The sequence below is a fragment of the Carya illinoinensis genome, chromosome 1, assembly GCF_018687715.1.
Source record: "Carya illinoinensis cultivar Pawnee chromosome 1, C.illinoinensisPawnee_v1, whole genome shotgun sequence".
Taxonomy (NCBI): domain Eukaryota; kingdom Viridiplantae; phylum Streptophyta; class Magnoliopsida; order Fagales; family Juglandaceae; genus Carya; species Carya illinoinensis.
The window spans coordinates 17914997-17987085 of NC_056752.1; the positions used below are offsets into that span (position 1 = coordinate 17914997).

General features: G+C 37.0%; 3 protein-coding genes across 3 annotated transcripts in view; 1 reads left to right on the forward strand and 2 right to left on the reverse strand.

Moving 5' to 3' along the window:
- The first annotated feature begins 21108 nt into the window (after positions 1 to 21108).
- Positions 21109 to 21798, forward strand: LOC122315347. Its single transcript, XM_043131248.1, has one exon. The coding sequence runs from the start codon at positions 21109 to 21111 to the stop codon at positions 21796 to 21798; it is 690 nt and encodes a 229-aa protein (XP_042987182.1).
- A 15403-nt stretch (positions 21799 to 37201) lies between these two features.
- On the reverse strand, positions 37202 to 38209 carry LOC122315428. The gene has a single exon (XM_043131341.1). It carries the CDS (start codon positions 38207 to 38209, stop codon positions 37202 to 37204), a length of 1008 nt encoding a protein of 335 aa, XP_042987275.1.
- Positions 38210 to 70710: 32501 nt separating this feature from the next.
- LOC122315550 overlaps positions 70711 to 72089 on the reverse strand; it is a 2135-nt gene continuing 756 nt past the window's right edge. The window contains exons 1-4 of the mRNA XM_043131559.1: positions 71856 to 72089; positions 71636 to 71756; positions 71040 to 71284; positions 70711 to 70734 (exon numbers count right to left, since the gene is read on the reverse strand). The exon at positions 71856 to 72089 is cut by the window's right edge and continues 756 nt beyond it. Coding sequence (XP_042987493.1) covers positions 70711 to 70734; positions 71040 to 71284; positions 71636 to 71756; positions 71856 to 72089 — 624 coding nt within the window. The remainder of the gene's footprint in view (positions 70735 to 71039; positions 71285 to 71635; positions 71757 to 71855) is intronic.

The following is a 72089-nucleotide window of genomic DNA, read 5'->3' on the forward strand; positions in this document are numbered from 1 at the left end:
AGGTAATGACGAAGGTCATTGTAGAGATATTCCCAAATATGACTCATAGTTTATGCTTGTGGCACATCTTACAAAAATTTTCCAAACATTTGTCTCATGTGTATAACAAATTTCCAAAGTTTCAAAAAGGTTTTCACCACTATATCCATGAGAAAATTACAACTGATGAGTTTGAGCAAGAAATGAGTTCAATATTAGTGAAGTATGAGCTAGGAGATAATACCTGGCTACAAAATCTTTACACTTGATGGGATAAATGGGTTTCGGCTTACTTGCATTCAACATTCACTACAAGAAATTTAGCTTTTCCCCGTGAATTTTTTTTTCCAAGCTCTACATTTGTGGCAAATACTTAACTTATGACGCGAAAACTCTTTGTGGGAAACAGGTATTTGTGAAGGTAGAAACAAGAGAAATTAGTTTTCAACCTACTGCTTGATGAACACATTTCAGAAACGTCATATTATTTAAGAATGATGATATTTTCCTATTCTTCAATTTTATTCTTGGGTTATTTGATTTTGAAATTTCTTTCTCCTCCAATTATAAGACATGTAGCCTAAGAGATATAAGGTAGAACTCAAAACATAGGTTATGCAGGTTTCCTATTTTCCTAAAAAAAAAAAAAAATTATTTTCTTTTATTTGACAAAATTAGGCAGTTGTTTTGCTGCTGCATATGATTTGATGAATTTACTATATCTAACATGTGTTTTCGCTCCCATTCTTGAGATATCCCCAATAAAAATTGTATCATATTCATGATTTTATCCATATTCTCCTTGGACATTTGCTCATGAAGTAATTATTGGTCATAGATCTTTGTTTTTTATTATTTGCACTTCATGCTATGGCTGATATCTCTCTTTCCTGATTTTATTTAGGTTTTTGGTAATGAAAAAAAAAAAAAAAAGCTAGGGAAGTTCTAGTTAAAGCACTTGAGCATGCCTGATTGTCAAAACCAATTCTTGAGGTTTGTACTCTCAGTTTGTGAAAATATATGTTGGGGTTGGTACTTCCCATGTCAGAGCACTATACCAACAAGCAAAGGAAAATACATGTGTTGTTTCGGCTCTTTCTTTCACTATAATAAGACTTGTGAGTCATTTTCTTTGTAATAGGTCTGGTTATCCAACTGCACTAATAGTCGTATTGAAATTTTGAAGGTATTGGTTACCAACCTAGATGCATGGTTGGTGCAGAGCTCAACATAGTTGAGGTTGCTGCTATTAATATGATACGCGATGGGAGAACTGAGGTAAATAGTTCTGGAAATAGAAATCTGAAATAGTTCTTTTTTCACTTGAATGTTCTCGTTAGTGCCAAAGCACTAAACTCTTTATTGCTCTTGGGTTCTCATTAGGAGTTTTTCTTTAAAACATGTTAGCACAATTTTAGTTCCTTTTTTGAAATTTTTATTGGTGTCAATTTGAATCCCCAAGGTTTGTATATAATTTTTTAGCTTATATTAGACAATTTTTTATGATCATTTTTGGCTTAGCCTCACCTTTTTTTGCATTTACAATTTTTTTTATGGAACAATAATTCCATTTGCAACCTTTGCTAGAAATAGGCCATAGAGTAAGTCTATAGTTGACTAATATTATCACAAATACTGACTTATTAGCTCACTAGTAGTCTATAGGCCAATGTCTTTATGTTGTATGTAATGAACACATTTCAGAAACTTCAGATTATTTAAGAATGATGATATTTTACTATTCTTCCATTTTCTTCTAGAATTATTTGACTCTGAAATTTCTTTTTCCTCCAAGTTTATTGAACATCTGTGTATGAACATCTATTTATTTTTAAGTATATTTTTTCAAACCCACATGTCTGAACTTTTACAATTCAAACAACTAAGTATATTTCTTTGGTTATCTTTTCATGCTAGTGCCTTTGGAGTGCTCTTTTTTGTTTGCAAGTGAATCCAACAAGTCAAAAAAGTAAGATTGAGTCATATCTCAGGATGTTTGCACATTATTCCAATACTTTACACATTGCTCCTATTATTTTCTCTCAATTATTTTGGAATAAAAATTAGTGGAGTGGAGACAGGAAGATTTTCTTAAATCTAGCTCCTCTGATTTGTGTTTAATTATCGTGTCCATGTACCCAAGATGACTGTAGATTGAATTATGGCTCCAAGAGATTGAATTTTCTCTTACCTATCAATTTTTTTTTTCTCAATTTATTTGGGTTTTAATGGCATTTGGTGTGTTTTGGAAAGCAAACCTCAACCATTTTTATACGGGAGCATTTGTTGAATCATGTGTTGGGTGCAATGCCCCGTGGACTTGGTCGAGTGGAGTGGCTTCAAGCTTTGCTGCGTGCATTGGTTGCTTGAGTTTGTAAAGATTGACAAGGAATTCCAGAGTAGAGGCATGAACTCAAGTGTTATTTGAATAAAATATCTACATTTTTGTTGGATTGGATTACATGGGCAGCAAGCATGTTGATATGGCTTACAATACAAGATTTTAAATTATATTTATGGGAGTGTGAAGTGGAATGATGTGAATTAGTACTAAATATTGAAGTGATATGTTGGTTGGGATTATTGTTGGTGTGTATGAAGCTTGAAAAAACATTTGTAGATTGATATTAACAGCGGGATAGACTTTGTTGGAAGTGGTTTTATTGCATTTCATTGTTGTGTATTGAATTTTAATAGATGGTGATTTATTGCATTTCATGGTTGCATTGGTTTGTATATAATTTTTTAGTTTATATTAGACAATTATTTATGATTATTTTTGGCCCAGTTCCATCTGTTTTTGCTTTTACAATTTTTTTTTTCTGAATTCTTTTAGCATTTGCCGCGAAGACAACTCACGGCAAATACATTTTTTTTGCCAGTAGAAGTTTTTCCCCACAAATGTTGTAGTGGGTAATACTAATACTCACCAATACCTCTCATGGTAATTTCTCCTATTCCTAAATTACCAAAAATGGACGTGCTTTTGCGATGAGTTTCATCGGCTCTTGCCACGAGATGTCATGGGTAAACATATGTATTGCCCACGAATTAAACCTTTTGTGGGCTATAATACTTTTTGCTGCGAGCTTTACGCCACGAGCTTCCCACGGTAAGATTTTGTGGGAAAATGGTTTTTCCCACAAAAATTCTGCTTTTTGCCATGAATTTCCCATTTGGGAAAATGCCATATTTCTTGCATTTTGTGTTGGTATGTCAATGACTCAAAGGAGAGAAAGCATGAACAAGTTTTCAAGGATTATGTTCGTTCAAACACTATGGTTAGCAACTTTGTGCATCAATATGAGAAAGCTATAGATGCACGTTATTTTAAAGCGAAAGAGAAGAATGTGCAGACAAAATCTACTGAGGCGATTCTAACAACATGTCATAAAATTGAAGAGGAGCCGGCCATAGTTTAAACATGAAAGTCTTTCATGATCTTTCAAAACGAGCTTTTCAATAGTCAGTGGTACAAATCAACAAAATTTTTCAAAAATGGTGAAAGCAAGACATATGTTGTGTCACCTCATGGCAATGAAACACCACTTTATTATGTGACATTAGAGAGTGGTGAAGATATTCCAACATGTACATGCCATATGTTTGAGTTCATGAGATTTCTTTGTAGGCATATCCTTTGTATACTTTGCAAGAAATCGAAGTTAGATAGATTGTTACTGCAGTATTTTCTAGAAAGATGGACTATTAATGCTAAGAGTCAACCTATTCCTGACATTCCATGTAATGAAGGGAAAGTCCTACACAGTATGATCCTACTTTGAGAAAAAGCAGGTTGATGATACAATTTTATGATATTGCAGAACTTGGGTCGCAGTCATTAGAAAAACTCAACCATTTGTCTCTTGCATTAGAGAAGGTTCACAAAGAGTTGCTTTTGACGGAGGATCATGTAGATATTTAGGAAAAAAATTTCCCATGTAGAGGGGAGTCAACCAATGATTCTCATATGTTAAAAAGTCAAGTTGTGTCAAACTTTTCACAAACTATCCTAGATCCTCCACGAGTGCCAACAAAAGGATGACTAAAGACTTTGAGAGCAAAGAACCCAAAAGAAATGCAAGCAATAAAGAAAAGATATTGTAGCAATTGCAAGAATGAAGGACGTGCTAGGAACAACTGTCCAATAGTGAGGTAAAGTAGTATTTCTATAATTGTGGGAAAAAAATTTATGAGAAGAATTTATTATTTTTTGTGTTTTATGTAGGAATCTTGGGCCAACTTCTAACAATGTATCCTTGGGTTTGGATTCTTAGTCACAAATATAATTTTCTCTAGTATTTGTTATTTTTTTGGTCTTTTATTATGTTATGGAAAGTTATTTTAACCTCTCTTAATCGCAAAGTCAATTTAACCCATCTTTATTTTGTTGTGACAGGGAATTGCGCATAAGATTATGAGTTTTGAATGGATTGAAGAGTGTTTTGAAGAGTGAATGTTAACTGACTGTTTCTATTGTGACGCCCCCAAATCCCCATGCACGGACATGGGAAAATCGAGATGTACGGATGATGACATCAAGGGTCACCACCCTATCGACGTGTGCCAACTGTGTGTATAAGCAACGAATGTGCATGAGAAATACGCAGCGGATAGCAAAGTCAATAACTAAGTACTAGAATTTTTTCTTAGCTTAATACAAAGTTGTTCAAAACATACAAAATAAAATATTACAAAACATAAATATAGTTTTAAACCAAACAACAAAACTTCAACTTTAACTCAGAACTCCGGCGGAGCCGCATCCTCGGGCTCAGCCTCCTCCTCTTCTTCGAACCCTGTACCAAAATCTATAGAATCAAAAATGGTGTCGCAGGTAAGTAAAATCCAAACACCACTAGATAAAAACATATAAAATTTAAGCAATATGCATGAAAGGATGCCACATCTCAAAACCCATAAAATCATATTTTTCCACACATGCCAAAAATCCCATTTGACCCAAAAACATATCCTTTCCAAATATCACGCCAAAAGTCACATTTGGCCCATATCAAACTCAAACCATTAACCAATTAATCCGTATGCACCATGACCTCCCCTAGGGGTCATCTGCATACCCTGACTCCAGTGCCACACCGTAGGTAACGACCACACGTGTGATACCTAAATGAGCGATGCCCAGTTCCGTGCCCCGCGCGTTTGTAGCCAAGCATCCTCTATCCCTCGCCAGCGAAGGACCACGGAGTCGGTGCATAGAGCGATGCCCAGTTCTGCGCCCGGCGCGTTCGTAGCCAAGCATCCTCTAGCCCCAGCTCCCGTTGTCGCCCAGTGACAACTCAGGGGACGTCACTCAGTATATTAAGCTCCCGAGTGACTAGAGGAGCTGCACTGGGATAATAACCCATCATGGCTTTGGCTCGTGAGACACACGCTCCTAAAATCCATTTACGCCAATAAAACAGGATTTTCTCAATTTAATATAAAATGCATGTGTATGCAATATGTAACGCATGCCTCCTGACACAAATAACCAACCAATCACAAATCAACACATCAAGCAACTCCATCCTCAATCCATCCAACCCCTGAACTCCTCAGACTCAGTCCGGAATCAACCAACCAGTAGATAAATAAATATTGTAAGAGTCTAATACATTTAAATCTAAAAGTAGGGTTTGAAAAATACTTACAGCGCTATATGGTATTTTTAGAAAGCTTGCGGCGTTGCAAATGGCGGAGGAAAAGCAACGTAACAGTGAAATTTCACTGTGGCCATGGGTTGTAAAATACCCACTTTTGAATGGGGACAAACCAAAGCTCGGGATTGATAGGGAATGGTCTAAGGATGTTTATGAAGCTAAGGGAAGTGGAGTTTGGCCATGGGTGGCGGCAAAACAGAGGAGGAAGGCCAAAATATCCAAATCAGAAAGCTAGCTCGTGGGAGTTGCCCCGGTGACGGAATGAGGCCGGAAATGGGTGGGTTAGGACGGCAAGGAGTTGGTGATGAAGTGGTGAAGAGGTGGTGGCTGGAGGTGGAGCGACGGCGGCAGATCGGAGTAAAAACCGTGTGGCTTGATGGTGGTTTTCCGGCTAAACAGTGGCTCCGTTGGCAGTGGAAATTTTTGGGGTGGTTCACTGGAGGGAGGGGAAGAAATTGGTGGTGGTGGTGTGGCTCATGGCGGTACTAGGTGGCTGGACAGAACGGTGTGAGGGAGAGGAGAGAGTGTGTCGCGCGGAAGAGAGAACCGAGGAGGAGAGAAAAGAAAGAAAAAAAGAAAGAAAAATAAGAAAAAAGAGAAAGAAGAGAAAAAGAAAAGAGAAAAAAAAAAGAGAAAAAGAAAAGATGATGGAAAAGAAATGAGGCCCAGTCCTCACTCCGGAAACCAAAACAGATCCGCCGAACACGATTTCAAAAACCGTAAAACAACTAAATAAATAAAACACAACATCAAATAAATCAAAAAAATCAATTTAAAATGCAATAATTTAAAATAAATAAACCACTATATTAATTAAATTAAAAACAACTCTTCAGTGAAAATACACGTAAAAGCGGGTCATCACATCCTCCGCCCCTTAAAAACAAATTTCGTCCTCGAAATTTGCAAGATCAAACACCAAGATAACATCAAGCCATATAATATCACATAAACCACCTGTGACCAAGATTAAGAAACGTACCGTCATTACTCAAACAAGTATTGGTATTGCTCCCTCATATCCACTACTCGCTCCCAAGAGAAGTCTTGAGCTAACGGATCTCCCCATGCCACCGTAACCAAAGGTATCGTCTTGGACCTCAACTGTTGCTCCTTCCAATCCATGATCTGCGACAGAACAACCTCATAAGTAAGGTCCGGTTGCAACTGAATACTCTTTGGGTCGACGAAGTGTGGCTCTTGTTGTCAAAAGCTCTTCTTCAAGGACGATACGTGGAAGACATCATAAATATCCCCAAAATTTTCTAGCAAAGCAACTCTATAGGCGACGGACCCTACCTTCTCCAAAATCTGAAAAGGGCCGACATACCTTGGATCCAGTTTCCTCTTCTTACCAAAATGCTTAACTCCTCTCATGGGAGAGACTTTGAGATAAACCCAATCACCTTCTTCAAAAGATAACTCTCTCCTCCTGGTATCATCGCAGCTTTTTTGGCGACTCTAAGTTGCCGCCATTTTATCCCTGATGATCCGAACTTAGTTTTGCATCTCTTGAATTATTTCGGGTCCAATAATCTTACTCTCCCCGACTTCATCCCAACACAAGGGCGATCTGCATTTCCTCCCGTAAAGAGTTTCATAGGGAGCCATCTGAATGGTCGCATGGAAGCTATTATTATATGCAAACTCTATGAGCGGCAAATGGTTTTCTCAACTCCCTTGAAATTCCATGACACATGCTTGCAACATATCTTCAAGGGTCTGAATGGTGCGCTCTAATTGGCCGTCTGTTTGCGGGTGATATGCAGTACTGAACTTCAACTTAGTACCCAATGTTGCCTGCAAACTCTTCCAGAACTAAGTCGTGAACCTTGAGACTTGATCCGACACTATACTCTTCGGTATGCCGTGCCTCCGCATTATCTCTTTGATGTACAAGCGGGTCAACTTACCCAAGGAATCGGTGTTATTAACAGGCAAGAAATGAGCACTCTTCGTTAACCGGTCAACAATCACCCAAACAGAATTTTTCCCACTTGGCGTTCTCGGCAAGCCCACTACAAAATCCATCGCGATATCATCCCACTTCCACTCAGGAATAGGGAGGGGTTGGAGCGTACTAGCGGGTCTTTGATGCTCGGCCTTAACTTGACGGTATGTGTGGCATTTCTCAACATACAAAGCAATATCCCTCTTCATTCCATCTCACCAATAATTTTTCTTCAAGTCTCGATACATCTTCGTACTGCCGGGATGAAATGAATAAGGGGCCGCATGAGCTTCTGCCACGATCCGCTCTTTGAATTCTGAATCTTTGGGGACCATCCTACGATCTCGGAACCGAAGAATTCCATCTTTATCCAGGCTATAGTGCAACGGCCCTCGAGATTTTCTGATATCCAGCAGCTTCGGATCCTTCCTTTGAAGAGTCTTCAATTCTTCAAAATCAGTTACCCGAATATCAAGAACTGAAGATAAAATCTCTTCTTGCTGTGAACTTTCAATAAGGAGCCTTTTCATCCTACAAAGCAAAGAATCCAATTCTGACGGCTTAGCTTCATATTCCAAGTGCGATTTTCGGCTCAAGGCATCAGCAACTATATTTGCCTTCCCCGGATGATACTTGATCTCACACTGGTAGTCACTGATTAACTCCAACCATCGTCTCTGCCTCATGTTCATATTTTTCTAAGAAAACAAGTGCTTCAAGCTCTTGTGATCGGTGTATACTTCACAAGCTTCCCCATACAAAAAGTGTCGCCAGATCTTGAGAGCAAAAATAATCGCAGCCAATTCCAAATTGTGCGTCGGATAATTCTTCTCATGGTCCTTTAGCTGACGAGATGCATAAGCAACAACCTGTCCTTCCTTCATAAGGACACAACCCAATCCGAATTTAGATGCATCGCTGAAGACTACGAATGGCTTATGTGGCTCTGGGAGCGCTAACACTGGTGCTGTCGTCAACCTGTTCTTTAATTCTTAGAAGCTTCTCTCACACTTATCTGACCAAACAAATTCCGCATTCTTCCGAGTCAAAGCTATGAGAGGTCTGGATAGGTGAGCAAAACCCTCCACGAATCTTCGGTAATATCCGGCAAGTCCCAAGAAACTCCGGATCTCGCGCACTGTAGTCGAACGCTATCATGACAAAATGGCTTCCACCTTACTAGGATCAACAGCCACTCCGTATCGGGAAATCACATGCCCAAGAAATCTGACTTCCTCCAACCAGAATTCACACTTGCTGAGCTTGGCATATAACTGGTGTTCTCTCAATTTTCCAAGAACTAAACAAAGATGATACACATGCTCTTCAACATCTCGGGAATAAGTCAGAATATCATCAATGAATACTACCACAAAGGAATCCAGATAAGATTGAAATACTCGATTCATTAAATCCATGAAAGCAGCAGGGGCATTGGCTAATCCAAACGGCATCACGTTAAATTTATAATGCCCATATCTCGACCTGAACGCAGTTTTGGGCACATCCTTGTCTCTGATCCTCAATTGGTAGTATCCCGACCTCAAATCTATCTTCGAGAACACAGCTGCTCCTTGAAACTGATCAAACAAATCATCAATCCGAGGGAGAGGATATTTATTCTTGATGGTCACATTATTTAATTCCCAATAATCAATGCATATACGAAGGGTTCCATCTTTCTTTTTAACAAAAAGAATTGGCGCACCCCACGACGAAGTACTAGGCTGAATGAACCCTTTATCTACTAGCTCTTGCAACTGAGTCTTTAACTCTTTTAATTCAGCCGGTGCCATGCGGTAAGGAGCTTTATGTACAAGAGTTGCTCCAGGTTCCAAGTCTATAACAAACTCCATTTCTCGAACAGGAGGTAGCCCAGGCAAGTCATCCACAAACACATCGGGGAATTATTCCACAACTGGAATGTCTACCAAAGACTTCTTCTCAGACAGCGTAGATACCATCTGAACTAAGAAGGATTCCGCTCCCCATGCAATCTCTCTTCTTGCTTGAATTGTCGATATAATTACCGGTTTTTCTTTCAACTTACTTCCTGTAAATTCCAGACAGTCACCATTTGGAAGTTGAAAGCTAATTACCCAACTTTTGCAATTAATACTCACAGAATATCGGTATAGCCAATCCATCCCGAGAATGATATCAAAACCCAATAGCTTAAATACCACCAAATCAGCATCCAAGAACCTTCCATCAAAATTTAACGGGCATCCCAAAGCAACCTTGGAACACCACACCATTTCACCATTAGGTAGAGCCACTACCAATGACTTCGGCAAAGGTTCCGTGACCAAATTACACACCCGAGCAAAAGTGGAAGATACAAATGACTGTGAAGCACCTGAATCAAAAAAAGTGCAAGCATAAAACTCATATAAACAGACTCTCCCTGAACCAAATACATAAACCCATGAAATCCAAAAACACAAAGAAATCAAAGCTCACCAAAAATCGAATCCAACATAAAATTAAATTAAATCCATACCTGTAATTACTCCAGTATCATGGGTTGTTGGCGCCTCATCATCCACATCTCCGGGTGTGACAGCATAAACCCGGGCTTGAACTGCTTGTCTTGGATTTGTCCTCCACCGCGTCTACCTCCACGGCTTCCTTGAACTCTGACGGAGCACTCACGAGCAATATGTCCCACTTGGCCGCATCGGTAACACTGGGGTCCACCACTCAGCCGACACTCGCCCTCATGAGCTCTATTACAAACTCCACAAATTGGCACCCATCCTCCCATACGAACACCTGAAGACGCTTGCGGTCGAGTTCCAGTTCGTTGAATAAATTTCTGAGGCGAACCCAAACTACTTCCTTCACCATAAAAATTCCGCCTCTTATGTTCTGAAGGGGAGTCTATACTCAGATTATTCTCTCACTTTATAAGGGTGGCCACATCCACTAAGTCCTGAAAAGTGGATATCCGATGACTGACCACCATACGGCGTATATCAGGGCGTAGTCCCTCCTGGAAATGCTCAGCTCACATTTCCTTTGTGGCGATGAAATGGGGAGCAAATCGCCCAAGTTCTATAAATTTTTGGGTGTACTGTTCCACTGTCGTGCTCCCTTGGACCAAATTTGAGAACTCTCTTGCCTTTTACTTCCTTATAGAAGCGGGAAAGAAGAGATCATTAAACTCTTTCTTGAAGCGCTGCCAGGTCACAGCGGCGAAAGATCCCAATTCTGATTCCAGCATTACCCTCTTGGTATCCCACCAATCAGAAGCGGTGCCTTGCAACAAATAGCTAGCGTAGAGTACTTGTTGCGCCTCGGTGCAACCACACACTTTAAAAGTTCTTTCCAAGTCCTTGATCCACTTTCCAGCTTGAAGTGGATCCTCTTCTCCAGTGAGGTGTGGAGTCCTATGTGCCAGAAAGCGCTCATAGGTGCATCCGGCTTGCACCATGCTATTAGGCCCTCCTGGGTAAAGCCAAGGCCCTCCCTGATGTGGGCAAGGACCTCCTGGTTGTGGCCAAAGCCCTCCTTGTTGTGGACAAGGCCCTTCTTGTTGTAGCCAGGGACCCCCTTGTTGTGGCCAAGGTCCTCCTTGTTGTGGCCAGGGCCCTGTCTGCTGTGGCCTAAAATTCTGCTGCATAAACTTCGTCATCTGCCGTATCGCTTGGACTATGGAGTCATCTCTTGATGTATCGTCCCGTGGCTCCTGAGTAGATTTCCTTGGTCTCACCATTTTTCCTGCCACAACACAACCTTTGACCCCCTTTAAGAAAACAAATAAAACCAACATAAAACCAAAAACCAAAACCCACACCACATAGCAAGAAACAAAAGAAACCAGCATGCAATAACATAACTAAATAAATAAAAACAAGCAAACAAGTTCAAACAAAAAAACAAATAAAACAAATCAAATAGCAACTTTACTTAACATAATTTTTAAAACACAACTTTAAAAACATTCTGGTACAATCTACGGGACATGTGGTTTTACCCAGAGCCAAACCGCTCTGATACCACCTGTGACGCCCCTAAATCCCCACGCAAGGACACGGGAAAATCGAGACGTCCAGATGATGACATCACGGGTCACCACCCTATCGACGTGTGCCAACTGTGTGTATAAGCAACGAATGTGCACGAGAAATACGTAGCGGATAGAAAAGTCAATAACTAAGTACCAGAATTTTTTCTTAGCTTAATATAAAGATGTTCAAAACATACAAAAAAAAAATATTACAAAACACAAATATAGTTTTAAACCAAACAGGAAAACTTCAACTTTAACTCAGAACTCCGGCGGAGCCGCATCCTCGGGCTCAACCTCCTCCTCTTCCTCGAACCCTGCACCAAAATCTACGGAACCAAAAATGGAGCCGCAGGTAAGTAAAATCCAAACACCACTAGATAAAAATATATAAAACTCAAACAATATGCATGAAAGGATGCCACATCTAAAAACCCATAACATCATATTTTTCCACACACGCCAAAAATCCCATTTGGCCCAAAAACATATCCTTTCCAAATATCACGCCAAAAGTCACATTTGGCCCATATCAAACTCAAACCATTAACCAATTAATCCGTATGCACCATGACCTCCCTTAGGGGTCATCCGCACACCCTGGCTCCAGTGCCACACCGCAGGTAACGACCACACGTGTGACACCTAAACGAGCGATGCCCAGTGCCGCGCCCGGCGCGTTCGTAGCCAAGCATCCTCTAGCCCCAGCTCCCGTCGTTGCCCAGCGACAACTCAGGGGATGTCATTCAGTATATTACGCTCTCGAGTAACCAGAGGAGCTCCACCGGGATAATAACTCATCCCGGCTTGGGCTATGAGACACAGGCTCCCAAAATCTATTTACGCCAATAAAACGGGATTTTCTCAATTTAATATAAAATGCACATGTATGCAATATGTAATGCACGCCTCATGGCACAAATAACCAACCAATCACAAATCAACACATCAAGCAACTCCGTCATCAATCCATCCGACCCCTGAACTCCTCGGACTCAGTCCGGAATCAACCAACTAATAGATAAATAAATATTGTAAAAGCCTAATACATTTAAATCTAAAAGTAAGGTTTGAAAAATACTTACAGCGTTATATGATATTTTTAGAAAGCTCCCGGCATTGCAAACGGTGGAAGAAAAGCAACGTAACAGTGAAATTTCACTGTGGCCGTGGGTTGTAAAATACTCACTTTTGAACAGGGACAAACCAAAGCTCGGAATTGATAGAAAATGGTCTAAGGATGTTTATGAAGCTAAAAGAAGTGGAGTTTGGCCGTGGGTGGAGGTGAAAACGGCGGAGGAAGACCAAAATACTCAAATCAGAAAGCTAGCTCGTGGGAGCTGCTCCGATGATGGAATGAGGCCAGAAATGGGTGGGTTATGACGGCAAGGAGTCGGTGATGAAGTGGTGAAGAGGTGGTGGCCGGAGGTGGAGCAACGGCGGCAGATTAGAGCAAAAGCTGTGTGGCTTGATGTGGGGTGGTTCACCAGAGGGTGGGGAAGAAATTGGTGGTGGTGGTGTAGCTCATGGCGCCAGCGAGCGGCGGTACTTGGTGGCTGGATGGAACGGTGTGAGGGAGAGGAGAGAGAGTGTTACGCGGAAGAGAGAACTGGGGAGGAGAGAAAAAAAAAGAAAGAAAAAGAAGAAAAAAGAGAAAGAAGAAAAAAAGAAAAGAGAAAAAAAAAGTTGATGGAAAAGAAATGAGGTCCAGTCCTCTCTTCGGAAACCAAAACAGATCTGCCGAATACGATTTTAAAAACCGTAAAACACCTAAATAAATAAAACACAACATCAAATAAATAAAAAAAATCAATTTAAAACGCAATAATTTAAAATAAATAAACCACTATATTAATTAAATTAAAAACAACCCTTCAATGAAAATACACGTAAAAGCGGGTCATCATTATATTAATTAAATTAAAAACGACCCCTCAGTGAAAATACACATAAAAGTGGGTCATCACATATATAGTTTTGGATGGAATTCTGAATGTTAATGCAAGTTTATGTAATTATGAGTTTTTAATTTTATTTGTTGTGCAGTCTGTATTCACTACATGAAACCAACAACAGCCCAACCACATGTACAAGAAGTCTGTCCAAAAATTGTCCAAGAAGCTTGCTAGCACATGTCCAGCATTTCCTTTACATTCAACACATATTCAGTGCATTCAAAAGATCTCACAAATCCCAATTACATTCACCACATATTCAATATTTCACAAACATCTCACAAATCCCCATTACATTCAACTGACAAAAGTGTTTAAAAAATTACAACGGGTTACAAACATCTCCAAAGTAGCTTTGTCTTCCCCTCTCTTATATCATCCAAGACTAAGGGATCCCAAAAACTCTCTGTCAACAAACTCCAAAAACTCTCTGTCATCAAACTCCAAAAGTTGGCATGCATATATAGGTTAAACTAGAGCTATAGAACAATTTGGGCAGGTAGCTACCTTTATCATCAGGCTTGTTGAAGGATAGTTCTCCATCTGCACAAAAAATAGCTAACTAAATCAGTTTACTAAAAGACAGTTCAGTTCCATTTTTGATGTTTTTTCAAATAGGAAAAAACAGCTACCTTTATCTCCATTTTTGATGAGGCATCGTATACTGAAATGGTGCATGAGCATAAGAATTTTGATAATGATTATAAACAGTCAGTTAACATTTTTGATGAGGCATGGTATATATAATATTTCGATAATGATGCATGAGCATGCTCCAAAAAGCTAGCCCTTTTGATGAGGCATGTTATACTCAAATGATGATGAATGGGGCACCAAAAAGAAAAGGTTTAGCCAATTATGTAACTATCAGAGTGGCCGTGAGAGGGCCCAAAAGTGTTATGGGTTCAAAGTGAGATGTTCTTATGAGAAGTTTCATGCCCACAATCCACACATAAGAAAAAAATAAAAAAATATATATAAATTCACTACTAGTCACTTCCTTAACTACTAAGAAAAAAAATAATAAAAAAATGTTTGATAGGCATATTTTGGTAGTCATACTATCATTTTCCTTTTCGACCTATGTCATATTAGTCAGATTATTTTGAGTTGGGTCAAGTAGGGTTTCGGTTCGTGCCAAAAATTTGATGTTTTGTACACTCCTATTCTTAATTTTCGGTCAATGAAAAACAAATTTATCCCATTTTTCATAATTTTTTTAAATGGCACGGCAAGACCTTACAAAATTTAAGCAACTCACTTTTTCACAAAAACTTTTGAGAGCAACTTCAAATTTTAACAAAATACTGGGGAGGGTTAAGGGCTCGGTAACATTTTCAAAGGAAAAAAAAGAAGAAAAGAAAAAGGACACCGATTCTGAATGGATTCAAGATGTATGCATCAGGTCAACGCCACATGCAAACATACAACTACTGCATGCCATCCCGTTGATGCTATGAAACATATATATGTATAGCAATTTGGTGCAGGTAGAATAGCATCATATCCTATGAGAGTTTCAAGCACCATCCGAGGGAAGGATAGTTTCTATGTTAGAAAGCATCAGGATGTGAAAACTATCTGTTGCAATAGATACCATCATTCCTAGAATCTAGGAATGCCAATGTATTTCTTTGAAGTCTCTCTGACCCTGTTTAAAGTCAAAGTATTGTTGAGTTAACGCATTGAATCAATAGAGAAATTTCTAAATCCATCATCTCACTAAGAGGTAAGTTTGGATAAAAGAGGATCTAGATGGGTTACCTAATGAATAAACCGAAGCTGTGGAGGCCGTAGATCTTCAGGGGCATTTACTTGCTCTTTTGTTTTAGCTCTGAATTTTGCCTCCCTTTTGTCATCCTTTTCTAAGGAAAGGTCCCATATTCTATGCAATGAAGCCAAGAGATCAAAAATAAATAAATGAAACCCAAAAAAATTTAACTTAAGACTATGAACTTCTATGCAAAGAAGAATAATAAAACTACAACATATATATTTGGTTGACCACTTCTCAGTTTATGCGCCAATCCAATCTATCATGCATATTACTTACGTTGGCTAATTGTCTGATGATGAAACAGGCAAAGTAAAGGCTTCATGTGGACTCCACTCAATGGACGTGATAGGGTGTTTGTGGTATTCAAAATATGCCACTACAGGATCTCCTCCCTGCCCACATAAAAGTGATATTCAAAATGTGGTATTCAAAATGTTTATGAAATGAAATGAACTAATGAAATGAATGAAAAGCAAAGGATTGAAATGAATGAATGGAAGGAAAGAAAAGGAATGAATGCTTTAATGTATGAAATTATATAATAGTCATGATTGAATAAATAATGGTACCAATGGATTGGGCAGATTGCAATGCCGGGTCAGTGGTACTGGTAGTGCACCTAGTACTACCCGTTGGCTAAAGGGGATTCCCAACCTGTAGCAATGGGTGGAATCTGGGTCCAAAAGACTGCTAACCCCAACATAAGGTTATAATAGTGTGTACCGGCTAGAGGAAAAGTGATAAAAGTAACTAAACGTGTGAATGGTTTAGCTTCTTTATGAATGAATGTACCAGGTGTAGGAAATGTTTTAGCAAGAATGATAAGTTCCTTTTTATGGAAAAACCACACCTTGTAATGTTTACAAGGGAAATAAATTTTTTATGAAAAATATGTAGATGAATGTCAAATGCATGAATAAAAACATCTGTTAGTATATTTTTATAGTATGAAGTAATGCCTACTGAGTATTTGACTCTTTTTTTTTTTTTTTATAATGTATGCCCCCCTCCTAGGAACAAAATGAGGATGAAATGCCAGATCAGACATGGCCCAAAGGAAATGTGACAAAGGCCTAGGCATGTTTATGTAATGTAATAAAGAATATTTTTGTGAGACGGACTGTATAATTTAATTTAATGATTTATGTTGTAAAATCTCTTTCAATTTGTAAAGTAGGTTTTATTTTTGAACATGGAATCTTTTATATCCTTGGAAAGAAAGAAAAAAGTTTTAAAGATTCAATAATTCCCATCTTATTTTCTAAAATTATTTTCTAAAGTTTCACTACAAGGACTGGCGTTGCATTCGAAGAAAAATGGTTTATAAAGTACCGTGATAGTGAAGATGGTACCATGATCATAAGGGGTGGATTGCAATGCCAAAAAGCAAGATTGGCAATGCACATAATGATGCCTACTATCGAGGCTAGGTTCATATCCACTAGCTATGGAAGAACATGACCACAAGGATCACTAACCTAATACACATGACTTAATTGTATGTACTGACCATGAGGTTAAAAGAGGAAAGATTGTTCCAGCATAGAAGAGATTGATGTGACTGCACAACTAAATGGTATGATTGAGGCCTTGGGAAATCAAGGAGATGTATGCATACTGATTAATGTGATTGAATGTGATGAATGTGATTGTGAAAGTTCATGCATAGCTGAAAACCTATGTTTTTATACGCTTATTGTATGAAGTAGTTCTTATTGAGTATTCGACTTATTTTTGATTCAATGAATGACTATCCAAAGAACTGTCTAAACTGAGGTTTGAAGATGAGACTTGGCTTAGGGAGAAATGGCAAATGTTTCCATTTATGATTTTAATAGAATGAGATTTGAGAAATTTTTTAGTTAGAGCTTCCACAAACTCTCTTTTTGTTTTTCATAATATGCATTTTATCTCATGAAATACTTGATGCTTCAAAAAGAAGAAAATTCTTTTAAAGTTGAGTTCCATTCTATTCCCTCTATCATCTAAAATAACTTATTCTTAAACATAGGGCACACTCAATGACTTCTCTATTTTGCAATTTTATGTAAAATAACTAATAAAGGTAATGATATACTTACTACTCTTTCACGGCCACTATTTTATCACTTGTAGTATATTTAATTTTTTATCATTTTCTTTTAAGTATTTTTTTAACATCCTTAGCCATTAAGAAAAAATTTTAAAATTATATAATTTTAATGTTAGTTATTACTTGTTTAATCATTAAGTAAAAGAGACATGATTTATGCTTTGCATTGTTTTAATAAATTTGGAATGTTATAATTTTAGGGAGTTACAAAAAACTCTCCTCTTGGCCTCTGTGAAGAGCGCAAAGGTGGAGCTTGAGTCTCGGTTGGTGCGAAGGAGATTCTCATAGCTTGCATGCAGGCTGGAGAGTGGCGATGGAAGATTTGAAAGAGCAGTGGAAGAAACTGAGTCTGACGGAGGAGGAAACAGAGGCTATCGATTTGGATTCGGGACAATTGGTGAAGGCTCTCGAGGAAGGGGATCGAAGCTTAGTAGGGAAGCTGATTTCTAAAAGGAGAATCAGTAAGGTTGTAATCCAAGCTACGCTGCAGAAGATTTGGCATACGGAGGGATCCTTTGTGTTCCGTGAGATCGACTCCAACCTATTTGTCATCACATTCGAACATCAGAAGGATAAGGTAAGAGTGATGGAAGGTAAGCCGTGGTTATTTGATAATCATTTACTTGTGCTGAAATTGTTTGATGGATTTATACCGCCTCAATCAATGGAGTTTGGGTTTTAAGAATTGTGGATTCAGTCTTTCAATTTGCCACTGGCTTGTATGACGGCAGAGGTTGGGAATAGGATTGGTTCATCGATTGGTATGGTGAAAGAAGTCGTTGTAGGGGAAAACGGAATTAGTTGGGGAAAATATCTTAGAGTTAAAATTGAGATTGATTTAAAGAAGAAGGTGGCACGGGGAAGGATAGCAATGGTGATGGGAAATAAGATCTGGATTCCAATGAAATATGAGAAACTCCTGAAATTGTGTTTCAAGTGTGGTGTGATATGTCATGGGGTGGAAGGATGTAAGGGATGGATGGAGGGGTCAATGCGTGGAAAGGGAATGGGGATGCAATATGGCTCTTGGCCTAGGGCAACCTATAGTCCGAGACGCCATCTAAATGGTAGACAAGGGAGTAGTGGTGGGGGAAGTAGGTATGGGGATGAAGGGGAGGGTGAGATTGAAAATGACAGTGGTGAAGAAAAAATGAGGGATGGGAGGTTAGATTAGACGGCTGTAGGGGAAAGGGGGAGTCTGAGGGTGATGGAGAGGATGAGAATTGTGTATCTCAAGAGGTGAGAAAGGATGGGATGATGATTGGAGGGGGGGGGGGGGGGTGGGCTAATGGTGTGGAGTTGGATAAGGGGAAAATGGATAGGGTCGAGGTCTTAGTTAATGCTAAGAAGATGTTTGAGGGAAAGGTTGAGAGAAGGGAGGGGGAAGATACCAAGGTTAATGTTGAAAATTAGTGTGAGATAAGTGATCATGTGGAGAGTAACAGCTGTTTGAATGATGCTATGAGGGATGTGCTAGTGAGGGAGACAAGGGGTAGATGGAAGAGAAGGGCTAGAGGTGTAGAGGATCATGATGTTGTTAACCAAAAGAGTGCCTGCAAATGCTCATTTGGTGCTGTTTCAAACATAAAGGGGGATGATGGATTGTATAAGAATTGAAGAAAATCAGAGGAGGAGGAGGATGGGGCTGTTTTCTTAACAATGTCGGTGGCTGAGATTCAGCCCCGCCAATCACCATGAAAATCCTAAATTGGAACTGTCGGGGGCTTGGGAACCCCCGGACAGTTCAGGCTCTTCACCTTTTGGTGAAGAATAAGAGACCCGAGGTAGTGTTCCTAATGGAAACTAAACTTGTAGCCAAAAAATTTGAAGGAATTAAAAAAAGGATGGGTTGGGATGGCTGTTTTGTAGTAGAGTCAGTGGGATGTAAGGGTGGTTTGGCACTGTTATGGAGAAAGGAGGTGAGTCTTGAAATTCTAAATTTCTCACAGCACCATATTAGTGCTTATATTGATGGGGAGATCAAGTGGTTAATGACGGGGTTCTATGGCCATCCTGAGATGAGTAGGAGGAGGGAAACATGGAGCTTGATGTCATTGCTCAGACCCTCAGAGCATATGGCATGGTGTTTGATAGGTGCCTTCAATGAGGTGGTTTGTCAAGGGGAAAAGTGGGGAGGGAGGCCTCGGCCTGAAGGGCAGATGGATGATTTCAGACAAGCTCTGGAAGTAAATTCTGTTTTTGATCTTGGATGGAAGGGGTGTAGATTTACATGGAGCAATAGGCATGGAGATAATCCTTTTACCAAGGAAAGGCTTGATAGAGCTGTAGCTAATTGCAGATGGACAGATTTTTTTAGAAATCATGAGGTGGAGGTGTTAACAACTCCACAATCAGATCATAAAGCTCTTCTTTTGAGTATGGAAAAAGGGTGCACGGAAAGAAGGAGGGACAAAAGAATCTTTAGATTCAAAGCTAAATGGGCTATGGAGGAAGAGTGGGGAGAGATTATTAAAGGGGTGTGGTCAAGAAGGCTTGGTGGGCATGGTTGCTTAAGGGGTATCCAGAACAAATTGTATAATTGCAGGAGGGAGCTGGTGGTATGGAGCAGGCAAAAAGGGAAAAGTGAAGAGATCCTTATTAAGGAAAAAGCAGAAAGGCTGAAAGTGGAACAAGATAATAAAGGCCCTCATAATGTTGAGATGGTTAAAAGGTTGCAGAAAGAGTTGAGACTTCTTTTAGAGCAGGAAGATATGAAGTGGAAGCAAAGGGCGAAAAGGAATTGGTACCAGTGGGGGGATAAAAATACAAAATTCTTTCACTCTTGTGCTAGCCAAAGAAGAAAAAATTGGGTGAAGGGTATTTTGAATATGGATGGAAGAATGATGACTGAGCAGCAAGAAATTGAGCAGGTTTTTCAAAGCCATTTTCAGCAGCTATTTGAGTCATCGGGGCCAAATTTGGATGATATATATGAATGTTTGAGCAATGTGGTGCCAAGGGTTACAATTGACATGAATGAGGGGCTGGAAAAGGAGTTTACTAGAGGGGAAATTGAGGTAGCATTAAAACAAATGGCTCCTCTGAAGTCTCCTGGACCCGATGGGTATGGTGCTTGTTTCTTCCAAGCATATTGGCACATTGTGAGAGATGAAGTTAGTAAGGCTATACTGGATTTTTTGAACAGTAATGGTGGATTAAATGGCACCATTAACCATACGTATATAGCTCTTATTCCAAAAGTAAAAGACCCATTGAAAGCTAGTGAGTTTAGACACATTAGTCTTTGCAATGTGGTCTACAAGATGGCCTCAAAAGTGATGGCGAACAGGCTGAAGAAGTTGCTTCTAGTTCTGATTTCCAGCAACCAGAGTGCCTTCATTCCTGGGAGGCTTATAACAGATAATGTCATGATCGCTTATGAGGCTCTCTATATGATGAAGACAAGACAAAAAGGAAGGGTGGGGAGTATGGCGCTCAAATTGGATATGGCTAAAGCATACGATAGGATTGAATGGAAGTTTTGGAAGAAATGATGAGGAGATTGGGGTTTGGGGAGAGATGGATAGGGCTTAAGTGTTTGAATTCAGTTTCTTATTCAATCTTGTTGAATTGTCAGGCGGACAGAGTTTTTAAGCCAACTCATGGGATTAGACAAGGGGATCCTATCTCCCCTTATTTGTTCATTTTGTGTGCTGAAGGGCTTAGTTCCTTAATTAATATGGCTGAAAGGTCAAAGAGAATAAGGGGGGTAGCAGTGGCCAGAGGTGGAACAAGGGTCAGTCACCGGCTTTTTGTAGATGATTGTGTGATTTTTGGGAGAGCTCTTATGGCAGAATGGCAGAGGATTCATAGGCTGTTGGAGATGTACGGGAAGGCCTCAGGACAGATGCTCAATTTACAGAAATCCACTATCTTTTTCAGCTCAAATACACCTACTGCAGTGAGAAGACAAATTCAAAGGGAAGCAGGGGTCCCTGTGTGTGGGAATTATGAGAAATATCTAGGTCTACCTGCCATGATAGGTAGATCTAGGTATAACACTTTCAGGGAAGTAAAGGAAAGGGTATGTGCAAGGCTGAATAATTGGAAGAACCTGTTTCTATCGCAAGCAGGGAAAGAAATTTTGTTGAAAGCAGTTATCCAGGCTATTCCTACATACTCAATGAGTGTGTTCATGTTGCCTAGAAGAATTTGCAAAGAGATCTCTTCACTCATGGCCAGATTTTGGTGGGGGCATAAAGAAAAAGATAACAAGATTCAATGGAGAAGTTGGGACAAATTGGGGGACTCAAAAAGGGATGGGGGGTTAGGTTTTAGGGATCTTGAATGTTTCAATCAAGCAATGCTGGAGAATGCTCACCTCCCCTTCTTTGATGGTTGTCGAGATTATGAAGGAGAAATATTTTAGAGGGGTTGACTTGAATGATGCCAAGCTAGGAAATAATCCCTCATACATATGGAGGAGCTTGTGGTCTGCCATTGAGCTTGTCAAAGAGGGGACTTTATGGAGGGTTGGAAATGGAAGGAAAATTAGTATATGGCACCATAAATGGCTTCCATGCCCGAGTTCATACAAGGTACAATCTCCTCAAACTTCTTTACCACATGATGCTAAGGTGAGCTTGCTAATTGATGTTGAGAATGGATGTTGGAAGAGAGATTTAATTTCTGAATCTTTCAACAAGATGGATGCAGAACAGATTTGTAAGTTACCAATTAGTAGATTGGGTGTGGGAGATAAGATGGTGTGGGGGCCAGCAAAGAATGGCAGATTTTCTGTCAAATCTGCATATTTTCTCGGGAAGGAAAGAATTAGGAGGAAAAGGGGGGAAGGTTTAGGGAAAGATAAGGTGGAGGAGATGTGGAAGCAAATATGGAACTTAAATGTGCAAGGTGTTGTGAAGTTGTTTTTGTGGAGAGTGGGTCAAGAACTATTACCTACTAAGGAAAATCTGCTTCTAACATGTGTCCTATTTGTGAGAGGAGGGTGGAAACAGCTGTACACATGATATGGGGATGTTCTGCAGCTTCGGATGTATGGGCAATGGATGAAAGTCCTGTCAGGAAATGGTGCAATGCGAAATGGGGATTTGCAGAATTATGGGCCTCTATGTTTTAGAAATTAAGAATAGAGGATGTGGAACTAATGGCTTATACCGTGAGGAGGTTATGGTTGAGAAGGAATTTGTTGGTGTTTGAAAACAAGTTTGATGCTCCCGAAAATGTTCTCAAAGCTGCAAAACTGGCTATGTCAGAATTTAAGGAAGCAAACTTGATTAAGCAAAGATGCTTGGGTGCTAGAGCCGTGAGAAGAGGGGCTGTTAAATGGGTAAAGCCTGAGGTGGGAATGGTTAAGGTTAACTAGGACGCTGCAGTTGATGCCAAAAATGGAAGAGTTGGGTTGGGGGTTATTGTGAGGGATGATCAAGGGGAAATTCTTGCTTGTCTATGCTCGGGTGTTGAGAGTCAAGCGGGGGCCTGTGCTGCAGAAGCCATGGCAGCTAGAAGAGCTGCTCTGTTGAGTATAAAACTGGGGCTGAGCAAAGTGGGCTGAGCAAAGTAATTCTGGAGGGGGATTCACAGGTTGTCCTGAAGGATCTGAGCAGTGGGGAGGAGGTTCTAACAGACTATGGTGTGTTCATAGAAGATGCAAAGGAAATACTTAGAGGGAGGCCGGATTGGTCTACAAGATTTGTGTACAAAGATGCTAACAAAGTAGTACATATACTTGCAAAACTAGCTTTGTCTAGTATAGAAGAAAGAGTGTGGATAGAGGATGGTCCTAGGCAAATTACAAATACGGTGCTTAGTGAGAAATATTGTATTGATTGAACTTTGTTTCTAGTTTATTCAATAAAGATTCATTGTTATACTAAAAAAAAAAAATCATTAAGTAAAAGAAAATTTAAAAAAAAATAAAAAAAGTGGTAAAATAGTGGTAAAATAGTGGTAAAGCTATCATTATTTAACTAATAATATGTCAAAATAAGGCTTCCATTAAATTATATAAATCAATGTAAAATACATATGAGCAAAAGTGGTTCCGTACATTTAACACGAATTATTCATCTATGTTTCTTTTCTATTTTTTTTACGTTTCCTAATCTTTTTTTTTTTAATATTTCTCACGTTTACAGTTTTATTTATAAAAACACGTAAATGTCACAATATTATTAGAATATTTTATCATTATAAAAAGAAAAACACTTATATTAACAATTGTGCAAGACATGACAAAAGGATAAAAAGATAAAAAAAAAATAGATTGAACGAGGTTTTCGCTTTTATTTTCTTTTTAATTTTTTATTGAGCTATTGATATCATTTTGTCAATAGAGAGATAATTGAAAAGATTTGACAATATTATAATTTTATAAATCTAACGGTAGGTATACAAAATATTTGAAATGAATAAAAAAAAAATTAAGAATATTTAAATAATACATAAAAAGGGTAGAGAAACTGATATATATTGTAAAAGTCGTTATAAGCTAAAATTGAAAAGTTAGTTTTAATTAATTTTTTCTTACGAAAATTTAGATATTTAGCCATTGGGAATTTCAAAGGGGGATAGAGTGCTAGATGCCACGTGGCAGATATGTTCGTTAAGGGAGATCAACTGAAGTTGCAAGTTGAGTAACAGAGGTGGCAATTTGGAAACCGGCCGCGAAAACGTAAATTTACTAAATTTGCAATTAAACCCCATGTACATTGCTATTTATCTTAAAAAAAAAAAAAAACATCTCGTACTCATAATATTTTTATTGATTACATCGGAAACCTCCTTGCATAGCGGTTAAACAAATCTGCTAGAAGCTCTAAATCAAATCATGTTAGAGATAGCATAGTTCACTTGTAATTAACTACCAGTAGTAATACAACGTGTGTAAATAAACCTACTATATATATATATTCATTCGGTAGTCATATGCAATTGTACAGAAATCATGGAGAGGAATACACGAATCTTGAAGTCTTCTTAAAGTAGTTTCTGCTTTCCCTTTCTCTGTTTTACATGGTATCAGATTATTTCAACAATGGCGTCCTCTTCTTCTGCTCCATCCATTGTTAATCCAAATGATGATTCTTCTACACCGTATTTTCTTCATCATGGAAATAATCTTGGTCTTACACTTGGTACTCAAGTTCTCTCGAGTGACAATTATCACACATGAAGTCGATCTGTACGCGGGCCAAGAATAAACTTCCCTTTATCTATGGCTCTTTGGCGTTATCTGAAGATCCCTCTGGTGCTTTCCATGAAGCTTGGTTGCGTTGCAATGACTTGATCCTATCGTGGTTGCTGAATTCCGTATCCAAAGAAATCGATGCTGCTTGTATTTTCCTTGATATGGCCAAGGATCTGTGGAATGATCTCAAAGATTGATTTTCTCAGCGAAATGCCCCTTGCATTTTTTAATTGTAGAAAGTACTTGGTTCTTTGCAACAAGGTGGTCTTTCTGCGTCTTCTTTTTTTATTCAACTCAAAACCCTATGAGATGAATTGATGGTTTATCATCTTGTTCCTACTTGTGGCTGTGGTCCCAATTGTTGACGTGGGGCTGTTAAAGCCTTTACTGAGTGTCATCATGAATAATATATCATGCATTTCTTGATTGGACTCGATGATTCTTTCTCTACTGTTCGGGATCAGATCCTTCTCATGGATCCTTTACCTCTCACTACTCGTGTTTTTTTTTTTTTGCAAGCTGGAAGACAATGTGCTATCTTGCCTGCTCCTGTACCTAATCATGATGTTGTTGCCTTGGTAACGGCTCAAATAACAACCAATTCTAATGTTTAAGCATAGAAATTGGTTCAATCAAGACCCCGATTTACTAATAAAAAATTGAGGCTTCTCTGCAGTCATTGTGGTTGTAATGCCCATCATTATGGTGTGACTTTAGAAAATGATTTTTAGAAAGTTAGACGAGAATTACTAACCATTTTAAAACTTTTTCACTTTCCTTCCCAGTATATAAAAGAGTCTAAGGTTCTGCTTGGTAAGTGAGATGAAAATTTTGAGTTTAAGATAAAATATTAAAATATTATATTTTAATATTATTATTATTTTGAGATTTGAAAAAGTTAAGAAAAATTTAAATTATTTATTATATTTTGTATGGGGATTTGGGAAAGTTCTAATGATGAGATGAGAATTTTGAATTTGAGATAAAAATTTCTATCTACCAAACGGAACCTAAGTTTAAAATTAAAATATAATTTATAACATGAGAGAGAGTTTTGCATCAGGATCATTAATGTAAAAATAAAAGTCCTTTTACAAATAATAAACCTACTTAGGCTTATGTCGCTCTTCCTTTGGACCATGGCTGTCTTGACGTTTCATCCTCATTTTATCACTAGGAGGGTAAGGGAAATATATTGAGTAATCATACTTAATAAGCATTACTTCATACAATCAAAATATACTGACATAGATTTTCATTCATGCATTTGTACATACTTTACATAAAATATTCTATTGCGGCTAAACTTTGACTCAAATTAATGAACTAAAAATTTAGTGCAGTTTTACCTGCAAGTATATAGGGGTTGTAGTATCTTACAGGATCGAATCCACAGGGATTGACTCTTGTGATAAAGAAAATAAATTCAGACAATGAAACAAAATTACTAAAAGAAACATACAATCGAATATGTTGAACCCAAAGTTTCAAGATTTGTGTAATTATATATTTACACATGGATTTTGATGATAACAAATAAATTCAAAGAATAAAGAAGTTTCAAGCTCAAGTTGTCTACACAATGGAGTCAAGCACATCAAGGAAACAAGCATGAGCAAGAAGGAAACAAGTTCACATTAAAGTTATAGAGTAATGTTGTAAATCTCTTAAAAATTCGAAATTAGGATTAAAGCTCAAAATTAATATTTTATCATAAAGCATTAAAATACATTTTACACATGTGTATGAATTTTTTGAAAATTAAATTTGAAAATTTTGAAAGATGATTGATTGTCATCTTTCACATGTGCATACCTTGATTAAAGGGTTGAACTTTAAAAATATTAAAGATGATTGATTGTCATCTTTCACATGTGCATATTTTATTTAAATATTTTCAAAAGTGATTGATGCTTTTTTTGACTTATGCAAAAGGTAGATGATTTTATTTGAAATATTTGAAAAATAAAAGTGTGCTCCTTTTGTCATATGCAAAAAGCAAAATATTAGGTTTGAATTTTTTGAAAAGTAAAGTGTACTCCTTTTGTCATATGCCAAAAGTAAAAGATTAGGTTTGAAGTTTTTGAAAAATGAATGATGTTGTCTTTGACAATTGAAAAAGAAGAACATTTTATTTGAATTTTTTGAAAAAGTAAATGATGTTGTCTTTGACATGTGAATCTTTTTAAATTTGAATATGAGGTCTCATATGCCTATAAATAGATCATTTGAAAGTTTCACATTCACAACATCCAGAGCATACAACATTCATTCAAAGCTTTCATTCTCTCTTCTCTAAGCGTTGAGCCTTAATTCTTGTTCATTTTGAGAGATATAGTTTATGCTGTATTGTTCTTATTCCACTCATTGATGAGTGTTTTCTGATAACCTACCCACTATCAGCTCTTGTATCAGTAAAAGGGTGTGTATAGCCCTTGTGCGTGTAAAAAGTGTTCTACACAGGGAATAGTTAAATCACCACGTATAAGGTGATTGTAAGTGTAGAGGGTGTTCTATATGGATCCTTTGTAGCGGTGTTGTTCAAAGGTGTAATAGGTTTCTATCTCCACCTGAAGGAGGTTGAATAGTGAATTTGGAAATCCTCAAGAGGTAGCTTGAGGCGAGGACGTAGACAGTAGGGCCGAACCTCGTTATCATACTGAGTTTGCTTCTCTCTTACCCTTACTCTTTATATTTATTGTTATTTCGTATTTTGCTTATATTTTATATTGTATATTTGATTTACAATTGTTATTTTTTTTAATACAACTCAATTCACCCCCCTCTTGTGTTAGTCATATGGGCAACAATTGGTATCAGAGCTAAGAGCTCTATTATAAGATTAACTATATTTTGAGTTAAGATCTTATGGCTAACATTTTAGCTTCATTTGGTGAATGTCAATCTAGCAGTCGGCCTCCACTATTTTGTGGAGATAATTACGCATTCTGGAAAGTTAGAATGAGAATATTCCTTCAGGCTCAAGGTCGAGAAATCTGGAAATGCATTGTAAATGGACCTTATATTCCAACAAAAGTGGTTGATGGAGTAAAGGTCAAAAAGGAAGAACAAGAGTTTGATCGTGAAGACGATAGACTTTATACTTTGAATTTAACTGTTCTGAATTTATTATTTAATGCTCTAAATAGAAATAAGTTTAATAGAATAATGACTTGTGATACGGTAAAAGAAATTTAGGATAACTTGGAAGTTACTTATGAAGGAATTTCGCAAGTCAAGGAATCAAAAATTTATATTCTTACTCATGAATATGAAATCTTTAAGATGAATAATGATAAATCTATTTTTAATATAAACACTCGTTTTACTAACATCATAAACAGGTTGACAACTATTGGCAAAGTTTATTCCAAGGTGGAGATAGTAAGAAAAATTCTCAAATCTCTACCAAAACGCTGGGAATCAAAAGTGACAGCAATTCTTGAAGTTAGAGATCTTAAGAAGCTCGAAGTGAATGAACTCATCGGGTCACTTATTACCCATGAGTACACATTGAAAAGAGGAGAAGAAGAAGGAAAGCCAAAAAAGAGCTTGGCACATAAAGATGTTCCTCATGAAAGTGAAAATGATGAAGATGAGAAAAATGAAGACAAAGATGAAGAAGTTGCGATGATAACAAGAAGAATTCAGAGGTTCTTAAAGAAAAATAAAACTCCTCCGAGGAAATCCTTCAAAAAGTTTTCCAAGAAAGATTCAGGTAAAAATGACACTTTAATTTGTTATAAATGCAATAAGCCTGGTTATATCAAGCCAGATTGTCCTCTGCTAAAGAAAGATCGAAACAAGGGCAAGAAAGTAATGAAAGCTACATGGGATGATGATTCAAGTAGCTCAACTAGTAAAGCAAGTAATGGAGAATCAGCAAATTTTTGTCTTATGGCTAAAGATGACATTGAGGTAACAAATCTTGATAATATTGAAGATCCTTCATATAAAAAATTGTAAAATGTTTTACAAAAGGTATATGAGGAATTTGAAAAATTGGATATCAAGTATACTGTTTTGAAAAAGAAAAATTCTTTTTTAACAAACGAAATTGATATTTTAAGAAAAGAAAGTATCATTTTGAAAGATGAAAATCTTGAGTTGAATAAGAAGAAAACTGATTTAGAAAATATTACTGAAAACTTTACGAATGGAAAAAGAAATTTTGAAAAACTTCTTAGTAGTCAAAGATGTATTTTTGACAAGACAGGCTTGGGATATATGCCAAAACAAAAATACAAACTTTATAAAAATTTCTTTGATAATCCTTCTACATCAAAACCCAATATTCAAAATTCTTTTCATAAAAATAATTTTGTCAAAAAAAGATATTATTATAATCATTCAAGTTCTTCATATATGTCACATGCTATTTGCAATTTCTGTAATAGAAATGGTCATAATTATCATACTTGTCCTATTAGAAGAAATCATACAATGACTATTAGGGCCATATGAGTACCTAAAAATCTTGTTTCTTCTAATACTAATAAATAAAAGACCCAAAGAACTTGGGTACCAAGAAAAATCATTTTAATTGTTTTTATAGGTATGCATGAAGTCATCCACAAGCAAAAACAAATAGTTTTTAGATAGTGGATGTTCAAGACACATGACGGGAGACAAGACTAAGTTCTTTGATCTTAGATCTAAAGAAGAAGGACACATGACATTTGGAGACAACTCGAAATGGAAGATCGTGAGAATAGGTAAAATTGGTAATGAATCTTCTCTCATAATTGAAGATATTCTACTTGTTGAAGGTCTAAAACATAATCTTTTGAGTATAAGTCAATTATGTGATAAAGGATTTACAGTTACTTTCAAAATGGATAAATGCATTATTTTGAATGATCATAATTGTAATATTTGTTTTATTGCTTTTAGAAGCAACAATGTTTATACAATCGATTTTGAAGAAATTACCTCAAAAGATACAATTTGTTTTTCAGCTCAAAATGAAACCAATTGGTTATGGCATAGAATACTAGGTCATGCCAACATAGAACTTATTTCCAAACTTTCAAAAAATGATCTTGTGAGAGGTTTACCATAAACATATTTTCTTAAAGATAAAATTTGTGATGCATGTAAATTTTTTGATGACCAGCTTTTAGGTGTATTTTCACTGAAGTGTTGTTTTTAATTTAATTAATATATTGGTTTATTTATTTTAAATTATTTCGTTTTAAATTGGTTTTTATTTATTTGATGCGGTGTTTATTTTATTTAGTCGTTTTACAGTTTTTAATGTCGTTTTCAGCGGATCTGTTTTGGTTTCCGGAGTGAGGATTAGACCTCATTTCTTCCCTTCATCTTTTCTTTTCCATTTTTCCTTTTTCTCTTTTCTTTCTGTTTTCTTTTTTTCTTCTTTTTCTTTTTTTTCTTCCTTTTTCCCTCCCCTTCCGCGCGATCCCCCCCGGTCCGTCTCTCTCTCTCCTCTCCCTCACGCCGTTTCAGCCAACCTCCCAGAACCACCGCCGCCGGCCACAATGCGGCACACCACCCCCACCAAATCTTCCCCTCCCTCCGGTCAACCACCCCACAAAATTCCACCACCAACGGAGCCGTCGTTTACCCGGAAATCCACCTTCAATCCGAGCGGTTTTTGCTCTGATCTGCCGCCGTCGCTCCACCTTCGGCCACCACCTCTTCACCACTTCATCACCGACTCCTTGCCATCCTAACCCACCCATTTCCGGCCTCTAACAGTCACCGGAATAGCTCCCACGAGCTAGTTTCCGTTTTGGGCATTTCGGCCCTTCCTCCGCCATTTCCGCCGCCACCCACGGCCAAACTCCACTTCCACTAGCTTCATAAACATCCTTAGACCATTCTCTATCAATCCCGAGCCTTGGTTTGTCCCCGTTCAAAAGTGGGTATTTTACAACCCACGGTCGCAATGAAATTTCATTGTTACGTTGCTTTCCTTCCGCCGTTTGCAACGCCGCGAACTTTCTAAAAATACCATATAGCGCTGTAAGTATTTTCCAAATCCTACTTTTAGATTTAAATATATTTTGCTCATTGAATAATTATTTATTGTTGGTTGGCTGATTCCAGACTGAGTCCGAGAAGTTCGGGGGTCGGATGGATGGAGGACAGAGTTGCTTGTTTTATTGATTTATGGATGGTTGATTGTTTTGTGCATTGATATCGCATTTACATGGTGCATGCACGTGCATTTTAATTAAATTGAGAAAATCCTGTTTTATTGGCGTAAGTGGATTTTCGAGTGCGTGTGTATCACGACCCCAAGTCGGGATGGGGTATTATCCCGGTGGAGCTCCTCTGGTCACTCGGGAGCGTAATAAACTGAGTGACGTCCCCTGAGTTGTCGCTGGACGACGACGGGAGCGAGGGTTAGAGGATGCTTGGCTACGAACGCGCCGGGCGCAGAACCGGGCATCGCTCTATGCACCGGCTCCGTGGCCCTTCGCTGGCGAGGGCTCGAGGATGCTTGGCTACGAACGCACGGGGCGTGGAACTATGCATCGCTCGTTTAGGTGTCACATGCGTAGTCGTTACCTGCGGTGTGACACTGGAACCAGGGTGTGCGAATGACCCCTAGGGGAGGTCATGGTGCATACGGATTAATCGGTTAACGGATTGAGTTTGATATGGGCCAAATGTGACTTTTGGCATGATATTTGGAAAGGTTATGTTTTTGGGCCAAATGGGTTTTTTGGCGTGTGTAGAAAAATATGATTTTATGGGTTTTGTGCATTGGCATCCTTTCATGCATATTGTTTGAGTTTTATATGTTTTTATCTGGTGGTGTTTGGATTTTACTTACCTGCGACACCATTTTTGGTACCGTAGATTTTGGTGCAGAGTTCGAGGAAGAGGAGGAGGCCGAGCCCGAGGATGCGGTTCCGCCGGGGTGTTGAAGTTAAAGTTTAAGCTTTGTTGTTTGGTTTAAAAACAATATTTGTGTTTTGTAATATTTTATCATACATGTTTTGAACAGCTTTGTATTAAACAAAAAAAAATTCTGGTACTTAGTTATGACTTTCTTTATCCACTGCGTATTTTTTTTTGCACATTTGTCGCTTTTACACACACTTGACACTCGTCGATAGGGTGGTGACCCGTCTTGTCATCATCCGGACGTCTCGATTTTCCAGTGCCCGTGTGTGGGGATTTGGGGGCGTCACAAATTTGGTAAACAAGCAAAAACTTCTTTTAAAACCAAGAAACATATTTCCACTACTAGACAATTGTAACTGATACACATGGATCTTTTTGGACCAAATAGAGTTGCAAGTCTAGGAGGAAAATATTATGCATTTGTTATTATTGATGATTTCTCTAAATATGCTTGGGTCATCTTTCTTGCTCATAAAGATGAGGCACATAATGCTTTTACCAAGTTATGCAAGAGAATTCAAAATGAAAATGATTATATTATTTCAAGTATCCAAAATGATAGGGAAAAAGAGTTTGTTAATAAAAGTATTGAAACATTTTGTGATGAAAATGGTTTTGTGCATAATTTTTCTGCTCCTCAAACTCCTCAACAAAATGGGATAGTAGAGACGAAAAATAGATCTCTTCAAGAGATGGCAAGAACAATGCTCAATGAAAACAACTTGCCTAGTTATTTTTGGGCCGAAGCGGTAAGTACTGCATGTTATGTTATAAATAGAGTTATGCTAAGGTCTAAATTAGATAAAACCCCTTATGAGCTTTGGAATGAGAAAAAGCTCAACATTGGTTACTTTCATGTATTTAGATGCAAATGTTTTATTTTGAATGACAGGGATAATTTAGACAAGTTTGATGCAAAATCTGATGAAAGTATCTTTATCGGGTATTCTATGAATAGTAAAACTTATAGAGTATTCAATAAAAAGACTTTGACTGTACAAGAATCTATGCATGTAGTATTTGATGAATCTAATTCTCCACTCTCCAAGAAATCTATTGATGAAGAAACAGGAGGTATAAATAATACAGAAAATCTCAATCTCAACAAAGAGAACACAATAGAGGAAGTTCAACATGGAACTATCAGGAAAGATCATCAAAATTTAATACAAGATGCAACCAAACAGTGAAAATTTGTGAAAGATCATCCAGTGGAACAAATTTTGGGAGAACCTTCACGAAATGTAAGTACTCCATCATCTCTTAGAAATATTTGCAATCATATTGCTTTTCTATCTCAGATTGAACCCAAAAATGTTGATGTTACACTTCTTGATGAATCTTGGATTCTAGATATACAAGAAGAGTTGAATCAATTTGAAAGAAATGATGTTTAGACACTTGTTCTTAGACCAAAAAATCATACTATTATTGGAACAAAATAGGTTTTTAGAAACAAGAAAGATGAGTCCGGAGTCATTACTAGAAATAAGGCTCAACTTATAGTCCAAGGTTTTAATCAAGAAGAAAGAATCGATTATGATGAGACATATGCACCAGTCGCAAGATTAGAAGCTATTCGAATGCTACTTGCATATGCTTGTTATAAAGATTTCAAACTTTTTCAAATGGATGTTAAAAGTGTTTTCTTAAATGGTTTTATAAATGAAGAGGTATATGTTGAGCAACCTCCAGGTTTTGAAAATCATATTTCTCCAAATCATGTTTTCAAACTCACAAAAGCATTATATGGACTCAAACAAGCTCCTAAAGCTTGGTACGAGAGACTCAGTGGTTTCTTGATTGAAAAATATTTTTCAAGAGGAAAAATAGACACAACTCTTTTCATTAAATATGAAAATAATGATATTCTTTTGATTCAGATTTATGTTGATGATATAATATTCGGTGCTACTAATGAAAATATGTGTCAAGTTTTTGTTAAGACTATGCAGGAAGAATTTGAAATGAGCATGATGGGAGAACTTACATTCTTTCTCGGATTGCAAATTAAGCAAGTAAAAAGTGGGACATTTATGAATCAATCAAAATATATTAAGGAATTACTGAAAAAGTTTGGGATGGAAAGTGCTAAGGAAATTGGAACACCAATGAGCCCATCAACTAAACTTGATAAAGATGAATCCGGTAAGCCAGTTGACTCGAAAATATATCGAAATATGATTGGTAGCTTATTATATTTAACAGCCAGTAGACCAGATATTATGTTTAGTGTGTGCTTATGTGCACGCTTTCAATCATCTCCAAAAGAATCACATTTAATTACAGTTAAGCGCATTCTTAGATATCTTAGTGGTACAATTAACCTAGGGTTATGGTACCCTAAGCACACATCTTTCGATCTAATCAGCTACACAGATGCAGATTATGCTGGCTATAAAAATAGATCGAAAAGGCACTAGTGGAGCATGCCATTTCTTAGGTCATGCACTAGTTTCCTAGTTTAGTAAAAAATAAAATTTTGTTGCACTCTCTACTGCTAAGGCAGAATATGTTGTTGCGAGTAGTTGTTGTGCTCAAGATCTATATATGAAGCAACAACTTGAAAATTTTAAACTCATGTATAATCACATTCCAATCAAATGTGATAATACAAGTACTATAAATCTTTCAAAGAACCCAATACAACATTCTAGAACTAAGCATATTGAAATAAGATATCATTTTCTTCGAGATCATGTGTAGAAAGGCGATATAGTACTAGAGTTTACAAACACACACGATCAGTTAGTAGATATTTTCACAAAACCTTTACCAGAAGATAGATTATGTATGATCAGAAGAGAAATATGTATGATGCATGCTATGAATATCTCTTAAAAGATAGACCAGAATCAATAAAAATAGAGATAGATTTTTTAAATACTTTTACATAAACTTGAGATTCTTAGCCTCATGTTTGAGACGCTCATTCTCTTCATACAATATCATATCATTCTTATCCATGGGAACTGGCAAGCGGAATGAAGAATCTAATAAAGATTTCAACTGTTTATTCTTTTGCCGAATGATTCCTTCCCTTATGTGAGACTCTTGAACAATTCGTTGAAGTACAACAATTTGTTCTTTGAGCTTTCAACTTCATGATTTCTGGCTTGTAGCTGCTGGGAAAAAGCAACAATAGAGGAAGAGTAGCGAGTCCCAAGACTCACCAAGTCATAGATAGCATAAGAATCTGACTTATTAGTCAGATTATTATTTTCTTGCTGCAACATGGCACCAATGGCAGCTGCAGAAAGGACAAGAGGTTGAGGTGCATAATGCCTCATGGATGGATCTAGAGAAATGTTAGAAGAATGAGTCATTGAGAATAGAATAGAAGGCTTAAAACGAGAATGTTGAAAGAATGCAGATGAGCTATAGAGATGAGAAGAAAACTTGATGCAGATTGGATGAACTTTAAAACTGATTTTATAGAGATAGCATAAAGAACCAGACGAGCTATCATCCAAGTCAAAGAGCAATGTGATTTTTTTTCCCGATTGGTGAAAATGACATTTTTTAGAAACTCGGAACCTTCAATCTCGTTTGTCAACAACATCAAGCGATTTTTTCAAATCTCCAGCCACACTTATCGGGTCACAGACGGATCCAATTTTATTTTTTCAACTATCTACAGTTTCTACTAACGCACCGTTTTCTTCAGTACATTTACTTGCTGCGGATCCTTTTTAATGATGCCAAAAGGGGAAGAAGTGTTAGACTAGAACATTAACATTGTTTGAATTGCTAAACTTGTTATATATGCTTAGAATTATATTTATACTTTTACTTGAAAAACTAACGCACATTCTCAGGGGGAGCTTAAGTATTAATACAGGTTTCAGGTTCTATCAAGTATTTGTCATCATCAAAAAAGGGGAGATTGTTGAACCAAAGGTTTCAAGATTTGTGTAATTATATATCTACACATGGATTTTGATGATAACAAATAAATTCAAAGAATAAAGAAGTCTCAAGCTCAAGTTGTCTACACAATGGAGTCAAGCACACCAAGGAAACAAGTATGAGCAAGAATGGAACAAGTTCACATTAAAGTTATAGAGTAATGTTGTAAATCTCTTAAAAATTCGAAATTAGGATTAAGGCTCAAAATTAATATTTTATCATAAAACATTAAATACATTTTCCACATGTGCATGAATTTTTTGAAAATTAAATTTGAAATTTTTGAAAGATGATTGATTGTCATCTTTCACATGTGCATACCTTGATTAAAGGGTTGAACTTTGAAAATATTAAAGATGATTGATTGTCATCTTTCACATGTGCATATTTTTTTTGAATATTTTCAAAAGTGATTGATACTTTTTTTGACTTATGCAAAAGGTAGATGATTTTTTTTGAAATATTTGAAAAGTAAAAGTGTGCTCCTTTTGTCATATGCAAAAGTAAAAGATTAGATTTGAATTTTTTGAAAAGTAAAGTGTACTGGTTTTGTCATATGCCAAAAATAAAAGATTAGGTTTGAAGTTTTTGAAAAATGAATGATGTTATCTTTGACAATTGAAAAAAAGAACCTTTTATTTGAATTTTTTGAAAAAGTGAATGATGTTGTCTTTGACATGTGAATCTTTTTAAATTTGAATATGAGGTCTCATATGCCTATAAATAGATCATTTGTGAGCTTCACATTCACAACATCCAAAGTATACAACATTCATTCAAAACTTTTATTCTCTCTTCTCTAAGCATTGAGCCTTAATTCTTGTTCATTTTGAGAGATATAGCTTGTGCTGTATTGTTCTTATTCCACTCATTGAAGAGTGTTTTCTAATAACCTACCTACTATCAGCTCTTGTATCGGTAAAAGGGTGTGTATAACCCTTGTGCGTGTAGAAAGTGTTCTACATAGGGAATAGTTGAATCACCACGTGTAAGGTGATTGTAAGTGTAGAGGGTGTTCTACACGGATCCTTTGTAGCGGTGTTGTTCAAAGGTGTAATAGGTTTGTATCTCCACCTGAAGGAGGTTGAATAGTGAATTTGAGAATCCTCAAGGGGTAGCTTGAGGCGAGGACATAGGTAGTGGAGCTGAACCTCGTTAACATACTGAGTTTGCTTCTCTCTTACCCTTACTCTTTATATTTATTGATATTTCGTATTTTGTTTATATTTTATATTGTTTATTTGATTTATAATTGTTATTTTTTTTAATACAACTCAATTCACCCCCCCTCTTGTGTTGTCATTTGGGCAACAGAATATAAAGATGAAGATTTATAAAATAAATGAATCAAACTAAAATGATAACATGAATTGATATAGAGAAAGACTAAGGTTTCGAGGATCCATCTAATAATTTATGATATTGTTTCCAATCAATTTACTTCAATTAAACTAGAATAATGATTCTGTTTAATTGGAAGATTTAGCATTTAAGATCAAGAAAAAATAGTCGCTTATGATTTTTATTTTTATTTTTTTTTTATTTTTTTTCACATGTCGAATAGTGACCTCGTCCCAATTTTATTAATAAACCCTCACTTGTGGCGGAGGAAAACCTTGGTTACAACCGGAGGCCTGGTGATACAAATATAAAAAAAGACCAAAACCAGACCTCAAAAAAAGAAAAGGAACTCAACAACAAGACCAAACCAAAAAGAAAAACAAGACCGAAGCACAAAAAACAACCTGCAAAAAAAAAACCTGCACGAACATAAAGTCAATAAAAAACATAAATCAAGGCTAGAAAAACATACCTGGAGAGAACACCGCTCACGACATCAACGGACTTTTCGAATATAGGGAAGGCCCCCTCTATCTAGCCTAATATTACCTCTAATGGAGGCGGGCAACTCAGATAATGAACTCCAGGAACCAGATATACCTTTAGCACCCATTTTAGCAAAGCCATCAGCAACTGAATTACTTTCTCTATAGCAGTGAGCAAAAGAAACATGCCGATTAGCTAACCGACTTTGTATTTCTTCCCAATAATCCTCCATATACCACAAGCCACATCTCTGAGTTCTCAGCCAGTTAAGCACTAACATGGAGTCCATTTCAATCTCCACAAAAAGAAGACCCAACTGATCAATGTGCCGAAGCCCATGAAGTAAGCCCATCACCTCAGCAAAGTTGTTAGAATTATGACCAGTTGCAGCAGCAAACCCGCAAACCAGGTCTCCTTTATAATCCCTAATAATACCACCTGCACCCGACGAACCGGGATTACCAAGAGAGCATCCATCCACATTCAGCTTAACCCAACCTGGATTAGGATGCTTCCACGTCACCGGAATGACAATCTCCTTCCTCGGGGAATTTAAAGGCAAGGTGAAACAACTTAAAATAGCTTCATCACGACGAGTGAGCCCATTTACATCCTTAAGTTTTAAAGCTATCCAAGACACCCAATATTTGATAGAACACCAAACCTGATGAACCGATTCCCTCAAATCTTCCATCCTAGCCTTGCAACGACGCCCCCATAGCTGCCAAGTAATAATAGCCGGGAGAAGACCAAATAATTGACCAGGACGATTTGAATTACTCGCTCGCCTATGCCAGCAATCCACCCTCTGTCTCCAAGAGCTGCCTTCCATCAAAGGAACTCCAAGAACAACCGAGCAAATTCTCCAAATTTTTTCCGCAAAATCCCCTCTCGCTAGAACATGATTAAGGTCCTCATCACCATAATTCAAACAACAATCACAACGGGAAACTATAGGAATATCAATATCACGGATGCGGGAATCTACTGGAAGACATCCATGAATGGCTTTCCACATTGTAATAGAAATCTTTTTAGGAAGAGCAGGATTCCATACCCATTTTGCCCAAGGAAATTGTGAACCCCTCATACGAATGCAGTTCCAAGCACTTTTAGTAGAGAATTTGCCATCAGCATTTGGATATATTTGAACGATTGATGATTAAAACATTCACAGATCTATTTGAATATCACAGGGATTCCTCAAGCATTCACTGTATTAAAAAATACAATGAGTCAAGATAAATATATAGATAATCAAAATATCCAATAATACAATTATTCAATCGATCAAGCTCACAAAATAAATTTTAAGTGGATCCGAAAACAATAGTTAAATTATTAAACTCCACCTCTAACCTTAGTATGAAAATTTAGCCAATCATATTCATTACAAATGCTATAAAAATCACATAAATATTCTTCATTAGAAAACTAAAATAAAACACAAGAAATACTAGGCAACAATTTAGAAACAATAAAATTTGGAATCCAGTTGATGTCGAGAGAATAAAATCCACGCCGTCATTGAACTGTAGAAAATAAAAATGAAATCAACGGACGAAAACTCCCTCCACATCAATCCCCTCTTCTCCAACTAACCTCACACATTTTAAATCCCCTCCAACCGATTTTGATCTCCACTCCCTACACGTCTTCTCTCAAACTCTGGAAACTCCCCATGTCCCTACACGTCCAAGAAAAATAATCCCACCTCCATCCCTTTCTATACAAGCACCGACTCTCTACATCAATTCCAAACTCTCTCCACTCAATACACTACTTCCCTCTCTATGTCCGTCTACTCTCAACCAAAATAAACCCCAACCAATTAAATTACTCCAGCTAATTCCCTTCAACCCCAGAAAAATCATGCACCGACTCACTCCTTTATGAGAACTTCAGCACGGCACTTCCTTTTCCCTACATGTCTCCCTCTCTACTCACCCTTTCACTCTTTTCACACCAACCGACGAATAAATTCAACTCATGCACCGATTTCTCTCTTCAATTCCTACGTCCACACATCAAAACTAATTAAATAATTGCCTCAAGGAGACGCCAAACGTGAAGACGTGAAGACTTTTTCTTTCCGTATACGTCCAGCTCTATTTTCTTCTATGTCCTTTACTCCTTCTTTTGCCAAATCTGTTCTTGACTTTTACATTGCATGTATTTGTCCACCCAAATCATTTTCTTCACCGCATGCATCTATGAACAACCAAGTAAGAAAGTCACTACCAAAAGTCTTCGTCTTTATTTTTAGCTGCCCAAGTACACCTCTTCCTTTCTTCTCTTCGTTCCTCTCAATTAATATGCACTTTTGGTCAAAAGTTCCAACTGGATCCATGTGAATTTTATTTAAGCTGAAAATAAGTAAATAAAAATAACACTCCAAAATAAATTAAAACAAAAAAATAGATTACCAAAAATATATTATATTTGTATGGAAATATTGTCCAATTAAATTATAGCTATAAAATTAAGCATAAACATGATATCAATCAATTAAAAATCACAACTCGTATTTATGCTTATTAACCATTTTTCCATTTAAAACCAATAATAGTGTCACGAAGAATTTAAAATACATAGGTTTTAAATAGCTAAAACATGCAATACATTCATTTCATTAGAAAACATTACAAGGTGGGGTTTTTCTTTTAAAAAGTTTTTCCGTTCTCATAAAACATTCCCACACCTTGTACATTCATTCATAATAAACTAAAACATACATACATTCATTCATTCTTTTCACTTTTCCTCTGGTCGGTACACACTGTTACGTCCTGTATGTTGGGGTTAGTGGTTTTTGGACTTGACTCCACTCGTGAGCCACGGGTTAAGAATCCATTTTAGTGAGGGGCAACACTTGGTGCACTACCAATACTACTTACCCAACATTGCAATCTGCCCCTTTCCTTTGGTACCATCATTCATTCAGTCATGGCCATTCTATATTTTCATACATTAAAACATTTATTCATTTCCTTTCCTTTCATTCATTCAATCCTTTCCTTTTCATTCTTTTCAGTAATCATTCCATTCATTTCATTAACATCATTTAAAAGTATGAGCTTAAACATCATCACTTAAAACATCCTTTAGAGCATAAGCATAAGTATCATCTTAAATATCAGTTCATGACATCATTTAAAATCCATTTCATGGTGTCATTTAAATACAATTTCATCGCATCTTTTAAACATCATTTAAAGCATCAAGCATAAACCTCAACATTTCTTTTCATGAAAATAAAGACAATAGATACTACGTATAACATCCACTCACATGCATACAACTTATTACTCTGGGTGCATAAATAGGAGTGGCCATAAAAGGCCTTTACATGTCTATACCTTTAAACATTTATACATAGCATACTTTCATAAAATATCATTTCATTTCATAAAGCATCATAAGAGAAATAGTTTCATTTTCATTTCACATCATTAAGAAAAATCTATATAAAAGTATGAAAATAATACTTACCTGGACTCTATGCTATTCTCATTTCATGTAGTCCATTCATATGCGTGTCAGATGGTAACCTACATGAATACATAACCTCACATCATTCCTTTCCTCAAGTGTATAAGTAACTTAAACTTAGAAAATACATAAACTATTCTTGACTTGGACTTCCTTCAATTAGACACACTCTTCCATCCATGTCCATCTTCTATACTTTCCTTTATCACTTTTCCAAAATCTCAACCCGTAGCTTGGGACCCAATTGAGGTCACCTTTCAAACACTTAGCCTCCTACTTCTTGTTCTAACCCCTCAAGTGAACCTCACTGACTCTAAAGGTAAAGAAACACAATTGCCTCCATCACACTTTTCCTACTAAACGATCCATCTCGATGCATAACTCGAACTAACCAAGTTATACAACCCGATCCTAGCCAATACTTCATCATAATCTAAACCATGCATATGATAAATCTGTCCAGCACATGTGTCCAACCAATTTATACATGTACCTCACCCCTTTCTCACCTAAGATCAACGTATAATCCACTAAAACACCTACTTGTGTAAACAAGCTTCATCCACAAACATCAACACCCAATTCAAATCCAACTAACATAACACTTCACGCAACCCAATCCAACTGTATAGGATGTCCTGACACCTCACTCGACCTACATGACATACAGCCACATCATGACGACACCACATCCAATCAATTTACACTGCACTTCAAACTAGATGGCTCGTCCCCATCACTTCAAGTAGCATCTTGCCACTTCACAACACACTACCACATCACCAATTATATCACACGACATAACACCCCATCACTTCACACTACTTACAACCACATCACTACACAGAAATCACATCGTTTCCCCAACACAAACTGCACAATAATTCCCATTACTTCAGCAGAACACACTTCACAAACTACAAAACCATGCCACAACTTCATGCTCCATAGTCAAATCACAACAACACAAAAGTGCCCAATGCTTTATGTTACACATTCATAACTACTCCATTCACAAATCACAACATAGTACATCAACAACACACCTTCACAAGTTTTTACCTTTTTTGCTCTCCATTGAATAGGGTTGCAGGTTTAGCCGCACAGTCTGGTCTCTACGTGAGGCTGCATTGAGGGTGTCTCCGATCGGCCCTCCTTTGCCGATTTGGTGGCTGTCGTTCCTCAGCCCATCCCTGAGATGGTGCTTGTGCCTAGGCTTCCTAAGGTGGTTGAAGGTGAGGTTTTCTTTTAGTTCTCCAAAGAGGAGATTGCATGGTAGTGGAACCATTCCACTTTTCGCTTGTGCTGAAATTCCTAAAACAGAGGCCTTGCTTGGACGTCGTTCGCTCTTTCATTCATAGCCGATGGGGGCTCTCTTCCAATCCAGTTGTTTCTTCCATGCGACATCCTCGGAATATATTTTTACGTATGATGAATGAAGTAGATTTTACGAAGGCTTTATTCGTGGGAAGTGTGTGAAATAAATGGAAGCTTTTATCGAACCTTTTCGGTAGACTCTGGAATTTGATGAAGATGCAGAACCATCGAGGGTGCCGATCTGGGTTTCTCTTCCAGGCCTCCCTCCTAACTTTTATCAAGAAGTGTTCTTGACTATTCCAATGGCACCGATAGGAAGGTTTATTCTGTGTGATAATCCAACCAGGTGTGCTACACGAACGGATGGAGCACGTTTATGTGTAGAAGTTGATACTGCAAAACCTCCACTTTCTCACTTCTGGATTGGGGCTCTGGGGTTACCGTCTCGTCGCAAGCAAGAAGTGATTTACGAGACTCTACCGGCATATTGCACAATGTGTAAAATGCAGGGAAACAATGCTCGGATGTGCAGAGGAAAGGCCGGGCAGAATGAGTATGGTCGTAAGGGAAGAAAGATTAGCAAGAGAATGGGCAACTGGTTGCTGTTAATGGAGAGGAATCTAAAGCAAAGGATGAGGAAAATAATCCACCTATTGTTAGTGTGGAAAATACACTAATTAGTGGTAAGGAACAAGAGGGACCAGTGGAAGACGTGGAGAAGGCTACAATGGATTTAAATCTTTCGTCTGAATCTTTGGGGGTGCTTCCGATATTAGAAGAACCAGTTGGGATTGTGGAACCTGAGAAAGAAAATGTTTTAGTGCTTACATGAGGATGACGGAAACTGTTGAGAAGGCTATGTGTGGTTCTCTAGGGGAATCATCAATGATGATGGGGTGCTTAAACCGAGATTAGAATGCGCCTTTGGTGGAGGTGCAATGTAAAGAGTGGACAATTTGAAGTGCAGACGGAGAGGATGGGGGAAGAGGAAACTGAGAATGAAATAGGAGAGGAATCGGTTGAGATTGAAAATATAGATTCAGAATCGAAGCTGGAAATTCAATTAGAGGTGTTCAACTAGGAGAAAGATTACCTTAAGGAGTCAGAGGCAAATGAAGGTAAGAAAAAAATATAAGAAGAAGATGTTTGTTAAAATGTGTAGTTCTTCTCGGGTTCATGCCCAGGTTGCTGATCTTACCCAATGATGAGTCCATTTTTGTATGGAATATTAGGGGGGTTGGAACCTCTCAGAATACATTAAAGAAGTTGATTGGAATTTATTATGGTTGGTGAAGGAAATATGAAATTCTTGCTTACAGTTATTTATGCCAAGTGTACCTTGGCGGATAGACGTCTCCTTTAGGAGGATCTTTGCATTAATGATGTTGGTTTGGACTCTTGTATGTTTATGGCTGATTTTAATATTGAGTACAAGCAGATGCCATGATTACATAAAAAGTTTACATGGTTTTATAAAAAGGTTATATGACACATGTTTTTGGGTTGTACATTAAAAGAAAATGTTTGGTTACAACCCCAATGCTAGGATGGAGGAATATCCTAGTCCCCTGTCCCTTGGAAGTGATTAAATTAAAAGTACAGTCAATGGACTTCGATTTGCCATATTATATATAGTGAAGCCATTGTAAATATGGTGAAGGCATGTGAAGGCATTATGATCTACCGTAAGCTTTTGGTGAAGGTGACTTGATCTACCAAAAGTTAAAAAGAACTCATGATGAAGGCATTATGTTCTACTGTGTTTATTGTAAGCTCATGGTAAAGGCGTTTCAATCTATTGGAGCTCATTTGGTTAAAGGGCTGATACTATACATACTCATTTGGTTAAAGGGTTGATACTATGATGTGGTAACTAGCAGAGAGCCCACGATTCACAGGCGTAGTTGTGAGGTGTCCAAACATTATTATATGGAATAAGTGTATAAGTGATTAAAAAGAAAATGCACATTGTTATTTAGTTACAAGTTCAGTGATTTTCGAAAAGGAATTTGGATGGGTGAAAAATATGTATTTTGACAAAATTGCACATCCATGTTTACCTTATACATGCTTATGTTATCTATGTGTATGTTTGTGGTATAACTTATTGAGATTTCAGGCAATCTTACTGTGGTTGTCCCAACTATTATTCCCCCCAGAATGGTAGAACTTTTAGCAGGATCGAAAGCAGCTAGTGAGGATGATGATCAAGGCTGAGGATGAGCCTGACCTGGAGAAGAGAATGTAGCTAATCATGATTTACTTTGAGATTACTCATATTCAATAGCAAAAATTAGAAAGAAGCTTAAATTATTTCCTTTTTAGTCAAAGGCTTTTGAAGAAAACAATTGTTATGTCGAGGTATATCAAGGTGTTCAATACTCCATTACTATGAGTAAATCTTGAATAAGTAAAGTGTGATGTGAACTTATGAATGAAGTTTGGTTATTAGTTTATTCTGGTACAACATTTTATGAGATAACTTATTTCACTACCATCACCTCATGTTAGGTGTATTGCATCTTAACGACCTTGTACAGGGGTATATAACCCAATATTGCATGTCCTGATACTTCAATCACCGCCAAATCCCAATGGAGTGGACTACGGCGATGAAGCCCTAAGAGTGCAAAATAGAGAAGGAGAGTGTGTGAGATAGAGAGAGAAAAATCAGAGGGAGGGAGAGCGAGATTGAGAGATGTGAGAGAACTTTCTGGCAACGTAAGGTGCCGAGATGTCGAGGAGGACTAAGGCAGTGATTGCTTGAAGAACAATGGAGAGAGAGAGAGAGAGAGAGAGAGAGAGAGAGAGAGAGAGAGAGAGAGAGAGAAGGGTAAAGGCCAAAGGGTAGGGAAAAAGAAATACGGTTTGGGATTTGCTGGGCTCCAAAAGAGAGGGACGGGTTGGGTTTTTTTTTCCCCTAAGGCTTTGGGCCTTACTATGGGCTAGGGCTAGGTTTCACAACAACTAGAGAATTTCAAGGTAAAGATGGGATCATTTTTAAATAGTTATTAGTGTTCATGCTTTCAAGCCATAAGATTACTCGTAATTTCAAGGTCATGACCACTAGAACGGCACCGGCAAAAGTTGTAGTAAGTTAGCGGCCAGAGAGTTTCAAAACACCTCAACAAGTTGTAAGGATTTCGGATTTTTTTTTGAACTATTACTCTTTCATTCTAAGGGAATTCAGAAGAGTCATTCTGCTCATATCCTTAAACCACACACTACACTTGATTTTTTTATTTTATTTTTTTAATTTTTTGTTTCTATTTTATTCATGCTAAAGTAAAATAATTATTATACTCATCATCCATATACCATACATGTGGTAATAGGAAAAAAATAACAAATAAAAAAATCATGTGTGGTGTGTGGTGTAAGGGACGATGACTGTAATTTTTCATTCTTGAATTTGTTCATTTTGCTGTTTAGTGGGATGAGTACACAGTGATTTCACTTCCATTTTGTTAGTGCATTTTTCTATTAAGGGAGAACGTTAATGGTCTGGTCTCATGACCCTTTCCTCTGTCTCTCTTGTTGTTTGAATTCCTCTAGTAAAATAAGAATTTGTAATCACATGTGCTCAGATGAGTAAGTCCCCATGTCGAACAATGGTGCAAAATTCCCCAAGAAACTTATACTGTGGTTTTATACTTTGATCAAAAGGTGATTCCATGCCATATGTGTGATGCCCTCAGATTTTGCTTGGGATGGGAGTGACTCTGAATCGTAGGGACATGCAATATAAGGTTACCTGCCCTCATTCATGATAGTTAAAAATACAATGCACCTAGTATGCATCTAACAACATACAATATACATAGAGAAAAAAAATTTTCAAAAAAAAAAAAAAAACACTGTAACAAAAACTATATCCCAAAACATAGTATGCTTCATAACTTCATAACAAACTAGTAAATGTAATGTTACAAAACTTGTCTATTATGATTGTAATAAACATAAGTATTGCAGATAGGGCTCCATAAGTACAATTCTAAATTATAAAACTATTGTGCTAACTCACTGAGCCGGTCGCTCAACTCAACTAAGATTGCAAAAATCCTATTTATGAACTAGAGAACTAAAACCAAAATCTCCTCGATGTTGCGTTGGGGCTTAGTCAGCCTCATCCAACTTGTCCTCAGCTAGTTCTCCATATCCTAGCAAATAGTCTACCTTTCTGGTAGGAATGATAGTTAGGACAACCAAGTGAGATTCGATCACAAATCTCAGCAAGTCAACATCAACTTACTAGCATTATATAGATGCATGCATGACATTAAAATGACATGAATGCATAGTGACAGAAATTGGCAAATAACATAACATGACCTGACATGAACTAAAACTTGACATGAACTGATAAATGAAGTGAACTGAAACCCAACATGAACTATAACTGACATAAAATGAACATGAACATGGAATGTTGTTCAACATATACGTGGTTAATTAAATATGAACATGTGGATGTACGCAGCCCCACTTGAGTCATGTGCTCCTGCAGGTAATGCATTTAGGGGTGTAATCGGTCCTGTCCGATCCAGTTTCGGACAAAATTTAGGACCAAACTGGTATTTACCGGTTTTGCATTTTCCAAAACGGATTACACACTGGTTATCATCCTAAACCGATACTCCAGTTCTACTGGCTTTTCTATTTTAATGTACTATATTATATATTATATGATATAGTATATTAGACTATATAATGTAGTATATTATAATATATAGTGATATAGTATTAGTATAACTATTAATTTGATGATCCGCTTTTACGTGTATTTTTACTGAAAGGTTGTTTTTAATTTAATTAATATAGTAGTTTATTTATTTTAAATTATTGTGTTTTAAATTGGTTTTTAATTTATTGGATGTTGTGTTTAATTTATTTAGTCGTTTTACGATTTTTAATCTCGTTTTCGGCGGATCTATTTTGGTTTCCGGAGTGAGGACTAGACCTCATTTCTTTCCTCCATCTTTTCTTTTCTCTTTTTCCCTTTTCTATTTTTTCTCTTTTCTTTCTTTTTCTTTTTCTTTTTCTTTCTTTTTCCCTTCCCTTTCCCGTGCGTTTTCCGCCTCCCCCGCGCGTTTTTCTCTCTCTCTCCTCTCCTACACGCCGAACGCTTCAACCACCCAGGCCCACCGCCGCTAGCCTCCGTGCGGCACACCACCACCACCAATCTCTTCCCCTTCCTCCGGTGAACCACCCCCACAAATTTCCACCGCCAACGGAGCCGCCGTTTAGCCGGAAAACCATCATCAAGTCGAACGGCTTTTGCTCCGATTTGCTGCCGTCGCTCCACCTCCGGCCACCACCTCTTCACCACTTCATCACCGATTCCTTGCCATCCTAACGCACCCATTTCCGGCCTCAATCATCACCGGAACAGTCCCCACGAGCTAGTTTTTCGATTTGGGTATTTTGGCCTTCCTCCGCCATTTTCGCCGCCACCCACGGCCAAACTCCACTTCCCTTAGCTTTATAAACATCTCTAGACCATTCCCTATCAATCCCAAGCTTTGGTTTCTCCCCGTTCAAAAGTGGGTATTTTACAACCCACAGCCACAGTGAAATTTCACTGTTATGTTACTTTTCTTCCGCCGTTTGCAACGCCGCGAGCTTTTGAAAATTACCATATAGCGCTGTAAGTATTTTATGAACTCTACTTTTAGATTTAAATATATTTTTCTCATACAATAAATATTTCCTGTTGGTTGGCTGATTCCGGACTGAGTCCGAGGAGTTCGGGGGTCAGATGGTTTGAGGACAGAGTTGCTTGATGTATTGATTTGTGATTGGTTGGTTATTTGTGCCATGAGGCGTGCGTTACATATTGCATACATGTGCATTTTATTTTAATTGAGAAAATCGTGTTTTGTTGGCGTAAATGGTTTTCAGGTGCGTGTGTCTCACGAGCCCAAGCCGGGATGGGTTATTATCTCGGTGAAGCTCCTTTGGTCATTCGGGAGTGTATAATACTGAATGACATCCCCTGGGTTGTCGCAGGGCGACGACCAGATCGCACAATACGGTAACGCTGTCGTGTCGACTCTATGGTCCTTAGAGTGGCGGGGACTAGGGGATGGCCTGGCCAGGTACGCACTGGGCGCGAGTCTGGGTATCGCTCGTTTAGGTGTCACATGCGTAATCGTTACCCGCGGTGTGGCACAGAGCCAGGGTGTGCAGATGATCCCTAGGGGAGATCATGGTGCATGCATAAATGGATCGTTTTTATGGTTTTCGGATGCGGGCCATTTTCTAGGAAAATGGCAAGGATGTGTTGAGGTTTTTGATCCATTTTCTGGAAAAATGGTGGTTTGGGCCATTATCTGGGATGTGTTGAGGCTTCGTTTTAAGCGTTATGTTTTGTGGGCCAAATGGGTTTTTTTTGGCATGCGTGGAAAATATGGTTTTACGGGACGTGTACTTTGGTTTTTCTTTCATGCATATTGTTTGAGTTTTATATGTTTTTATCTAGTGGTGTTTGGATTTTACTTACCTGCGGCACCATTTTTGGTTCCGTAGATTTTGGCGCAAGGTTCGAGGAAGAGGAGGAGGCTGAGCCCGAGGATGCGGCTCCGCCGAAGTGCTGAGTTAAAGTCTATGCTTTGTTTTCGGCTTTGAAAATATATTTGTGTTTTGTAATATTTCTTTACGTATGTTTTAAACAGCTTTGTATTAAATTAAGAAAAATTCTGGTACTTAGTTATTGACTTTGCTTTTCACTACGTGTTTCTCGTGCACATCCATTGCTTATACACACACATGGCACACGTCAATAGGGTAGTGACCCATGATGTCATCATCCGAACGTCTCGATTTTTCCGTGTCCGTGCGTGGGGATTTGGGGGCATTACAATTAATACAATAAACAAAATCATATAAAATTTTAAAATTTAATATTATATTAATTAGTAATTTATCATATAATACAAAACTATTTTATATATAATTATGTATTATATATAAAAATTATATACAATAGAAAAAAATTAAAATCTATATATATATGAACCAGTTTGGTCCGGTTTTAGAAAAAGAAAAATTGAAGCTGGGCTGATTTTGGCCGGTTTTAAGAAAAATAAAGCCGGTACAGGACCGAACCAGACTTGGGACTCGACCGATCCCACTAGTTTAGTCCGGTCTGGTTTATTGATGTTTTTTTACACGCCCAAATGTATCACTTCTTAGGCATTTGTGCCAACTGTAAAGACATCATGAGAAAGATGAAGTTGGCACCAACGACACTGGGTGTTTGAATTCATTCTAACAACTAGTTACTTAGGTCCCATTTGAAGCCTATTGACTGTACTTTGTCAACCCAGGAAGTTCCACACTAGTTTAAAGTCCAACATGAACAATGGAGTTCATTTAGGATATTATCACATCCTAACACTTGGTGTAGTAATAAAAATAAAACACTCCACTCAGTTGAAAATATTTTTCAAGACATACTTTATGCAAGAGACATGGCATGACGTCTAATAGATGACATGGGATAACATGACATGGAACAACTAAGCATGTACTTAAAATAATTGATGTGGGATGGCATATTAGAGCATTTATAATAATCATAAGTGATAAGAATATGGCATGTATGGGCTTACCATCGTACATACAAAAATATATTGGAAGTAAGTTAGGCTAACTTACAATGATTGTAGCGTAAAGTACGTAAAAGGACATAAACTGAAATGAGATATTTTCCTAAAGTTAGAATATCTCACTAAAGCTCATACAACCAAAACGACTCACTCATGGCTAAATTGTAATGTTACCCGTCTACATATAGGAAATTACAATTTTTCCCCTGAAATAAGGATTTTGCACACTAACTCCAAATCTAACTACAATTTATATTCCTTAAGTAAATTTTGTCCTAAATCCAAATGTGAATAAAATGAATTTAAATAAAAACACAAACCTCCATCTAACATACTTAGAACGATTTTTGACCATATAATAATTACATCCTAAGTTCTAAAATCATGCTAAGACATCAACATAAACATTCCAGAAAAATCCAACTCATAATAGCAATGCCAAAAACATCAAGTTCCAAGTCAAATAGAACTATCTCTTGAGGTTCTAGATCTAACATCTTCCAAACAACTCCAAGGACTTCAAAAGTCTATAAATAATCCTACTAAAACGTTTAAGATTTAAAACTAAGTAATAACATGCTTGATCAATAACCAAAAATCACAAAACATTACATAGCACTAAAACATCCAAATTTAATATGTCATGCTTTTGATCTTGGAATAAAATTCTAGATCCTTGATTTTCATGCTTTTGAAATCTAAAGATTAGTTTTTTCAATTAAGAGTAACACGTGAACCATCTTCTTAAAATAAATACTTTTAATTTTTTATTTGTTACAAAAGAGATAAACAATTTTTTTTTAATTAGAAGCAAATATATATATATATATATATATATATATATATAACCTTAAATCCGTGATCTGGTGGAACGGGAGGAGAGATTTTCCCTTCAACAAATGCGCTTCTTTAAAAAATAAAAAATAAAAATTGTTTATTCATAGTTTGAAGATTTGTAACATTGATTTTTAAAAAATATTCTAATTTGTTGGAATTAATTAATAAATATTTTTTATTTAAAAAACGTTTATGGTTTTAAAATTCTTAACTTTCCAAATAGTTAATTAATTAATTTTTCTTGGATTAGTTTAAAAAGTTTTTGTAACACTTATTGGATTAGATAACAAAGAAGAAATGCCTCACTTCGAGGTGAGAAGCCTCCAAGAAATCAAAAGGAAGAAGAAGAACTTTTCATTAACAATTTACATAAAATGAAAATAGGATCTGCCTTGAGCACAAGTATCTGACTAGGGCTGTTTATTTGAGTTCCGACCCGAGAACCTGGGTATACCTAGATCGGAAACCGGATTCCGGGTTCCGGGTTGAAACCTTCTTTTTTTTTTTTTTTTCTCATTCTGTATTTCATATAAGCTTTACAATCATAAATTGTTTTTTTTTTTTTTAAAAAAAAACCTATATTATATTAAAGCTTTTTTAAGAAAAATCCATATTGAAAAGCATAATTCTCTTTAATAAAAGCCTATATTTATTATAGAAATTTAAAAAAAAAATTGTTGAAAATCATTTTTTTTTCTTTTTATAAAAGCCTAAATTTTGTGAAAATTTTTTCTAAAAGGTACTGTTAAAAAGCATAATAGTAACATTGTCCAGAATAATAAAATATATGAAAAGAAAAACTAAAATGCATGCAATCTACTGCAAATTACATTACATTACAAAATATAAAATTACATTACAAAACATAAAATTACAAGATATGAGTTACATATCAATAACATAGTCTTCCATGTGATTTAATCACACCAAATAAAACTTCAAGTATATTCGTTGTAGCCACCCATACGGAAGACAACTGCCATATTGAATTCCTTGTATATTCTCTACAGCCACCCAAACTGAAAAGTAAGAATGTATTTCAACAAAGAAAAACACAAACCATGGAAAGGAACACCAAATTCTCCATGCATACACTCCAAAGAAGAGGTTTCCAAAGAATAAAAAAGGATCGAGAGCTTATAAAGACCAGCAATAGTGGAATTGAAAGGCTATATCCGGAAAATGAATGAATGAGTTCATCTCATAAGATTTTACCAAAGCCTTGCATTCTGTCATTGAAAAACATAAAAGGAAAGAAGATAAAACATTAGAAAAAAGCTCATAGTATAAGTGAAGATTGTCAAGCAAACAGTGAGAATAAAAATTTGTTATTTTTTGTATGATTTGTAAAGACCATGTTGGGGTAAAACCACCATTTTTCATTTCATATGCACAAAAACCTCCGATGATGCATTCAAAAAGGTATTGGGTCCAAGAAAATAAGCAAATTAGAACCCACACTGAAGATTTGTGCATCAAGAATACCATTTAATCTTTATAAAGCATATGCAACCAGAAAATACTCAATTTTAATGGCTTTAACTCAATCTGTGGATCCATACTCAACTCTGTGCTTCTAGTGTGTACAAGACAAGCATATACGTCAATCATAGAATGTGAACAGAAGACATGAATGCACTTGTTTTATATGTGAAGTGATTGAGCTGAAATATTGCATGTTTTAGCTATTTAAAACCAATGTATTTTAAATTCTTCGTGACACTATTATTGGTTTTAGATGGAAAAATGATTTTTAAGCATAAATACGAGTTGTGATTTTTAATTGATTGATATCATGTTTATGCTTAATTTTATAATTATGATTTAATGAGACAATATTTCCTCACATATATAGTCTGTTTTTGATAATCTATTTTTCTTTTAATTTATTTTTGAGTGTTATTTCTTTCTTCTTATTTTCAGTTTAAATAAAATTCAAATGAGATCCGTTTGGAACTTTTGACCAAAAGTGCATATTAATTGAGAGGAATGAAGAGAAGGAAGGACGTAATTGGGCAGCTGCTTGTTTGGCTTAACTTTCATTGGTTGGTGCAGCTAAATTAAGGTAAGGAACATGTGATGGATTGGAAGAGAAGCCGTTTGAAGTATGAAGACATGCTTGAGTTTTCAACCAAGTGTGAATTGAAGATGGAATTCGGCTGGTTAATTTGATTGGAGGAAGAGGGGGTTTGAGTGGAGTAGATAGATGTCGTGCATTACTTGACTTGGAAGAAGGGCAGCACCAACTTGAGGCAGCCATCTAAAGATATATATATATATATATATCTATATATGTGTGTGGCTGGACGGCAGAAATTGAAAATGTGAAGAGAAGAGATAAGAGAAGTCGGCTGGAGTGCCATAAATATATTGCTGGATAAAGAAAAGAAATGTCGTGCTTGACTTGTGAAGAGAAGAGATAAGAGAAGTGTCGTGCTTGAAGTAGAGTGCCATATTCAACAAGAGAAGTCGGCTGAAGTGAATTGTGGTTGGGGGAAGTTTGGTGCCGAGTTAATATATAAATATATTGCTGGAATTGAGAGAAAAGGGTAGGAAAATCGGTAGTGATTGAAAGAAAAAGGAATTGTGATTGGAGGAGGGAGTTTGGACTGACTAGAAGCAGATATATATATATATATATATTCCTGGACGTAAATATAGATAGAGAGGGGAGCAATCGGTGGGTGTAGAGTGAGAGGGTTATGTGGGAGATAGAGAGGAGTTGAGGTGTGTTGGTCATGAGTAGAGAGAGAGATTTGATTAAAGAGTGAAAGGGTTACGTGGAGAGTTTCCAGAAATAGAAAAGTGTAGGAATCGGTTTAAGGTGAGAAGAGAAAGAATTAAGAGAGGTCGGTTGAAATTTTCTGGGGTTGAAAAGAAATAGGTGGAGTTAATTAATTGGTTGGGATTTATCTTGGTTGATGGTAGAAGGAAGGAATCGGTTGGAGAGAGGGAGAGTGAGACGTGGGAAGAAACATAGAGAGAATTATGTTAAGGTGATTAGCTGGAGTTAAAGGGAGACGGCTGGAATTATTTTTTTTCTTGGAAGTGTGTAGTCGGTTTGATGTAAGTGAGGTGGAGTTTGCTGAGAGTAAAGACCCATTGAATCCGTCGGTCCTAAGCAAGCAAAAAGAGAGAAAAGTCATGATGGCTAGAAGAGGTAAGTCGGTGCTTGAGTCTTGATTAAAAGAAGAAAGAAGAAGTCGGTTTCTTAGTGGGAGAGCAAGTCGGTTTCTTAGTTTTTATTGGTTGGAATAAATTCATGTGTTGGAATTGAATAGAGTAGGGGACTTGTGAGTGGAAGAAAGGGAGGTGTTGTGTTGTTTCCGTTTCCTCGCTTTTCATTCGGAGTGGATGTTTTTTTTTTTTACTTGTGGCGTAAAGCTCTTGTATTGATTCATTTTCATTTAGAAGAGACGGATGGAATTCAATCTCTGATTTATTCCTCTGTATCAATTGGATTTTAGATTTTGTCGTTTCTAAGTTATTGCTTAATATTTCTTGTGTTAGTTATTTAATGGAGAATACTTATATGATTTCTATAGTATTTGTAATAAATATGTTTGGCTAAATTTTCATACTAAGGTTAGAGGTGAAGTTTAATGATTTAAATATTGTTTCCGGATCCACATAAAATCTATTTTGCAAGCTTGATCGATTGAAAGATTTTATTATTGGATCTTTTGATTATCTATATACTTGTCTTGATTCATTGTGATTTTCGAATACAGTGAATGCTTGAGGAATCCCTGTGGTATTCAAATAGATTTGTAAATGTTTTAATCATCAATCGTTCACGCTCAATCATAAGCGACTATTTTTCTTGATCTTAAATGTTAAATCTTCCAATTAAACAGAATCATTATTCTAGTTTAATTGAAGTAAATCGATCGGAAACAATATCATAAATTATTAAACGGATCTTTGAAACCTTAGTCTTTTTCCATATCAATTCATTTTATCATTTTAGTTTGATTCAGTTATTTTATCAATCTTCATTTGATTGCACGTTTCTTTTAGTAATTTCGTTTCATTGTCTGAATTTATTTTCTTTATCACAAAAGTCAATCCCTGTGGATTCGATCGTGTAAGATACTACAACACCTGTATACTTGCAAGTAAAACTACACTAAATTTTTGGTTCATTAATTTGAGTCAAAGTTTAGGCGCAACATGAAGCACAATCTTTGAACGTGAGTTGCGGAAAATGCCTCTCTGCATTGTATCAATTAGTTTTAAGCATACTTTAGGTCATATCAATTAGTTTTATATGAGCAGCTCTTAGTAAAATTATCAAATTCTATAAACCTAAATTGTCTTATAAAAAGCCAGAAATATTAACTATTGCCAATTTGTATTAATTGAACATAAATACAAAATACTGACCTTGATGAGACCATCTTGGGCAATTAACAAGTTGTCTGCTTCAAGTCTCAATGAATGACATTTAAAGAATGCAAATACTCCAAAGCACGAACCTCAAGAAAATAAACATAACTTATACAATTGTACTACTATTTCTCACTCTAGCCCAACCAGAGAACTCTAGCCTCCACCAATCACAAACCAAAGATTGTCGAACCATTTCAATACTAGCACACAGATTCATAGAAATCTCCAACATGAAATAAAAGAATCTGTGGCTAGTATTGGAAATCTTTACTGAACGAGAAACAGTTTTTGCTTGTTGATTGCTCTGATGAACAAAACGAGCTCACAACATGAATGAAATCAATCTAGATCTCAACCTTTTTACCAAAAACCCAACTTTTTTTGCCTCCCAATGACAAATCTCACTCTTTACATGTTTTTCTATTCCGATTAAAGAGAAAAAACTAGTCTCCATTTTGCTTCATGAGGAAAAACAAGGTAAAAGTAAGGAAAAACAAGAGACGAACCCATCCCAAAAACCTTTACTCCTATTGATACTAAACCTTTACATCTAAGGTTGAAGAATGAGAAAAAAAATGCAAAAGGAGGTGGGGGCCTTACTTAAATGACCAGTGAGAGCCAAAAAAATGCCCAAATGAAGAGAGAAATGGAGAGGCTTACCAGGTCTAGAAGGCTTGGATGGATGTCGGTGAGAGATGGTTTTGAGAGCTTGATGGGTATGAGTGTGTTGGTGGGCGAAGAGAAGGGGGGTTGAGATCATCACAGTGGCGGCTAGGGTTTCGTAGCTAGGGTTGAGAGAGAGAGGGAGAGAGAGAGAGCAGATAAAAGAAAGTGAATAGAGGGGGAGGGAGAGGTAGGGCATCGCAGGTGAGATACGGCATACTCATTTTCATTGGTGAGGAGTGAAGAACGAATGATACTGTGGCTAGGGTTTCGCCTGAGAGAGAGAGAGAGAGAGAGAGAGAGAGAGAGAGAGAGAGAGAGAGAGAGAGAGAGAGAGAGAGAAGATGGGGGACGAGAGTAGTGAGTACAAAACAGAGCATTATATACCAACCCGGTTAACCGGGTCATGAATATGGAACCCGAGTTTCATACCCAGGTTGGAACCGGATAAATCTGATTTTAATGATGCAGGTTCCGGCCCGGATTTAATCTGGGCCGAAACCCAGAACCAGAATCCAGGTATCTGGGTTTCATCTGGGTCGGGAAAAAATCTGGCCCAGATGAAATGTCCTATATTTGACGTCTCTAACAAACTCCAGTGAAAATTGAAATGACTTACAAACCGTCAAGTATTTATATAACCAATAGGAAATTAACTACATATAGACTAATAAAGTAAAGTGGAAATATATCTTCTGGATGCATGCTTCAGATCCCTTGCTTTTCTTCTTAATGCGATGTTGGTACCATCTACACCCTTCATGAGATCAACGGCATCTCCATTTCCAGATAAGTTTCTTTTGCTCAAAACCCAACTCCAGACTTATCACTTTGACCTTTAGCCTCTCTTCAACCTGACATGTAACCATTTATTTGCTTTATATTTTTCTTTGTTTTTATGTTTTTCATTTTAAATAGAGGCACTACACTACAAAGAATTATAATTATGCAATACTTCTTTATGTTGAAATAAAAACAAAGAATTATAATTCTTGATATGCCCTCTCATACGTCCAATACATTTAGAACCGATGTATTCTCTATTAAAATATAAAATAAATAATAAAATCTATTTCTTTTCATTAATTTAAGCTTTTGAAACAAGTGGTGATTTTACATGATATCAGAACAAAGCTCTTAAGTTCGAACTCTAACTATACACTTTACTCCATTTAATTAAATATTCCACATGTTGGGCCACTCATTAAAGGGGAGTTTAAGATATAAAATAAATAATAAAATCTACTTCTTTCTATCAACTTAAACTTTTAGGACAAGTGATGATTTTACATAGTACCAGAGCAGAGGTCTTGAGTTCGAACCCTTACTCTACACCAACCCCATTTAATTCAATATTCTATATATTGGGCCACACATTAAGGGAGTTTAACATATAAAATAAATAATAAAATCTACTATTTCCATTAGCTTAAACTTTTTAGACAATTTAACTTCACATTCTCTTCCCAAATCCAATTGCGCCACTTTCTTCATTTTTCCATATTTTGTTTTCCTTTTATCTTTTTTTATTCTCTTCCTGGCTCATGCAAGTTGCAACACTCTTTTTGCTTCCTCATTTCTTTTCCTTCCTAGATAAATATAAAGGGAATCGAGAATGGGGCCCTATACTATACAGACAAGTGCGAATGTGTTTTTTAAATGACTAATATTCACTTACTTAATCATTAAATAAAAAGAAACAATCAGTCATATTTCTCAATCTTTAAAGCATTTTCCTTTCTTTATTATCTTCTTTTGTCCTCCTAATGCCATCAACCCGCTCTTCCTCTTTCTTCTATATTTTCTTTTCTCCTTTTCCTATTTCTTTATTCTTTTCTTTTTTTCTCAATTCCCTGACACCATCTTTTTTCTTCTTTATCGTTGCTTCTTGTTGTTCTTCTTATATGAACTTCTTCTCTCTTTTTAACTTTTTTTCCTTCTTTGTTCATTTTCTACTTGTAGGTCCATTTTTTCTTTTTTTCTTTTTTTTTAGCAAAACTTTGTTATGGGTCATGGAAGGTGCTGCTGTAGAGATATATGGATGGCCAAGGTGCAGTATGTTCAGTGGGATCTTAGTGGAAGGGTTGTTATTGGTTGTTGGCTATTAAGGGGAAGATCCATACGTTGCCATTTTACTGTGTTAATTCCGTTGCTTTTAGTTGAACGTTGTCGTTTTACATTTACTTTTATATCTTAGTTTCAATAAGTCCAACGCGGTCATTTTATTCTTTCTCAAATGTAAACAATTAAATGGTGTTTTGTAACACATTCACTATAAATACAATTAGTTGGAGGGAAAGTCTCCAATGAGAAATTGATGTACTTCCTGTCCCTTTTCTGTAATTCATCTTCTTCCTCTAAACCTAATATCTGGAGAGTGACTCCCTTGAATCAATCAACTACTACATCGGGTCCATTACAGTTGGTAATTAGAGCCAATCATGGCAGAAGGCACGAGGTCGTATGCTCAGATTGTTGACTCAATGAATCATTTACGTCAGCAATAGGATCATCAACAGAAACAAATTAAGGGTGCGCTTGGATTGCTGTTGTAGTAATAGGAAACTGCAAAGGTTGAACGTGAGGCACATGACAAGATGTTTCATGATCTGTTACAATAGATCTCATGAATTTCATGTAATGTTTCTGGTGATCATACTACGAATTTCATGTAATGTTTCCGGCGATCATACTTAACCTCCATTGGTACAGCACGATATCGATGTCAATCTAGGTTCAAGTGAAAATTCTCATCATGAAATTTGTGACAGAAGCCTTATTAGAGGAATTAAATTGGAGTTTCCTCACTTTTCTGGTGGCAATCCTTCAACATGGATTTCTCGTGCTAATCAATATTTTTTATACCATCAGGTGCCTCCTATTCAGCGTATTTTTGTTGCTTCTTTCCACTTGGATGACACAGCTTTGTCATGGTTTAAGAGTGCTAGTGAAGCAAGGGCATTCTATTCATGGGAGGACTTTCTTCTTGCTCTTCAAATTTGGTTTCGCTCTTCTCCTTATGATGATCCTATGGAGGAGCTAACTCGTCTGAAGCAGGTTAGTACATCACTGAATATAAGTTAGAATTTGAGAAGATCCTTTCGAATAGAATCAAAGGAATTTTTGAGAAAAATCAACTAAGTTGTTTTTTGAGTGGGCTGCGTGCTGATATTAGATTTCCTGTGAAGCTTCTTAAACCTTTAACACTAAATGATGCCTTCCGGTTGGCTAAAATTCAAAAGTAGTATCTATTATACCTTAAGAAGCCTTGGAGGGGTACTTTTACTGATTCTAATTAAATTGGTCTAGAGTCTAGTTTGTTGAAATATGGACAACCTGCATCTATTTTGGGAGCACCTAAGGCACAACCTTTAGCTAGAATTCCCTTCAAAAAACTTTATGATTCACAAATGCAAGAGAGGCTTAAGAAGGGCCTTTGCTACTTTTGTGATGAGAAGTGGCGTCAAGGTCATAGATGCATCAAACCAAAACTATTTCTGCTAGAAGGAATGGACTTCCTAGCAGACATTGCCTATGAGGTTGGCATTGATTTAGCTAGTGAAGCTACAACTATGGATATTGAGGAAGAAGCTGAGATAGCTTCTATCTCATTACATACTATTGTTGGGGCTTCAGGGCCTAGAACCATGAGACTTGTAGGTTAGGTTGGTAAGAAGAGGGTGGTAATCTTAATAGACACTGGCGGTACACACAATTTTGTGGATACTGCCGTGGTTGCTCGATGTAAGATGGAGGTGTATTTGGGAGAACCTCTCAAGGTCAAAGAAGCTAATGGCCAAGTGGTTGAATGTGGTGGGAAGTGTCTTGCAGTTCCTGTGAAGATACAAGGGGTATCTTTTATGGTGGATTTCTTCACCTTATCTCTCGGGGGTTGTGATGTTGTCTTGGGTGTACAATGGATCTCCTTACTTGGTCCTGTGTTAGGGACATTACTGAGTTACAAATGAAGTTTCAGTACGAAGGGAAGGGCATCTATTTTCACAGGTTGTCACCTTCTAACACTGAGTTGATTGATGATATTACATCCCTTAAAGCTTCTGTTTCTAGCAAGAAAGGCTTACTCTTACAACTAGTGGACTGTAGTGTAGCTGAGTTGTCTACTTCGAATGATGAACAAGTGCACCACTTGTTACAGAATTATAAGGTTGTTTTTGCTGAACCAACTGGGTTGCCACCTCATAGGTCACATGACCATCAAATTCATTTGAAACAGGAGGCTAGTCCTATTAGTGTGAGGCCCTATCGATATCCATTCTATCAAAAAGCTGATATAGGAAAGATTGTTAAAGAGCTTTTGGCTTCTGGAGTTGTAAGGCCTAGTTAATCACCTTTTTCTTCTCATGTGTAACTTGTTAGGAAGTCTGATGGCACATGGTGCATTTGCATTGATTATAGGGCTTTAAATGAAGCTACTATTAAAGACAATTACCCTATTCTTGTTGTGGATGAGTTCTTAGATGAACTTTCAGGTTCTACAATTTTTTCTAAGTTTGATTCAAGAGCTGGTTATCATCAAATACGCATGAGAACTAAGGATATTCCAAAGACTACATTCAGAGCTCATGAAGGGCATTCTGAGTTCCTTGTCATGCCTTTTGGTCTCACTAATATCCCTTCTACCTTTCAAGGCCTAATGAATGAGGTTTTTAAACCATTTCTTAGACAATTTGCCAATGTTTTTTTTATGACATTCTGGTCTACAGCAAGGATATGCCTTCTCATTTAGCCTCTGTGTTCGATTTATTCCGCTTCATCAACTTTATGCAAAAGAATCCAAGTGTAAGATTGCATGTCAGGAAATTGAGTACTTAGGCCATTTAATCTCCAAAGAGGGAGTAAGGACTGACCCTAAGAAGCTGGAGGCCTGCTCACTTGGCCTATTCCTAAAACTATTAAGTCCTTGAGGGGCTTTTTAAGTTTGACAGGGTATTATAGGAAATTCATTAAGGGCTATGGTCTAATTACTATCCCTTTGACTGATTTGTTGAAAAAGGATGCTTTTGCTTGGTCAGATGATGCCACCAGCGTCCTTTAATGACTTGAAGATTGTTGTCATGAGCCCTCCTATTCTAGCCTTACCTAATTTCACCAAGCCATTTGTGATTAAGTGTGATGCTTGTGCTACTAGAGTAGGTGCAGTGTTGATGCAAGAACAAATATCCTTAGCCTTTCTCAATTAGGCTTTGAAGGTTAAAAACTTAACTCTTTCCACTTATGAAAAAGAGTTACTAGCTTTAGTGCTAGCTGTTAAAAAGTGGAGGCCCTATCTTGTGGGAAGTGTTTTTATCATTAGAACTTATCATCATAGCCTTAAGTATCTGCTGGAACAAAACATTGGCACTGTAGCATAGCCAAAATGGCTTTCCAAGCTACTTGGATATGAATTCACCATTGAGTATAAAAAAGGGGTGGAAAATAAGGTAGTCGATGCCTTATCTCAACAAGATCAGCTTGATCTCATTGCTGACCTGGCAGCTTTATCTTTTCCTACTCCTACTTGGATTTCAAATCTTAAGTTGGTCTATGATGCAGATCAAAATGCTCAGCAATTGTTTGCTGATTTGAGGCACGATCCTTCTTCTGTTCCTTTATTTAAACTCAAACATGGTTTGTTTTTTAGGAAGGACATAAGTTTTGTTCCAGATTCAGCTCCATTGAAGCAACAACTTTTGCATTATCTGCATGCTAGCCCTGCTGCTAGACATTCTAGCTTTCAGAAGTGTTTACATAGGGCTCGAGCTTTAGTGATGTTCTGGCCTTCAAAAGTTTTCAAAAGTTCTTGAGTGCTAGACATTCTAGCTTTCAAAAGTTCTGGCTCGAACTTTTGTTTACATTATAGTTTTATTGGCTTGGCCTTAAAAATGATGTTAAGAAATTTATTCTTGAGTGTCATACTTGCCAAATAAATCTAATTCAGAATGTGCTTCGAGCTGGGTTTCTACAGCCATTACCTATTCCTGATCAAATCTGGACTGACCTTTCCATGGATTTTGTGGAAGGTTTACCTATTTCTATAGGCTATTCTGTAACTATGGTGGTTATGGACAGGCGCTCAAAGTATGCTCACTTTATGCCTTTAAAGCATCCATTTATAGCTGTTCAAGTTTCTTCATTGTTTTTTAAACAATGTTTTTAAACTTCATGGTTTACCAAAAACAATTGTTTCTAATCGAGGTTCCACCTTTACCAGTTCCTTTTGGAAAGAACTTTTTCGGCTTCAAGGGGTCAATCTTGCTTATTCCTCATCTTATCATCCTTAGAGTGATGGACAAACTGAGGTTGTTAAGAAATGCCTCGAACACTTCTTGAGATGGGTTTCTGGTGACAAGCCCAAGCTGTGGGCTGATTGGCTTTGTTTAGCTAAATGGTGGTACAATTCTTCTTTTCATACTTCCACAAAATTGACTCCATTTGAAGTTGTCTATGGAATTCCTCCTATTAAGTTGCAGGCTTACATCCCAGGCATCACTTCTAATCAATCAGTAGATCAATTGTTGAAGACTCATGAGGAGATTTTGGATACTCTAAAGCATAACTTGACTTTGGCTCAAGAAAGAATGAAGTTCAATTATGATAAGCAACATACTGAAATGACAATTTTCAGTAGGAGATTGGGTATATCTTAGACTTCAGCCTTATCGACAGCAATCTTTGGCAGTCAGGAAGAATTTTAAGCTCTCCCCTTGTTATTTTTGGTCCCTTCCAGATTACACACAGAATTGGGCAGGTGGCTTATCGGTTGTGCCTTCCCTCAGATTCTCTTTTACATCCGGTTTTTCATGTTTCTTCTTTGAGGAAGAAGTTGGGTGATCATGTTACCCCTCTTCCTACTTTACCCCCAGTTGATGTGCAAGGGGAGTTGAGGCCTTAGCCTAAGAAAATACTAGATCATAGAAGTGTCAATAAGGATAATCGAGCTCTTGTAGAAGTCCTCATTCAATGGGAAGGTGCTGGTGTGGACGATTCTACCTGGGAACCTTATTGGCAACTCTGAAAGCAGTACCCTCACCTTGTGGCAAGGTGCTTTAAAGGGAAAGGGTGTGTTATGGGTCCTGGAAGGTGCTGGTGTGGAGATATATGGATGGGCAAGGTGCAGTATGTTCAGTAGGATCTTAGTGGAAGGGTCATTACTGGTTGTTGGCTATTAAGCGGAAGATCCATACGTTGCCGTTTTACTATGTGTTAATTCCTTTGCTTTTAGTTGAACGTTGTCGTTTTACATTTCCTTTTATATCTCAGCTTTAATAAGTCCAACGTGGTCATTTTATTCTTTCTCGAATGTAAACAATTAAAAGGTGCGTTGCAACACATTCACTATAAATACAATTAGTTGGAGGGAAAGTCTCCAACGAGAAATTGATTCACTTCCTTTCCCTTTTCTACAATTCATCTTCTTCCTCTAAACTTAATCTCTAGAGAGTGACTCTCTCGAATCAATCAGCTACTACATTGGGTCCATTACAAACTTGTAGGTCAATTTTGATTCTCGAGTTATTGGATGATTTGTCTTTGAAATTTTTCAAATCTCAAAACAAAAATAAGATTAAAAAAATTATATTCTAACTCTCTTTTAATTTTATAAATTTTTTATTCAACTTTTTCTCTCTCATTTCCCAAAATCCCATAAAAATATTAAATCAAATAATTTTATTATTATTCACAAATTATCTCACTATTATTTATAGATTTATCATCTCATCTCATTTGTGTATATAACCAAAAAAGGCCTAACTCAAACTCTTTCAGGACTATTTACAAACTATTTCACTATTTTTCACATATCATTTTATCTCATCTCGTTATCGAAACGAGACCTAATGCTTCATACACTCCTAAATGATAATCATTTTGCAATTAATAATAAATTATAACTGTGTTAAATGTAATTGTATTTTTTTTTACGAAGAACCGGTAGCCACCCACATAGTAACCCCGTTTCAAGTTTATTAATAAGCCCTCACATATGGCGGATGAATACCGTAATAACAATTAGGACACCAGGACATTGCAAAGAACCAACTCATGTGACCAACCAACAAGAAACCAAAAAAATTGAAACATGCCTAGAAACTAAAAATGTCTAGTGATGTAAACATAAAGAAACTAAACATACCTAAGAAAAACCATAAAGAACTGGAGACGGATGTTTGAAAGCCCTACCTTGTCTAGCCGAATCAGGCTGTTTAAGTACCAAGGTAGGGAAACAAAAGAACTAAATCTCATGTTAAGGCTCTGCTTGCCTAATCGAGCCAAGGCGTCTGCCAAAGAATTACCACCTTCTCTGAATTGATGCTCGATGGTAAATTGTAAGCCATGTAAATTATTTAACAACTCTTCCCAATAATCCCATAGATACCACACCGTACACATTTGAGATTTTAACCAATTAACCACTAAACTGGAATCTCATTCTAACGTTACATGCATAAAGCCCATCTCCTTACAAACACCCACGCCTGCAATTAAGGTATGAAGTTCAGCTTTGTTATTGGTCCGAAGACCAAAATGAGAAGAGAAGGCCTACATAAAATTCCCATTCAAATCTTGTATGAGACCCCCTCCACCACTATTTCCAGGGTTTCCACAGCAACTACCATCGACGTTTAGCTTTACCCAACCATTTGTTGGTTTCTTCCAACTAATTAAATGCGGCATCCTTCTCGGTGTATTAATAAAAGCTAGGCACCTCGAGTGTCATTAGAGTGTTTTGGCTAGAAATTGAAATCTCCCAACGTTGAGCCAAAAGTGAAGATAAGTTCGTAAGCCACACCTTTATAACAATCCAAACCTCCCTTGCCGACTCCTGCACCCTCTTCATCCTTGCTTTACACCTCCTAAACCATAGTCATCAAGTGATGATGGACTGAAGCAAGCCAAGTAGCGTTCCTCTATGGCTAGATTTTTTGGCATAACCAAACCACCCCTGAACCATTTCCCACCAAGAACGACCCTCCATGCATTTGATGCCCAGAGCAATGGATGCCATGTTCCAAACCTAGATGCCATGTTTCAACACATGGTCAATTGTTTCTACCACACCCAACACGCAGTAGTCGCAACATGACACCATGGGAATATCAAGAGCTTGAATTCGAGCATCTACCGACAATGCTCTAAACCTTGCTTTCCACATGCACATCGATGCTTTTTTCAATAGCAATTGATGCCAAACCCAGTCCAATTCTGGCTGTTTGTGTAATGCTCTGATGAAGTATTAGAAATGCATAATTAAGTTGTTTTAGTGAGTGATTTATTACATCAAATAAGAGTTGAACACTTAATTATGCATCAAAATTTTAACACTTAATGAAAAATTTATTGATGATAATATCTTGCACATCAAAGTCTCATATTTGCCCTTGAAATACTTAAACTATAATATCATTTTATTTATATATTGTAGGGCATTTATGGAAGGAAAGAAAGAATGAGACCTATGAAGAAATAAAAGAATTGATTATGGTTTTTATAGAATCTCATCTAGCAAGAGATCAATTGCATATCACGTTGGAGACAGCTGAACGTGCAGCAGCAGCAGAGATTTAATTCTTTCTTTCTTGTTCAGTGGTAGCCTTTAGCATGTGAATTTCTTTTTTTTTTTTGGGATCTCCAATGACAAAGCATGCCTGCATCATTCTGAACCTGCCCCCTCTCCTCTCCAAGGGATGGACACATCAGAATGTCAACATGATGGAATAATAAAAATACACACATGCATGACTTCATGGGAGCAACGTGGTAGTGGGGAGTAATTAATTTTATTACTTTCTTTCTTTCGTTTAAGCTGGAGCAGCAGGAGATCACATGGGATCATGGAAGACAGCTGGACGGAAAGCAGTAGCAGCAGATTTTATTTTCTTTCTTTCTTTTTTGGGTAGCTGGCACCAACGAGCAGCAGCAGAGTTTTATCTTATTTCTTTCTTTTTCGGGTAGCTGGACGTGCAGGAGATCAGTTATGTGCTGCTGGAAGGCAAGCTGTTCATTTCAGCTTTCTTGCTTCTACACATGGAAGGTCACCACGGCATCACATGGACAACTCACAAGACACACGGCTATAAAATGAAAGAAGGCTAAAATGCTACGGGGGTGCAGTAGCTTAGCTTGGATTTTTATTTTCTTCCTGTTGTTTCAGACGCTAGGCTTCAGAATTTATTTTGTCACAGCTTTACTTTGTTTGTTTTTTTTTCATTCCAGACTTGGTAGCTGCAGAGAGTTTTTAGTTTTTATTTTCTTTCTTTTGTTCAGACAAAGAACAGGGGTGGAAGCTCCCATTTTCGGATTTGGATTTTATATTTTTTTGGTTGCTTTCAGTTCCTAGCATTTCTTTGCTTTCAGACTGTGAGGGGGCTGATTATTCTTTCTGTTGTTTTACGTTCTTAGTTCAGATGGTAGGCGGCTGGTTTTGTTTTACACACATTAGTTTTTCTGCTTTTACGTTTAGACGCTAGCAGCTGGTTTCCATTTTTTTCTTTTCGGTTTTCTTTTGGTTTTCATTCGGTGCAGCAGAGTACTTCTAGAGTTTTAGTTTATTTTTTTTCCTTTTCATGTTAGAGGCTAGCAGCTAGTTTTAGTTTTCACTTTGCTTTTTGTTTAGACCTTCAGCAGCAGACTAGAGTAGTCCTTAGCTTAATTTCAGTCTGTTTACGTTTTCAGACCAAGGAGTCGGCTGGTCTTGTTTTTTTTAGCTTAGTTTATTTTTTTTTTCTTTTCTCCCGGAACCTGGTTTTCATTCGTTTAGCTGGAGGCAGCACAGTAGAGCTTTGAATTGTATTTCTTTCCTTCCGTTTAGTAGCAGGCGGCTTCATTTTATTATTTTTCTTACTTCACTTCATTTTCGTTCGGCGCAGAGGAGTCCTTTAATTTTTTTTTCTTTACGTTTCGTTCAGACAGTAGGAGGCGGCGGCTTTTATTTTTTTTCGTAGTTTTCTTTTTCAGCTTTCAGTCGGTTGGAGTTTTTATTTTCTTGCTTGTTTACATTTTTTTTTTCCTACAGTTTTTCTTTCGGCATTCATTTCCTTTAAATTATTTTGATTGTTGTTCAGCTTGATATTTTTATTCTTTTATATTTATCTTCGTACAGCAACTTGATATGTTAAGATTCATCAGTTTTAAGCATTTTACTAATTTAGAGATGATAGGTTAGATTTTAGATTTGGAATTCAATGAGTAACCTATGACTAATTTGGGGTGGATTTTCTTCAATGTTACGAGATTTCAATGATTAACTTGGTGGATGATATTTCAGTTTACATTTAAAAATGATCGAAATTCTTTGTTCTTAGTTTAGATTAGTTGTATACGTAAAGGCACAATTAATACTTGAACAAGTAACAAGACTTTGATGGTTTTCTTTCACTATTTTACAATTATTATATAATCTATCAAGTAGTTTTATTAGACCAAGAATTGTGATTCATTGCTATATTATCCGACCATGACTTCTAAGAATAGGATCATGGTTGAGAGAATGTGAAAAGAGAAGTAAATCCATCTCCAAATCAGTGGGTGAAAATTGCATCCCAAGTGTTTGTTTTATTGTTTCTTACAAGTTTAATTCATTTGCTACACACTTTCTCTAAGCCACTTAGTTTTGATAATTTTAGAAACATAGATCCACATCCATTTTCATCCTTCATAATCGAGATATCTTTTGCACAAAGAAAATCTCACAAACGCTTTGATAACTCTTTATCCCTGTGGAATACGATCCTGGACTTATCCTGGTATTACCTTGACAGCTTCTACGCTTGGAAGACAAAATTTTAAGCTGATCAAGTTTTTGTGGTTTCGTTGCCCCCAACTAGCTCTTTGCTAGTCTCTAGCAAAAAGAGTGAAAGAATTCATGCAAGGGTGAAATTACCAACTTGAGAAAATCTGAGAATCACATGCCATGAAATAAACTTGTTGAGTTTAAGAACACTGGAGATAGATTAATCTGAATTTTGTATCAACTGGGAGATTTATACACCATTTAGTTAATCAACCAAGAGAATTACATGTAACAAAACTTTCTTCTTCAAGTGCATGGGAATGGGGTTAGAATTCCAAGATCGACTACCAAGAGGCATTAACAGTTTCAATCACAGCAGTTAATCTGAGATAACCATAGGTCTTACTCTAAATCAAAACCATTGTAGTGGTAGCTTTCACGCTATTACACTTTAAAAGTCGCCTACTTTCTTATTTAGTAAGGACTCCGGTAATAGGCAGCCTTTTCCAATACACAAATGTAAAGCATATTTTTTTTTTTGGAAGCATATCCTAGTGGGAGAATCAAGCCTATGAATGTGTGCCTACTAACACTTTCACAAGTCCACCCTTACCACTAGTCTACCTAAATGATTTTTTTTTTTTATCCCTGACTTGTCCCTTTTCTAATTTGATTCATTCCAAATTTCTTCCTAAGCCGTTAGGATATGGTTCATTATAGTCCCAAACAACCGAAGTGTAAATCAACAAACAATGACCCAATGTAGTCTCTCTAGGCATTCCGGGCATGTGTTGTGTGTGTTTTAGCAAAACTTTTAACATCTTTCCCTTGGTTTAACAACTAAATAAAATGGATAAGTCCCTCTTTTGACATATACTAATATTTGCACTACATTCCACATATTCCATGACCTCAACAAATCATTTTTCAGTTCATTTTCTAGAATAGGGGATTTAATCTTCTTTCAACTCATTACCAACTCCCCTAAGGTGGACCAAAATTTAAGGCATGCAAATAGAAAACACCCCCCAACTAGATTGTAGCATTGTCCTCAATGATGCAAGAGAAGTGAAGAACAAAAGAAAAAAATGAAACGCAAAATGATAGTGAAGGGAATGACGGGTTACCTGGTCAGAAGAGAAACATACGACAAGAAGAGAACAACGAAAAATAGAAGAGAGAAAAACACACCTGCATAAACTAAAAGGTAAAACAGAAAAATGAAAGGAAGAAGTGAAATAAGATGAAAAACAAGTCAAACATCAAGGCTCGGTTGAAGGGTCAGGGTCCAATAGATGGATGGTGGTATCCTCTGGTGAAAAATGGTCAAGAAAATGTTTGAGTCGCTGCCCATTAACCTTAAAGATATTACCATTGTATGGATTGAGGATTTCAATAGCCCCATGAGGAAACACTATCTAAACAATATAAGGACCACTCCATTTGTATCGAAGTTTACCGGCAAACACATGGAGTCTAGAGTTGTAGAGGAGAACCTTTTGATTGGGGAGAAAACTCTTTCTCAAAATGTGCTTATCGTGGAAAACCTTAGTTCTCTCCTTGTAAAGTTCAACTCTTCTAATTCATTCAACTTCAATTTCCTTAAAACACCAGAATTCTTAGTAGAAAAGTTAAAGTGCTTGACAGCCCAATAAGCCTTGTGTTCTAGCTCAATAGGGAGATGACATGCTTTACCGTAAACTAAACGATAGGGAGACATGCCTAGGACAGTTTTAAAAGCTGTCCTATAAGCCCATAAAGTGTCTAAAAGCCTCAAAGACCAATCTTTCCTATTTGGGTTGACTGTTTTTTCAAAAATGGTTTTGATCTCCTGGTTGGCCAACTCAGCTTGGCCATTGGTTTGAGGATGATACGGAGTTGAAACTTTGTGATGGACCCCATATTTTTTCATTAACGCCGCAAATGATTTATTGCAAAAGTAGGAACCTCCATCACTAATTAAAACCCTTGGTATCCCAAACCAAGTGAAAATATTATCTTTCAAAAATTTTAATACCACCCGATGATCATTGATCCTACATGGTATTGCTTCGACCCATTTAGAAATATAGTCCACAGCAACAAGAATGTAAAGATAACCAACAGAAGACGAAAAAGGTCCCATAAAATCAATCCCCCAACAATCAAAAATTTCTAATGCTAAAATAGGTTGTAAGGGCATCATGTTTCTATAGGTGATTCCTCCTAACTTTTGACATGGTTCACATGCCTTACAAAAATTGTAAGCATCCTTGAACATGTGGGGCCAATAATAACCACATTGCAAGATTTTAGCCACTATTTTCTTAGCTGAAAAGTGGCCTCCACACGCACTACCATGACAAAAATTTAGTATATGCGGGAATGTCACAATTAGGCACACACCTTCTCAAAATTTGATCAGAATATTTGAATAAATATGGGTCATTATAAAAGAAAGATCTGACCTCTAATTTAAGCCTTTTGATGTCTTGAGAGCTCCAATGTGGTGGGGTATGTCCTGTCACTAAGAAATTAACAATATCAGCAAACCAAGGTAAAGAATCAACAACTAAAAGCTGTTCATCTGGAAAGGAATCTGAAATGGGAGTAGTAGGTTCAGAATTTTCAACGACGAGTCGAGATAAATGATCGGCAACCATATTTTCTACTCCCTTTTTATCCTTAATGCTGATATTAAATTCCTGCAATAACAAAATCCATCTAATCAGTCGAGGTTTGGCATCTTTCTTTGTGAGCAAATATTTAAGAGCTGCATGGTCAGTGAATATAACAATTGGAGAGCCTAAAATGTAAGCTCTAAATTTATCCAAAGCAAAAACAACTGCAAGTAACTCCTTTTCAGTGGTGGAGTAATTTTTCTGAGCTGCATCAAGTGTTTTACTTGCATAATAAATCACAAATGGAAGCTTACCTCTCCGCTGACCAAGGACGGCACCTATGGCAAGGTCACTGGCATCACACATGATCTCAAATGGCAATGACCAGTCAGGTGGTTGAATTATAGGTGCAGTGACAAGCATAGATTTGAGTTGCTCAAAAGCAACTTGACATGCATCAGTCCAATTAAACACGCAATCTTTAGCTAACAACTCACACAAAGGTCTCGATATGGAGCTAAAGTTTTTTATGAAACGCCTATAAAACCCGGCATGTCCCAAAAATGATCTAATATCTTTGACTGATTTTGGAATGGGTAACGTCGATATTAGATCAATTTTAGATTTGCCAACTTCAATGCCTCGGGCTGAGATCATGTGACCAAGGACAATACCTTGCCGCACCATAAAATGACATTTTTCCCAATTTAAGAGCAGATTTTTCTCTTCACATCGAGCCAAAACAGTAGTGAGGTGAGTAAGGCATGCATCAAATGAATCACCATAGACTAAAAAATCATCCATAAACACCTCCAAGATATGCTTAACCATGTCACTAAAAATACTTAACATGCATCGCTGAAATGTGGCGGGTGCATTACAAAGTCCAAATGGCATTTTCCTAAATGCAAAAGTTCCAAACGGACAAGTAAAAATAGTTTTTTCTTGGTCTTCAGGGACTATTTCAATTTGATAATATTCTGAAAAACCATCAAGAAAACAATAAAAACTATGGCCCGCAACTCTTTCCAGAGTTTGGTCTAAAAATGGTAATGGAAAATGGTACTTTCTTGTGACAGCATTTAGTTTCCTAAAATCAATGCACATGTGCCATCCTGTGATGGTCCTAGTTGAGATTAACTCATCTTTTTCATTTTTCACAATTGTAACCCCAGATTTCTTAGGAACTACTTGAGTAGGACTTACCCATTGACTATCCGAGATGGGATAGATGATACCTACATCCAAGAGCTTCAAGACTTCATTTTTAACCACCTCCTTCATCGTAGGATTCAACCTCCTTTGCATCTCTCGAGTTGGTGATGAATTCTCCTCCAAGAAAATTCGATGTGTGCAAATGGTGGGGCTGATTCCTTTGATGTCGGCAATCGACCATCCAAGTGCTCCTTTATGTTGCTTAAGAACCCGTAGGAGTTGCTCCTCTTGCTCAACTGACAAAGAATATGAGATAATACATGGAAAAGTGTTAGTTGGCCCAAGAAAAACATATTTCAGCGATTCAGGTGGTGATTTCAAAACCGGTGATGGAGGAACTTTATCCGATGGTTGTTAGTGTATGGATTGAAGTGGCAGATCTTCGAACTTAAGTCGCCACAAAGAGTCCATTTTGCTACCTGCACCAGAATTTACTGCGTTAGTATCCAATAATTCACTATTTTCTAAGGTTCCAGGTAAAACAAGTTCCATTTGACTCTCTTGCTCTAAAAAAAAAAATTCTTTAGCAAGTAAAGATTCCAAACAATTCACTTCCTAGAGTTCTTTCAAATCCTGTGGTTGCCTACAAGTGTTGAACACATTTAACTCCAACGTCATATTGCCAAACGTCAATTTAAGGATGCCACTTCGACAATTTATCAAAGCGTTGGAAGTAGCCAAAAATGGCCTCCCTAAAATGACGGGTGCCTAAAAAACAGAGTGAGGAGTTAATTGAACATCTAATACCAGAAAATCGACGGGATAATAAAATTTATCCACTTGCACCAACACATCTTCTACCACTACCCTAGGCTTTTTAATTGAACGGTCGGCTAATTGCAAGATGATAGAAGTTGGTTTCAACTCTCCTAAACCAAGTTGTTCATAGGTGTTATAAGGAAGCAAATTGACACTAGAACCTAAGTCTAGTAGTGCTTGGCCTATTTTGGAGCTTCCTATAACACAAGCTATTATTGGAGAATCCGGATCTTTATACTTAGGAGGAGTATTGGATTGGATAATGGCGCTGACTTGTTCCAT

Coding starts and splice junctions, on each gene's coding strand:
- LOC122315347 (XM_043131248.1), top strand. CDS start 21,109: ATGGCTGAAAGGTCAAAGAGAATAAGGGGGGTAGCAGTGGCCAGAGGT.
- LOC122315428 (XM_043131341.1), bottom strand. CDS start 38,209: ATGTGGAAAGCCATTCATGGATGTCTTCCAGTAGATTCCCGCATCCGT.